General features: G+C 49.9%; 1 protein-coding gene across 3 annotated transcripts; it reads right to left on the reverse strand.

Moving 5' to 3' along the window:
- Positions 1 to 16361: 16361 nt before the first annotated feature.
- On the reverse strand, positions 16362 to 60108 carry SMOX (spermine oxidase). 3 transcript variants are annotated; one of them, XM_039479685.2, is made up of 8 exons: positions 59916 to 60108; positions 30437 to 30670; positions 26277 to 26503; positions 21776 to 21949; positions 20904 to 21663; positions 20115 to 20275; positions 17238 to 17327; positions 16362 to 16818 (listed from the first exon to the last, which is right to left on the reverse strand). In XM_039479685.2, exons 2-8 carry the CDS (start codon positions 30642 to 30644, stop codon positions 16681 to 16683), a joined length of 1758 nt encoding a protein of 585 aa, XP_039335619.1. In that variant the 5' UTR covers positions 30645 to 30670; positions 59916 to 60108; the 3' UTR covers positions 16362 to 16680. The 3 variants fall into 3 exon arrangements, with proteins under 3 accessions (XP_039335619.1, XP_074262393.1, XP_039335618.1); XM_074406292.1 differs by lacking the exon at positions 59916 to 60108 and adding an exon at positions 53232 to 53495; XM_039479684.2 differs by lacking the exon at positions 17238 to 17327.
- Positions 60109 to 71298: the final 11190 nt, after the last annotated feature.

Below are 71298 nucleotides of genomic sequence, written 5' to 3' on the forward strand. Positions count from 1 at the left end.
CCAAAGTGCTGGGATTATAGGTGTAAGGCTGAGGCAGCAGGATCAGGAAATCAGGAGCTTGAGACCAGCCTGGCCAACATGGTGAAACCCCATCTCTACTAAAACTACAAAAATTAGTTGGGCATGGTGGCAGGTGCCTGTAATCCCAAATACTCAGGAGGCTGAGGCAGGAGAATTGTTTGAACCCAGGAGGCAGAACTTGCAGCAAGCCAGGATCACGCCACTGCACTCCATCCTCGGCAACAGGGTGAGACTCCATCTCAAAAAAATAAAGAAAGAATATAATATAAAAATCGAAAAAAAAAGAAAAGAAAAGAAGAATGGGTTATATTTAAAAATGTAAAGATTTGGCACTCAGCTTGGAGAAAGGAAGTTAAAGACATGATAATGGTTTTAAAGCATCTGTTGACATGAAGACCTAAAGAAGACTGAACAAAATAATATGAACTAAGATGCATCTGGTGGGGCTCAGTGGCTCACACCTGTAATCCCAGCACTTTGGGAAGCCATCTCTACTAAAAATATAAAAATTAGCTGGGCATGGTGGTGGGCACCTGTAATCCCAGCTACTCAGGAGGCTGAGGCAGAAGAATTGCTTGAATCCAGGAGACAGAGGTTGCAGTGAGCCAACGCTGTGCCACTGCACTCCAGCCTGGATGACAGAGTGAGACTCCATCTCAAAAAAAAGAGAAAAAAAAAATTTATCACAGACTTTTTGATTTACATGTAATAACATAATTTGGAGAAGTGCTTATGATGGAAGAAAATAAAAGGATTTTACTATGAATTGAACTTTAAATTTTTAAGTGATTAATCAAATTATGTTTACAATTAATGATTTATATGACATTTTGTTTGACTTAAATCTGTGGCTGAGACAAACACAGTTTATTATAAAGAATAATTAGAAGACAGCAGAAACAATTTCACTTAATCGACTAGATATGGCTAGCTCACATTTTACAGATATATAGTAAACTGCAAAATTATTCTAAGTTTTAGGTACTGAAAGTCAGAGAGGTGATTAATTAGGTTGGGGATTTGTCTCTGTAAAAGATTATCTTGACAATAGACAGAAATAATGGAGTTCCTATTCTAAGAAATATTCTCCCTAAAGCAATCTTACCCTTACTGGAACTAGATAAGAAAATTTTGATGGTATTCCCTTTGGATTCCCAAAGAGTAGTGGGCTCATATGAAAATCAAGAAATTCCAGTTTTAAACTATTAAATAAGGAAGAGATGAGACTAAAGGGCTAAAGATAAAATCCAAACCCATGAATTGTACCTTATATTTGTATTTTACTAAAGTGAGCAGAAAGATGTATTACCTATGTCTTAATAAGAGAATTAAGCAAGTTGAGTCAATTGTTTAAGTCATATTTATTTATAAGCCCATTTTTAGGCCACAATTTAGCCTCAGCCTCCCAAAATGCTAGGATTACAGGCATAAGCCACCGCACCCAGCCTGAATTCCCAGCACATTCTACAGTTATTTTGAGAACTATAAGCAAGAAAGGGGGAAGAGCTGGGCTCGTCCAAGACCGACAGGAGAACTGTCTTGCACTCTGTATGCTGTTTCAGTATAAAAAGTTGAAGAAAGGCCAGGTGCAGTGGTTCGTACCTATAATCCTAACACTTTGGGAGGCCAAGTCCAGAGGATTGCTTGATTCTTGGAGTTTGATACTAGCCTGGGCAACATAGTGAGATCTTGACTCTACAAATAATTTTTTAAATTAGCTAGATGTGGTGGTACGTGCCTGTGGTTCCAGTTACTCAGGAGGCTGAGGTGGGAGGATGGCTTGAGCCCAGCAGATTGAGGCTGCAGTGAGCCACGATCACGCTGTTGCACTCCAGACTGGGTGACAGAGCTAGAGCCTGTCTAAAAAAAAAAAAGGCTGAAGTAAAAAAGAGGAAGAATCATAGAGCAAAGAGACTTAGAAAGGCTCCTAATCAATCTCTCTTTGGTGACTGAGGCTGGGAGCGGATGGCACATGCCCATAATTCCATCACTTTGGGAGGCTGAGGTGGGCCAACCACTTGAGGTCAGGAGTTTGAGACCAGCCTTGCCAACATGGTGAAAGCCCATCCCTACTAAAAATACAAACACACACACACACACACACACACACAGACACACACACAGCTAGGGGTAGTTCCATGTGCCTGTAATCCCAGCTGCTCCCAAGGCTGAGGCAGGAGAATCGCTTGAACTCGGGAGACGGAGGTTGTAGTGAGCTGAGATCCTGCCACTGCACTCCAGCCTGGGTGACAGAGTGAGACTCCATCTCAAAAAAAAAAAAAAAAAAAAAATCTCTTTGGTGATTCAGAAGGCAATCTTCATGCCTCACAGGAATTGCTAAGCTTTTTTATTGAATCTTGGCAGTGTGAAAATTTGATGGTGGAGAACATATTGTAACATCATAACTGTCTAAGGATATAAAATGGCAAGTTTAAGGACATAGACATAAGGACAAATTGTCCAAAAAGTTATTTCTGAAATATGGCATACCCAGTGAAATTGATTAATCTGTGTAACTTCACTGTCCCGGAACCTCTTGAATAAAAGGAAGGCTGGATACACTTGACCCACATGCTTTGTTTTGTAAACATCTTCCTTCTACAAAAGTATCTATGCGATTGTTCCCCAGGGGGAGAAAAAAAGACTTTCAGAGATTAAAAAACATGATCATAGTGGGGGCCCTGTAGGTAGTAAGTTAATGGAGCTTTGACCAAAGTCTGTCTTGCAGTAGCCCAAGAAATCTGGACCCCTGCAGGGTGAGTTCCTCAGTTCCTGCATGAAGAGCAAACATGCAGATATCCTTGGCAACAGTCAAGCTCATCTCTTTGGCCCCCTGACTTGTGACTTGTGAAATGAAAGCCATAAGATGGCCACTGACGGACTTAGAGGCAGATGTGGCTGCCTACATTGAAGAACACAGGGGAAAGGCCAATTCAAACCAAAGTTCTAGGGGTGGCCCTGGGCATCCATGGCTGGTTTTTGTTTGTTTTTTGAAATGGAGTTTGGCTCTTGTCCCCAAAGCCGGAGTGCAATGGCACGATCTTGGCTCACTGCAACTTCTGCCTCTTGGATTCAAGCGATTCTCCTGCCTCAGCCTCCCAAGTAGCTAAGATTACAGGTGCCCGCCACAACACCCAGCTAATTTTTGTATTTTTTAGCAGAGAAAGGGTTTCACCGTGTTGGCCAGGCTTGTCTCAAACTCCTGACCTCAGATGGCCTGCCTCGGCCTCCCAAAGTGCTAGGATTACAGGCATGAGTCATCACACCCATCCACCCATGGCTTTTAAAGCTCCCAGGTGATTCTGTGTGCAGCCAAGGGCAGGAACCATAACTCCAAGTCAGGCGTTCCCAGACTTTTTACACAGGGGGCCAGTTCACTGTCCCTCAGACTGTTGGAGGGCCGCCACATACTGTGCTTCTCTCACTGACCACCAATGAAAGAGGTGCCCCTTCCTGAAGTGCGGCAGTGGGGGGGTGGGCCGGATAAATGGCCTCAGGGGGCCGCATGCAGCCCACGGGCCGTAGTTTGGGGATGCCTGCTCTAAGTTAAGCCAGGAACACTGAGTTGTTGGTTGTTTAAATCTCCCCAAATGATCCTAATGCCAAGGTGAGGAACCAGTGGTGTAAACGGCACATCTCAGAGTTTACTGTGCAATCAAATCACCTGGAGCTCGTGTTGAAAAAACTTGGGTTCTGATTGAGGTAGGAGATGGGACTTGACAGAGGTGGGGCTCGGACTCCACACCAAATTGAGAAATAGCTGCAACCGGGAAGAGACAAAAGTATCCCTCCATAAGACATGCCCATCAGTGTGCCATGTCAGTTTACCATGGCCATGGCAACACCTGAACCTTACCACCCCTTTCCATGGCAACCATCTGACGATCCAGAAGTTACCACCCTTTTCCTAAAAATGTCTGCAAAGTCCACCCCTTAATTTGCATGTAATTAAAAGTCGGTATAAACATGACTGCAGAATGGCCTCTGAGTTGCTCCTCTGGGCACACTGCCTGTGGGTGGCAAACTGCCTATGGGGTAGCCCTGCCCCACAGGGAGCAGTGCCTCTGCTGCTGCTGTGCACTGCCGCTTCAGTGAAAGTCGCCATCTAACACCACCGGCTCACCCTTGAATTCTTTCCTGGGCAAAGCTAAAACCCATAAGCCCCCAAATAGGGAGCTTAGCTACCCTACATTATGATCCAGCAGGTCTGAGGATGGAGCCTGGGATTCTGACGCTTTAACAAGCTCCCAGGTGAGGCCAATGCTGCTGATCCACTGAAGCACTTAGAAGAGCAAGGATCTAGATAGGGAAAAGAAATGGAAGGCCACCCCCGCGCTGGAACACTCACAGGCTGAGGGGAAGCCCTAACACCTGCCTGCAAAATAACTTAAAGATGGGCAAACTCTCCCTGGGAGGTGAGCTCTAGAAATGTATGACAAGAGGGATGAGGCAGGGAGGGAGGGATGTAAGGAGATTATTAACCCCTGCGTCTGAAAAGCATGAGGCACAGCTGAGCCTCAGTATTAGTGAGGTGTTATAGTTAGCACAGATTGACCCAATGTGCACACAAATCACCTGGAGATCTTGTTGAAATGCAGATTCTGATTCAGGTCAGAAGAGGAGCTTGATATTCTACATTTCTACTGAGTTCCCAGGAGATGCTGATGCCGCTGGTCAGGAGACCACTCTTGGAAAAACAACAGTGTAGACAAAAAGCAAGGAGGACCAGAGTGGAGACAGAAAGTCAATTCAACCCGACTGGGAATAGACAGGGCCTGGCAGCCAGCCCTGGAATGGCCCAGGGCCTCTGCTCACTGATCCTTGGCAACTGAAGCTTGGTCCTAGCCGTCCTGGTATCCGTGGTGGCCCCAAGAACCTTCCAAGGATACTTTGATAGAAATGAGGGCTGCAGAACCCCCAGCCATCAGCTGTCATAAGATTAACTAGAAGGAGGCTCAGCTGAATTTTCTCAGGGAGAAGAGAACTGAGATGCATAATGACTCAGAGTCAGTACCCCTGGAGAAGAACCAGGAAATAATTGATACTTCCTGCTAGTGTGGAATGTGGGAAGTTGGAGCCATTATACTTTGAACTTCCAAAGCTAAACCACTCCTACTTCGCAACCCATCCATTCTTCTCCTAGGTATAGCTCCAATGGAAATATATAGGTCAGTCGTGGTGTCTCACACCTGTAATCCCAGCACTTTGGGAGGCTGAGGCAGCTGGATCACTTGAGGTCAGGAGTTCGAGACCAGCCTGGCCATCATGGTGAAACCTGGGCTCTACTAAAAATACAAAAATTAGCTGGACCTGGAGGCAGGCACCTGTAATCCCAGCTACTCAGGAGGCTGAGGCAAGAGAATCACTTGAACCCAGGAAGTGGAGTTTGCAGTGAGCCAAGATCATGCCACTGTACTCCAGCCTGGATGACAGAGCGAGACTCCATCTTAAAAAAGAAAAGAAAGAGGGCCGGGCGCGGTGGCTCAAGCCTGTAATCCCAGCACTTTGGGAGGCCGAGGCGGGTGGATCACGAGGTCGAGAGATCGAGACCATCCTGGTCAACATAGTGAAACCCCGTCTCTACTAAAAATACAAAAAATTAGCTGGGCATGGTGGCACGTGCCTGTAATCCCAGCTACTCAGGAGGCTGAGGCAGGAGAATTGCCTGAACCCAGGAGGCAGAGGTTGCGGTGAGCCGAGATCACGCCATTGCACTCCAGCCTGGGTAACAAGAGTGAAACTCCGCCTCAAAAAAAAAAAGAAAAGAAAAAGAAATGCATATACACACACACACACACACACACACACACACACACACGTGTGTTTATTCACCAGAAGACTAATACTAGAATGTTGGTAACTACACTGTTTTTTGTTTTGTTTTTTGTTTTTGAGTCTCGCTGTCACCCAGGCTGGAGTGCAGTGGCTTGATCTCGCCTCACTGCAACCTCTACCTCCTGGGTTCAAGCAATTCTTCTGCCTCAGCCTCCTGAGTAGCTGGGATTACAGGCACATGCCACCACGCCCGGTTAATTTTTGTATTTTTAGTAGAGACAGGCTTTCACCATATTGGCCAGGCTGGTCTCAAACTCCTGACCTCATGATCCACCCACCTTGGCCTCCCAAAGTGCTGGGACTACAGGCATGAGCCTCTTCGCCCAGCCAGCTGCACTGTTTTTAATAGCCCAAAACTTGAAACAATTCCAATGTCCATCACCAGGAGAAAGGATACACAAATCATGGCACATCACACAATGGCATACGATCCAGCAGTAAAGATGAACAAATGCTTGAACAAAACAGCATGGATGAACCTCACAGACACAGGCTAAAGAAACCAAATCAGACAAAGAAACCAAATGGGGCATGCTAACATGAAGTATAAAAATGGGCACAAGTTAAACTAAAGCATTAGAAGTCAAGATAATGGTAACCCTTGGGAGGAGTGGGCTTATGATTGGAAGGGCAAAGGGACACTTCTGTTTCCTGATCTGGGTGCCAGTTATGTAGGTAGGTTCAAAATTTATAAAGCTATACACTTGTGATCCATGTGTATACCACATAATGAAGCTTTCCCAGCATATAGCCTGGCATACAAAAGGAAATCATTAATTTTTAAAAAAAATTTTAGTAGATGGGGTTTCACCATATTGGCCAGGAAGGTCTCAAACTCCTGACCTCAGGTGATCCACCCGCCTCCACCTCCCAAAGTGCTGGGATTACAGGTGTGAGCCACTGCACCTGGCCTCATGATCTGGGTATTATACACAATTATACTTCCAATAAACATGTTTATTAATTTTTTTAATGAGACCTTGTTTTGTCCCCATGAGGAAGCCAGATTTATCAGGACACATAAGCGATATCCATACCTAAGACTTATTCCTCACACCCATATTACTTAATCCACACACACAACTATTCCAAGTACAACCATAAGTCCAGCTTCCCTTGGGAAACAAACTAAGGACACATTTCTTATTTATTTAGTAAACTTATTTCTTTTTTTTTTCTTTCTTTTCTTTTTTTTTTTTTTTTTTTTTTTTAGACGGAGTCTTGTTCTGTTGTCAGGCTGGAGTGCAGTGGCACAATTTCAGCTCACTAAAACCTCCGCCTTCTGGGTTCAAGCGATTCCCCTGGCTCAGCCTCCAGAGTAGCTGGAACTACAGGCATGTGCCACCATGCCCTGCTAATATTTTTTTTTTAATAGAGACAGGATTTTGCCATGTTGGCCAGGATGGTCTTGATCTCCTGACCTCATGACTGCACGCCTCAGCCTCCCAAAGTGCTGGTGTTGCAGCAGCGGCCTCAGGAAAGAGATCTCTTGGACACAGAATATTGGAGGAAGGAGTCTATTTGGCCGGGAGCAAGGTGGGATATTTGCCTAATATCCAAGCTCCCCTAACAAAAGAAGGTTCCTTCTTTATGTAGGCTTATACTTTAGATGTTACACGTGGAAGAATCTTAGGTTCATAGCTTACAATATGAAAGGGGTCTAAATTTACAGTCTTAGGAATTACATATGAAAAGGGTCTCAGTTTACAGTCTTAGGAATTACATATGAAAAGGGCTTCCATTTACAATCTTAGGAATGAAAAGGGGAAGTTTATAGTCTTAGGAATGAAAAAGGGAAGTTGATCTGAGATGCCTGGGTCTCCCTCTTCACTGGGATTCCAGGTGTGAGCCACCAAGCCCAGCCAGTAAATGTATTTCTTAAAGCATAATGAAGCTTTCTTAGCATGTAGCCTGGCATACAATAGGAAATCATTAAAAGTCTGATAGATGAACAAAAAAGTGAGTGACATCCTAGCCAACATGATGAAACCCCATCTCTACTAAAAATACAAAAATAAGCTGGGTGTGGTGGCACACATCTGTAGTCCCAGCTACTCGGGAGGCTGAAGCAGGAGAATTGCTTGAACCTGGGAGGTGGAGGTTGCGGTGAGCCGAGATCGCGCCACTGCACTCCTGCCTGGCTACAGAGCGAGACTCCATCTCAAAAAAAAAAAAAAAAAAAAAAAAAAGAATGAGTGAACGATTGAACAAAAGTAAATAGCTCATCTTGAGGGCCAATAAGCCCTCAACTGTTAAGAATAAACTGTTAAGAATCAAAAATAAATGATACTGTAGAATATTATAATCTTATTTCATTCACTGATTCAACATTAATTAAAGGCACTCCCATGATTTCACGTTTTAATTCAGAAAAGCTGACGGAGAATCCAGGACACACATGTTCTCGGTGCAGCAAGAGGGCTGTGTTCCCATCTGGGCAGCAGATGGCACCAGAGGATGTGGCTCAGCCCTAGTAGTTTCGCTTCAAGAGATCCTGGAAGCCAAGGTACCCCCTACCCTGCCTAGCCACAGTAAGAAGGGGAGCCAGTCCAGCCCTTCCTATGCCTCCGTCTGCAGCATGAAGAGTCTCACCAAGAACTGCTAGTGCAGGATAGTGAGGATGCAACCAGACCAAGTGTCAAAAATGCTGCTGTGCAGCTTGACTGAAGGAGAGGCCCAGGAAGGTGGGACCACAGAAAGGTGGCTGATGGGAAAGACGTGGTCATATTGAAATGCAGGTAGAAAGGGTGACATACACAGAGATGGCAGACGGAAAGAAGGTGACGTCCCTGCACTTCGGGTATCATGGGAAGCACAGGTGGAGGGTCAGCCTAGGAGAGGCAGAAGCCTCACCTCCCGCTGTCCGCAGGGAGACCCCAAAGGACAGGCATGAAGGCTGGGGAGCCTGTTGATGGGAGAGGAAGTTGCCTCCAGGTGGCTTCTATTTTACTACGAAGTAAGAGACCAAGTTGTCTGTTGACAAATGATGGTGGAGAGGGGTGTCCTCCGGGTTTGCTGATTGGCACCATTTATCTTGGCTTCTTCAATCCCTCGCTCATTCATTCTGCAAATGTTTATTGATAACCTATTGTGCTAGGCACTATTTTGGACTCATTGGACATGCAGAAGTGAAATAGAACTTACATTCAGGGGTTGAGGGAAAATAGACAAAACACGTAAACCAACATCCAAAACAAAAACATGGAAGAAAGAGAAGGATTAGGAAGAAACAGGGTGAGGGAGCAGAGAGAGCGGGAGGCTGTGAAAATGGGGTGCTCAAGGCAGTCTTCCCAAAGAAATGACATCTGGGTAGAGATCTGAAGGCAGCAGCAAAGAGCCTCCCGAATATCTGGAGGGCGGGGAGCATTTCAGTTAAAGACGACAGCCAAGCTGGGCGCGGTGGTTCAAGCCTGTAATCCCAGCACTTTGGGAGGCCGAGGCGGGTGGATCACAAGGTCAAGAGATCGAGACCATCCTGGTCAACATGGTGAAACCCCCGTCTCTACTAAAAATACAAAAAAAAAAAAAATTAGCTGGGCATGGTGGCGCGTGCCTGTAATCCCAGCTACTCAGGAGGCTGAGGCAGGAATTGCCTGAACCCAGAAGGCAGAGGTTGTGGTGAGCCGAGATCACGCCATTGCACTCCAGCCTGGGTAACAAGAGCGAAACTCCGTCTCAAAAAAAAAAAGATGATAGCCAAGGAAAAGGGAAGGGGAGGGTGGAGAGGAGGTGCGACCCAGGAAGACCGATCACATAGGATGCTGGGAATCACCTATGATCTTTAGCACCATGGTTGTTACGAAGAACCAGGGAAATGGTGTGGCTAGATTCATATTTTGAAAGGATCTCGCTGCTGCTGTGTAGAGAAGGGCTAAAAGGGGCAGGTGTGGAAAAAAGGACCCCATTTAGGAGGTTGTTGCAGCAATACACAGCAGAGATGTGAGCAGCAGTGAAGGAGGCTCAAAGGCATCAGATTCAGGATGTGTTTTGTAGGGACAGCCAACAAGATTTGCTGATGGCAAAGCCGATGATCAGATGTGGAATGTGAAAGAAGAAGAGTGGATAATGACCCAGGGGTTTGCCCTGGGCCAAACGGTGGTGCCATTTACTAAGGTTATATTAGATTTGGCAAGATGCAGAACTTCTGCTTTAAATATGTTAAGCCCCTGGAAAGATTCTGCAGGCAGTGCTGTTATTTGCTTTGCTTTGCTTTGCTTTGCTTTACTTTACTTTGGCCAGCAGGTGTGGCTCCGCTTTTTTCCAGCAGCACCTGTTGGTGGCCCAAACATAGCTGTGGACTGATCCCTAATTGGAATTATGTCAACTGGCTTTAACAAAATGGGGTGACACAAGAGTTGGGGGTATTAGAAAGAGACCCAGTGATCGATCAAATGTAAACTCCAGTCCCTGGAGTTTACTAATCAAAATTATTAGTCTAAACTGATCACAAGTGACAGAAGTCTAACCCAAACTAATCTAAGCAAAAGAAGGGAAACAATGGCTCAAGTAGCGGAAGCACACGCAAGGAGGCTCACAAATGAGAAGAAGGAGCTTCAAGGCATAATAAAGTGGCCACATGACCTTGAACTGAAATGAAAGACGACTGTGCAACCCCGTGTGCCCCACCATGTGTGGGAATGGGATGGTAGCAGATCCAAGACAAAAGGGAAGGTCTGGGTCTGCAGGGAAACGGAGAGGGAAGACCCAATCCAAATTGCACAAACACTGAGTTTGCAGAAATAAAACATGTCTAACACTTTGCATTCCCTGAGAGAGATCCAGACTTTGAACGTTCTGGCAAAATCAGTGTTAAGCAACTACTGCTAGAATCACGGGAAGTGAGAAGACTTTTGTATCTATCAGTCTCAAGCTGAACAGTATGAAAAAGGGCAGTGAACAACCCCTTTTTTATATTAAATACATAAGATGAGATGTCCTGGATGCCAGCTTAGTAGAGAACAACTCTTCCTGCGTGTTGATGACTTGATTGCCCTACACAAATAAGGAGACTCAACAAACAGCCCAGCCAGTCATTATAAAGAATACAGACTTCCGTAATTACCATTAAATGTGGCAGACCAGTAATTAGACAGGCAATTCTCAAGAACTGAGCCAGCAGCCTACCTCCCTCTGCACCTTGGGATTACCCTTGAGCTCACCCCGACAGGACCTGGTAAGTGCAGGTGACTCAAACCAGAAGTGCTTCACCCCTACATTTGTTTGCAGGAGGAGCAGACACTCCAGACAGCTCCCAAGAAATAGGAGAAAACATATTACTCACCTGTCACACAGCAGCAAAGGCAGCAAGAGACAGTGTCTGCCAAATACCCCAGGCCCTTGGAGGAAACAGTTCTGAGGTTTGCACAAAGCCACAACTAAATACCTTGACCTTGAAGTCTCTGATGTTCATACCACAGGAAACCATGCAACCAAACCTCCATAGAACCTAGCTCAGGAAAGAACTTTCCTCTCCTGTGAAATTCTACCAGGCAATGGGAATTTTATAGGAACCATTGGCATGGGTGTTGGCCTGAGCATGCCACATTTGTCACCCTGAAAGATCCCTGTGGGTTTCAATCAATGTCAAGTCTATTTTGAAACTTCATCACAGCATGGAACATATCCTGTGTTCCCTGTATGTCATTATCTCCTCACTTCTGAATGGCTGTTGCTCTTCATCGCTCATCTGTCTTGAGTGAGTTTGGTTTTTGGAACTGTCAATCATAAATGGTACCCACATTATGCAATTATTTTATGTGGAGGCAGCACAGTGGAGGAGGTGCCCCCTCTGGTGCCTGTCCCTGCCTGTGTGTCTGGAGGCTCCCCCTCGGCTTCCTCCCAAGATTACTCCCTTCCCCATGAAGTCATGTCCTTTCCAAGCTGAGTGGCCTTGTGTGGCCTCCCCAAGGTCCTTCTGAGAACCTCGATTTCCTCTGCTGTGGAACAATCCCAACCTCCCTTTCGTGGCTGCAGATGCAGAGAGGATAAGGGGGTACAGGCAATGGAGCTGGTAAACAGCGACATCCTATATGAGTTTGAGGTCACTCCTTATCACCAGGCAGCCAGTGGGGCCTAAGTGGGCCTCTCCTCCCTTTATCTGCTCTCTGATGTGTCATCTCTGCTGCTGCAAGGAGGAAATTAGCTGGGCCAACACAACCATGTTTTGGAAGGGAGAATGGAGAGAGGGCATTCTCAGACTCTTGAAACTTTCTTCTACGTACAACTTGATGCATTTTTACCAGTGTGTATGCCCATGCAACCACCACCCAAGATATGGAATACTTCTGTAACCCCAGGAAGTGCCCCCATCCCACTCCTGCCCAGCCACCATCCCCAGCCCCTCATTTCTAACACAATAGATTAGTTTTGCAAGTTCTTGAACTTCACGTAGAGGAAATCATACAGTACATACCCTTTTTTGTTTCTTTAATTCAACATAATGGTTTTGGGGGGGGCGGTTGTTTTTGTTGCTGTTGTTCTGAGATGGGGCCTTGCTCTGTTGCTCAGGCTGGAGTGCAGTGGCATGATCACAGCTCACTGCAGCCTCAACCTCCTGTGCTCAAGCAATCCTCCCACCTCAGCCTCCCCTCTAGCTGAGACTATAGGCATGCGCCACCATGCCCAGCTGATTTCTGTATTTTTTGTGGAGACGGGGTTTTGCCACGTTGCCCAGGCTGGTTTTGAACTCCTGGGCTCAAGCAATCCCCCTGCCTTGGCCTCCCAAAGTGCTGGGAGTACAAGAGCCATCATACTCTGCCAACATAACGTTTTTGAGATTAATCCATGTTGTTGCAAATTATCCGTTCCTTTTATTTATTGCTATATAGTATTCCACCGTATGAGTGCATTGCAATTTATCCATTCTACTGTTGATGAACATCTGGGCAGTTTCTAGTTTTTAGCTATTAGGAACTATGTTGCTGTGGACATGTTGGTATATATGTTTGGTGAGTATCTGCATGCCTTTCTCTTGGGTGCATACGCAGGGGTGGGAATGCTAGCAAGCACATGGCCAGTTTTAGCTGACTCTGCCACAGTCTCCCAGTGTGGTCGTACCACACCCACTCTCTCCAGCAATGGCCTTAAGCTCTTTTGGTGGCACCAGCCTCTTCTTTTCATCATACAATAAATAGAAAGAGCCTACACCACACAGTCAGACAGACTTCAGCTCATGTCTCAGCACCACTGAGCAACCTTGGGTAAGTTACTTAACTTCTCTGAGGTTTCATTGCCCACGGGAATAAACTGCCCTCCCAAGACTGAGTTAGCATCACTGTCAAATCAGTATCACATCCACATGGCTTCATGCCAGGCAATCAGTACTAAGTGAATATTCTCTCCCTCCCTCTTACCCACCCGTGAAATTCCCGGGGGTGCAGTCATCAAGTAAACATTTCCAGCCCTTTCTCCCCCATGGGGTCCTTTAAAATTCCTCTGCCTGTACACTGAGAATCTATTTATCACTTTCTTCTCTGATACTTACGTGATGAGGCTGCTTGTCTCCATTCCACTTATGTGATGTGGGGAAGTCCATCAACTGAGGACTGAGAAGCAGACTGTGAGTCACGGAAGGTAACAGGTGACAGAAGGTGGCTTCCCATAAAGTGACCCTGGGCCAGGAAGGAGACAGACATGCTTTGACCAAAGTGAGGTCCAAATTTACATTATCTGTTTATGTACTGTTATGGGAAGATGTCCAAATATATATATGGAAAGATGTCACATATATATATATAGTTGAGACAAAGTTTTGCTCTTGTTGCCCAGGCTGAAGTGCAATGGTACAATCTTGACTCACTGCAACCTCCACCTCCTAGGTTTAAGCGATTCTCCTAGCCTTCCAAATAGCTGGGATTACAGGCATGCACCATCACACCCAGCTAATTTTTTATACTTTCAGTAGAGACAGAGTTTCACCATGTTGGCCAGGCTAGTCTTGAACTCCTGACCTCAGGTGATCCACGCGCCTCGGCCTCCTAAAGTGCTAAGATTACAGATGTGAGCCACCGCACCTGGCTTACAAGATATATTGTTAACTAAACCAAGCAAAAGCAGGACGGGATGAATACTTTGGCACTTTTGTGCAAAAAGGAGGGAGAAGTGTTTTAATATTGACTTACCTCTAGGAATGGATACTTGTAGGGCTGTGGGAAAGGCAACAGTGACTGGGGACAGTGTGAGGGAGAACATTTCAGTGTATCCGTGTGTACAGCTTTTGGGCTTAAACTACATGAAGAGATCCTCTATTCATAAAATTTTTCATATATAGGCTGGGCATGGTGGTTCACACCTGTAATCCCAGCACGTTGGGAGTCCAAGGCAGGGGGATCACCTGAGGTCAGGAGTTTGAGACCAGCCTGGCCAACATAGCGAAAACCCATCTCTACTAAAAATAGAAAAATTAGCCAGGTGTGGGTGCATGCCTATAATCCCAGCTACTTGGGAGGCTGAGGTAGGAGAATCGCTTGAGCCTGGGAGGTGGAGGTTACAGTGAGCTGGGATTGTACCACTGCACTTCAGCCTGGGCAACTGAGACTCCATCTCAAAAAAAAAAAAATTGTATATATACTTAGACATTTTTCAGCTATGCCAGCAGGTGGGTGTGAATCCCTTGATTTAAGCTTCATGAAGATTTCTGGCAATCAACCCTGGCAGAGCAAAATGCCTGTGAAGTATCTGCACATAGGTGTGTGTGTGTAAGTGGATGCAGGTAAGCATGTGTGTAGGTGTGTCTGTGTGTTAGACATCTCCAACACAACCTACCAGCCTGAGCAAAATAACAAGACCCTGTCTCTACAAAAAAATTAAAATTAGCCAGGCATGGTGGTACATGCCTGTAGTCCCAGCTAGTCCTGAGGAAGGAGGATCATTTAAGCCCAGGAGTCTGAGGCTACAGTGAGCCATGATTGCACCACTGTACTCCAGCCTGGGCAACAGAGTGAGAGGCTATCTCAATCAATGAATCACTCACCTAGAAGGAGAAAGGGGATGCCGTGTCCTATCAAAGGCAGGGCCCTAAATGTCCATGACGGGGACCTGATAGAGTTAGACCAGAGGGGCCCATGTGGCTTCTCATAACTTCTCCCCATCATCCCACCCCTTCAACTCTATAGAATTCAAATTTTACCACTAGAAATCCAGGATAACAAAATGACTAACTGTTCTTTAAGGTGACTGGGGTCAGTGTGAATGGAGATATTTCAGTGTATCCTTATAGAGCTTTTAGGCTTAAACCACATGGACAGATCCATGTGGACCTGAATTCAAATTTCATCACTAGAAATCTGGAGTAACAAGATGCTGATCCTTAAGGTTCCGTGTGTGTGTGTGTGTGTGTGTGTCTGTGTGTGTGTGTGTCTGTGTGTCTGTGTCTGTGTAGGTGGGCATATGTGTATGGAGGTGAGCGTATGTAGGTGTGTGTGCCTGCATATGCTATGTGGGTTATGTGTAAGGTGTAGCGGTGAGTATATGTAGGTATGTGTACCTGTATATTCGGGTGAGTATACGTAAGTGGGTAGGTGTGTCTTTTCATTCAGCAAAAAGAGAAGAAAAATAAAAGTTTGTTATTATTATTTTTAAAGATACTTGTAGAGATGGGGTCTCACTGTATTGCCCAGGCTGGTCTCAAGCTCCTGGGCTCAAGCAATCCTCCTGGCTCAATCTCCCAAAGTGCTGGAGTTACAGGCATGAGCCACCAGGCCTAGCCCAGGACCTTTTCCTAGATGCCTAGTATGTGAAGTATTGATCACTTTATATTTGGTGTGTGAAATATTCCTGAATATGAGATGCTTGACAGCTTACATGTAAAGGATTACAAATAACACCTTCTTTACTTTTTCTGAGACAGGGTCTCATTCTGTCACCCAAGCTAGAGTACAGTGGTGTAGTCATGGCTCACTGCAGCCTCAGACTCCTGGGCTCAAGCGATCCTCCCACCTTGGCCTCCCAAAGTGTTGGCATTACAGGCATGGGGCACTGAACCCAGCTGAAGAGAAGAAAAATCTATCCCCCAATAAATAGCAGGTCTTAGGATATTCCCCCTGCCAAAAGACTAAAAAATTTTAAAAAGGCCCAGAATGACCACCTTCCCAGAGGTTCAAAAGGAGCCACCCCAGAGGCCAGACCCACAGCCCAGTGGCCAGGACACTGATTAACAACGAACATACCTAGGCTTGGCATGGAGCCACAGCTGGGGTCCCCTCCCACAAACTCCCTCACTCCAGGCAGCACGTCACTCAATTCAACTCAGAGAAGTCCAGCAAAGAAAGGGCCAGAGGGCAGACCCAGGCCAGACCTGAAGGAGCAGGTGGATGGTGAGAGGCCCGTATTCCTGAGGGGCCTTACTGGCAGGAAGGTAAACACTCCAACAGATTCGAGGAGGGGACACCCCTTCCAGGAAACATAGCCAGGCCAGGGCTCCCCCCGCTTCTCCCTCTTACTCAAAGGGGATATGATAGAAATAAACACACCCACATACACAGAGGCTGAGAAAACCAGAAAGAACCTGAGGGGCAGGGGAGGGAGCCTCTTTTATTATCCCAAAATGCAAAGTATTGAAGGCACTTACAATAACAAGGCGGGACAGAGGGCAGGCAGAGGGGGCGTGGGATTCAGCACAGAGGTAACTGAACGGCCCACCTGCTCATGGCCCGGAGTAAGGGGAAAAGCTACAGGGCCGGGTCAGAAGGCAGTCAGGGCAGCTAGCTCTACAGAAGAGAAAAATCTGTTCTACAGAGGATCAGGAAGGCAGAAACACACAGCAGCAAGGAGCTGGCTGGAGGTCGCGAGTTAGTGGCTCTTCTGGGCAGGCAGTGAGGACAGCCCTCAGGTCCCCTGCTGGAAGAGGTCTCGGTACATCTCGATGAGGCGGGCGGCCTCCCGCTGGCCGGAGAGCAGAGCACCATGGGTCGTGGAATAGTACTTGCGGTGGGTGGCCTCACCGGAAAATAGCACCTGCATGGGCTGGGGGGTGGGGATGGGGAGGTCAGGGTGGAGGAGCAGCAGAGACCACAAGGCCACCAGTCTTCCCCATCCCGACAACAAATTAGAGAGGCTCTGAGACACAGGTGCTGCTGCTTCCACAGGACGTAGAGCTGCCCGTCCCATCTGCCCACCTTCCCCTGCTTCTAACCTTGGCTCTTTCTGTCCTGAGACCATTAGGAGTCCTGGCTCTGCAGTCTCAAATGCTCTCTGTGCCTCTTACTTGTGAACTTGGGGCAAGTGGTTTAACCTCCCTAAGCCTCGCTTTTCTCATCTGCCAAATGGGTTTACACCACCTACTTCTGAGGGCATTTATAAGGATTAAGGGAACTCATGTATCTAAAGCACTTAGAACCTGGAAGAACAAAGCACTCAATAAAGTTGGTGGTAATTTAACAAACCTTTACGGAGCCCCTGTTAGCATCCAGGGGCTGTTCTGGGCACTTGGAAGAGAAAAGGTGACCAGGCTGCTGCTTTGTAGAGCTTCCATGCTGGTGAGGAAGCCAGACACGAAACCCAATTACTAAACTGCGTCATACGTGATGGAATGGATGTTTGTGCAAGGCGCCGCAAGCCCAGCAAAGAGGCCTAGTGTCAGGGATCCCACAAAGCTTCCCAGAGGACAGCATCTTTGGACTGGTTCTCGGAATATGTTGAGTGAAAGGACAGGCAAAGGGCATTTCAGATGGAGGGAAGATGGGGGCAAAAATGTACCACAGCAGGCCATGCTTGGGGGACAGTGAGAATTTCGGTACAGCCAGAGCTCGGCCTTGAGAAAGCAGGCTGTCTAGGTGAGGTCTAGGCAAGGTACAAGTTTTTGCACCCCAAGTTTGCATTTGGACTTTATCCTAGTGCCTCTCAAATTCAATATGCAAAGACACCAGCTGTGGATCCTGATAAAATGCAGTTTTTATTTATTATTATTATTATTATTTGAGACAGCATCTTAGTCTATTGCCCCGGCTGTGGCACGATCACAGCTCACTGCAGCCTCAACCTCCTGAGCTCAAGCAATCCTCCCACCTAAGCCTCCTAAGTAGCTGGGACTACTACAGGCACACGCCACCACACCTGGCTAATTTTTTTTTTTTTTTTATTTTTTTGTAGAGATGGGGGTCTTGCTTTGTTGCCCAAGCTGGTCTTGAATGCCTGAACTCAAGCCATCCTCCCACTTCAGCCTCCCAAAGTGCTGGGATTACAGGGAGGAGCAAGCATCTCTGGCCAGAATGCAGCTTTTAATCCAGCAGGTCTGAAGTGGGCTGAGAGCCTACATTTCATTTTATTTATTTATTTGTGTGTGTGTGTGTGTGTGTGTGTGTGTGTGTGTGTGTGTGTGTGTGTGCTGGTGGGGGTGGGGTGGTTGTTTTTTTGTTTTGAGACAGGGTCTCACTCTGTCGCCCAGGCTGGAGCGCAGTGGCATGATCTTGGCTCACTGCAATCTCCGCCTCCCGGGTTCAAGCAATTCTCATGCCTCAGCTTCCAGAGTAGCTGGGACTACAGGTGTGTGCCACCACACCCAACTAAATTTGTATTTTTAGTAGAGACAGGGTTTGCCATGTTGGCCAGGCTGAGGGTCTGTACTTCTAACTAGCTGCCAGGTGAGGCTGGTACTATTGGTTTACCTCCCCTGGGTAGTGAGGCTGTATCCCACCACCAAGGAGCCCACAGAAGCTGTTACCACAAAAGGGGTGCTGTATACTGTGTCAGGGTGCAAGCTGCCTACTCCCACATCCACCCATTCTCCTCTTTCTCCTCAATAACAAAGTCCTGATTTTTAACTGGGTCTGTTGCCATCCAGAATAAAAATTACATTGCCCAGCCTCTCTAGCAGCTGGGAGCAGTCTTGTGACTATGTTCTGGCCAATGAGCTTTAAAGTCCACTGTTGCTTAGAGACACCGCTGACTCAGCTCGAAGAGTTTCCCTCTTGCCATTTGCCTTTCCTCCTCCTTCCAGCCTAAGATGCAGATGTGAGAGCAAAGCTTCTGCAGCCCTCTTGGACCACAGGTGGCCTTGAAGATGGGAGCCAGGTGCTAATGATACAGGATCCTGCTGCTGGCCTCCAGATTTCCTTTTGATTTTCCTTGTTTAAGCTATGGTTGTGTTTGCTTTGCTTTGCTACCTGCTAGTCCTACCTGATGCAGGTGAAAAGAGAAGATTTGCTTTTTAGGAGGATGGCTGTGGTAGCAGAAAGGACCTTTCCTAAGGACCTCTGTCTCTTTAAACACCAGCCCTTTTCTCTCTCCCCCTGAGCACAGCTGGGCAGGCACAGTAGACTCTGGTTGACTGAACTCTTCTTTACCAATTACACCAAATAATTGTTTCAAATATAACTCTGTTGAGTTTTAACATTCATTGGGTGTGTCTACTTGATGGGGGAAACTCAAAATTCACTTTATGGGAGCAAAAGGATATATTTCAGATTTACTATTCTTTTTAGTGGACAGTTGCCATAATTTTGGACAGTGCCAGTATTCTAAACTTTATTTGCTAAAATATATTGGGAAAACATTTCCATTGAATTGGCGCTGTCCAGTAAGACATTCCATGATGGTGGAAACATTCTATCACTATATAATCTGCTATGGTAGCCTCTAGCCACATGTGGCTATTCAACTTGAAATGTGACTAGTGCAACCAAGGAACAAAAACGTCACTATATTGGCCAGGTGTGGTGGCTCATTCCTACAATCCCAGCACTTTAGGAGGTTGAGACGGGAGGACAGCTTGAGCCCAGGAGTTCAAGACCAGCCTAGCAATATGATGAAACCCCATCTCTACCCCCAAAAATACAAAAATTAGCTGAGTGTGATGGTGTGCCTGTGGTCCCAGCTACTTGGGAGGCTAAGCTGGGAGGATCACTTGAACCCGGGAGGTGAAGACTGCAGTGAGTGTGATCGCACCACCACACCCCAGACTGAAGTGTAGACAGAGCAGGACCCTGTCTCAAAAAAGAAAAAAAATATATACTATATTAAATTTGTAATTTATTAATTTAAATTGAAAGTGGCTGACAGCTATCATATTGCCAACACAGCACAGAATAGCTCAGTTTTCCTAACATCAAGAAAACATTTTAAGTTTCAATTCGATTCCATTTTTTCTTCCAGATATTAAGTGCACTTTCTCCTTGTGTTCTCTCTCATTACAGAAGCTACTCCATCCCCGCCTCACCTGAGCACCCTTTAGTGAACAGTACCCTGGCCCTCCTCACCCTGGACCAGACACACATACAAAATACACCCACAACTCCCCTCCTTACCCACACGCCCCCGCTTACCGCCGTCTTTGAGCTCTCCGTGTATGGCAGGGGCTTAGCCAGCTTCTCCACGTCTGCCCCACTGGAGCCCACCTGCGTGTATGAATAGGAGCCGCGGAAGTAGGGGTTGCTTCCCCAGGCCGAGCGCAGAATTCGCCGCGGTTTTGGGATGTTGGGGTTCCCTGATGGAAAGTCAGAAAAGCCAAGGGGAGGGAGGATAAGAAATGGCTGTGTACAGAAGATGACCCCAAATGGACAACCCCACCCCACCTCCAGGGCTCCAGGAGGACCAGATTGCCAGGGGTAGACAGAGAGGATACAGGAGGAAGGAGAGAGGCTGGGACCCAAGCTGTGTACCCACTCAGCACCTCCTGTGACCCCCAGCAAAACACTCCACCTTACTTTTCCTATCTATCTGAAAACATGACAGATCATCATGCTGCCCCGGCTAATTTCAGGGGTTCTTGTGAGGCCCTCCTGGAATAGTGGGTGAAAAACGTTCAGCTGAAAGACTCAGAGAGTAAAATGCAAATCCAGCTCTTAGCAACAAAGCACAATGGTCAGTGATGTCTGAGTGTTTTACCATCAGCCCTTAGAAAGAGGGAAGAAACACAGTGCCCAGCATTCTGAGTGCTTCAAGCTCCAAACTGTCAGCAATTGAGGAGCCTTAGGCCGGGTGTGGCGTCCCTCACCCAGTAGGTACAGCATCTGAGTTTCACAGTCTGGGGAGGAGAGAGCTGCCAGAGGCCCAGCAGAGGAGGGTGGGTGAGGAAGGCGGGGCGGGGGGAGTGGGCCGTGGGGCACGCAAACCTGTGAACTGACGCAGCATCTCGGTGCAGATCTCGGCCACTGCCTCGTCATCACACTTCTCCATGACGAGGGCCTCCTCCCCGCAGATCCAGCCGCTCAGCACGTGGCCATAGCGCTCAGGCGGGTAGAGGACATCGAAACCGCAGATCTTGCGGTACCAGAGCTCGGGTGGGTAGGTGAGGGTGCGGCTCTCCGCCTCATCCTCCCACACAAACTGTAAGCTGTTGCACTCGGGGCCCCAGAAGGGCTCCTCGAATTCCAGAAAGATCTTGTCAGTGGTGCCAATGCCCAGGCGGTGGATGGCAGCCACCTTCTCTGTGGGCAGGCCTGGCCGGAAGAAGCTGGTGTACTGCCTCTTCAGCACGCCCAGCGACACAGTCACAATCACGTGGTCCGCTGGGATCAGCTCGCAGTCCTCGCACTCCACCACCACCGGCCACTGCTCTTCCTCATCCCACCTGCTCCCCGGGGGCTCCTCTCCGGCCTGGCCACCCTCCCCGGTGTCGTGATTGTGGTCACCCTCACCCCGGGGCTCAATCTCAGGGCCCCTGGGGCGGGCCGAGGCCTGGTCCCAGTGAATACAGCGGACTGGTTTCCCCAGCTGGATGACGTGGGCGGGGATGCCCTCCGCCAGCAGCTCCACAACCTGCATGAAGCCGGAGGGGATGATATGGTGAGCACCTGGGATCTCGGTCCACTCCCCGAAGGCGCTCAAGGACACCTCGTCCATGCTGTGTGAGCTGCTCTCACAGCTCTCCACCTGCGGGAAGACCCAGGGAGAAGCCAGGTGACCACCAGAGTTGGGCAGGGGTAGGAGCAGCGCAGCCCTCCTCAGACCCAGACACCCCCAGAATCCGTCTTCCTCAAGATACCTTCAGGTACTGCTGGATCATGGCGAGCTTCAGGCGCTTGGTGGCCTCTGGGTCGTCAGGGTCATCCCTGATGCGGTTGCGCACCTCCTCTCGGGTGAACACCCCCACGCTATTTTGACTTTCAGCATTGACTGGTTTATCATGCCGGAAGAACTCCTGGGTCAAGTTATAGACCTGCCAGAGAGACCCCATGAGACTGAAAACACCTCATCACACCTTCATCTCAAACAGAAGGGCCCCAACTCAAAAGCCTCCAGTTCCCAGGTGTCCCCTGGATGCCCTGAGCCCCTGGTCTCTGTCCCTTAGGGAACCGATGTTGCACTCAATGCTGCACCAGGACTGCACCAACAGGCCCTGGGCGGCCACCTCCTCGCCTCCGGCCTCTGGGGGAGGTGGGATGGGCCCCAGAGGCTCTCTTGCTGAGCCCTCGCTTAGGGCAAAGTGAAACATTTGGTGCCCATACAGTCTGTGGGAAAGAAGCCACCCCTCATGGACTCTGCATGGGCCTCCACGGGCTCTGCCTCCCACTGGAAGATGGGCATTTGCACACATTTACCTGTTCCAAGAACCATACGTGCGCTTTCCCTGCCACCCCTGCCCAAGCGTGTCTGCTTTCCCTGCTCCCAAGAGGGCAGTCTGGAGCTGTGGCCTGGCCAGCAGAAGGGGCCCTTCTGCTGGAGACAACCCCCTGGGCCTGTCAGGTCCGTACAAAGCATCCCCCTTTGCTTCAGGCCTCAGCCAGGATGCAGAGAGAAGACAGGAACGCAAAAGCCATGGTCTCAGGAGGCCCCAGTGTGCCAAGGAACGGAGCTGCATTTCACGGAGACATTTCAGCAAGAACTCCAGCCCACACCTCATCAACAGATAATGATGATCAGTCCCTTGAAATGGGGTCTGACTGCCGCCCCCATCCTCCCAATGTCTGCCTCATATACAGACACTAAGCATCAGGCAGAGCTCCCTGAAGGAAGTAAGCCAGACCAGGGCAGTCCTGGGACCCCCAGAAGCAACATTCACTCAACATTTACCAGGCTCTGTGCGGGACACAGCTTGTAATGTGGGCAAAACAGTCCCTGCCCCTGCCCTCACTCCAGCTAGGGAGACAGTCTACGATTGGGCTGCCGTGATAGGAAAGTACCCGGGGCTGTGAGGTCAACGCAGACAACCCTGGGCAGGTGGGAGACAGCCAGGATGGAGGGAGGAGAGGGAAGAAAAGTATTTCAGGCAGAGGGAACAGCAACCTCAAAGATGGAGATGCAGTCAGGAATCCTGACGGGGTTTGGTTTTGCTGGAGGGGGCAGCAAGGAGAGAGGAAGATCTGAGAGCCGACTTTGGAAAGGCAGGCAGGAGCCAGGGCATAAAGGACTGAGAGTTATTCCAAGGACTCTGGACTTGATCCAAGGTCCTGGCACCACTGGGGGGCTGTGAGCAGGAAGGCAGCAGGATCACATGCCCACAGCTGTCATGCCCAGGACACTGGCTTATGGAGACTCCTTGGCTGGGCCTCTGTGACTGAGCTGATGAATGCTTTGTCTCCCTTCCTAAAGTGAGCATGGTCAGCACTCATGCCTGGGAATGGTGTCTGCCCTGTCCCCCAACCCTGGCCTAGGCCTTGGGACCAAAGGGCCAAGGAAGATGGCAAAGCTCAGTGATATCCGCCACCCGACACCACCACCATCTCACTCAAGGGGAAGGCCTCCACCTGAGACATAAACAGGAATTAAACTTCTCTCTGGAGACTAAATTATAAAGAAGAGTGAGGGAAATTGTTTTGTCTTGCCTCCCTGCAATCATGAGATGCCCAGTGGTTAGCCTTAGCTAGAGTCCTCAGCAAATGCTTGACCTAGAAATTCTTCACTGCCAAGAGTCAGCTTTCAACTTGCCTCCTCCTCCCTGGGGTTTTCCCTTGGGTGATAAGCAACATGGTAGCCAATCCTCAGCTTATGTTAACTACAGGCCAAAATGCCCAGCTGAGGAGTAACACGTTTAGTCCATCGACGTGACTCTTCGTATCAGCCACCGACTAGGGCCGCCTTCACTAAGCATGGCTGTGTCGTACGGCACAGTCTCCTCTCCTGGGTTATCTGACACCTTCCCAGAGTGACCCAAGGAAAATGGGACCTGTCTGTGACAGCTAATAATACCCTAATTCTCATTAAGCACTTACCATTGGGATCTCATTCAATCCTCATAATACTATGAGGTAGGTACCACCATGCCCATTTTACAGAAGAGGAAAGTAGGGCTTAGAGAGGCTCAATAACCTGTGCAAGATTCCACAGCTAACAAATGGTAGAACTGGCATTTAATCAAGGCAGTCTTACTCCAGAAACTAAGCTCTAGAGGATGCCACTGCACAAACTCATTTATTTGTTAATAAATAAAATACATTCAAAGGAATGGCTCTTCAAAGTCATCATCTTTGGGGGCTGCATATTTATTACGAAGCCTTGCTGAGGCGTCACGTGCTTAGAGTGCACCTCTTCAGAATGGCCTCCAGGATTGGCTAAAAGCCACGCAAAGAAATCTTGACATCATGGTTACACCTTATCCTTTTAAACTCAAAACACCACCATCCAGATGGATAATCCACCATATCCACCCCATTATTAACAATGCACACTCTTGATTTTCAAAAATCAAACCCACCAGCTGAATTTGATGATGATCTACTTTTAAAAACATTTAAAAGGACAAACCATGGGCCCTGAAAGTCATTTTCAAAAGGCATCATGTTTGAATCACTCACAATAACTTGGGAATCAGGCTGGAGCTGATTTCCAGCAGACCAGAAAGGTCTACTTTGAAGAATACTAGTTCTTCTCTGACCATTAACAATTCAGTTTCTTTGCACATGATAACACACAATACAATGGACTGCACACAACGTACCTTGTTGGTGTACACACACAAGACACTGAGTGTGCCTGTCCTCCATAGAGCAGGGGCTACCCCAAAGCCAGGGTCATTTCTCCTTTCTTATGCCCAAGAGATTAGAAAATGCACAAGAGGTGCTTGCTGGCCAAATTACTGACCTGGAGTGAAGGGTCATTACACCATAAATGACAAGCTATCAGATGACAGGGCCTACTCATTACCTTGCTTGTGCACTGCAGTTCACACAGTTAAAGAATGTTAATGATATTAATAATTTTTAAAAATCTGAATAAAACAAGGATATGTGCCATTGCCACTTCTATCCAACACTGCACTGGAGATACTAACCAGTGCAATAAGGCAAGAAAAAAAAAAAAAACTGTCGACAGCTGTGCTATCTAACGCAGTAGCTACTAGACACCTGTAGCAATTTAAAATTAAAAAATTAGGCCAGGAGCAGTGGCTCACGCCTGTAATCCCAGCACTTTTGGAGGCCGAGGTGGGCAGATCACAAGGTCAGGAGTTCGACACCAGCCTAAGATGCTGAAACCTCGTCTCTACTACAAATACAAAAATTAGCTGGGCGTGCTAGTTCTTGCCTGTAAGTAATCCCAGCAACTCAGGAGGCTGAGGGAGGAGAATCACTTAAACCTGGGAGATGGAGGTTGCGGGGAGAGTGAGCCGAGACCGTGCCACTGCACTCCAGCCTAAGCGACAGAGCAAGACTCCATCTCAATAAAAAAAATTAAATATTCAGTTCCTTAGTTTTACTTGCATCGCTTCAAGTGCTCAAGAGCCAGACGTGGCTAGTGTCAACCATGCTGCGTAGTGCAGATCTAACACATCATTATCACTGTGGAAAGTTCTCCTGGACAAAGGCTGCTCTAAGGACTAGACAGAAAAAGCCAAAACTCATTTTTTTGTGTAGAGTTGTAGAGTTATATACATAAATTCTAAAAAAGTATTAGAATATAAATTAATATAATTAACAAAATATATATATATTGTTAGAATTAGAAATAATTAGGTCAGGCTCGGTGGCTCAGGCCTGTAATCCTAGCACTTTGGGAGGCTGAGGTGGGCAGATGATGGAGTCAGGAGTTTGAGACCAGCCTGACCAACATGGTGTAACCCTGTCTCTACTACAAATACAAAAATTAGCCAGGCATGGTGGCACGCGCCTATAATCCTAACTACTCAGGAGGCTGAGGCAGGAGAATCGCTTGAACCTGGAAGGTGGAGGTCGCAGTGAGCCGAGATCATGCCACTGCACTCCAGCCTGGGGACAGAGCAAGATTCCGTCTCAAATAAAAACAAAACAAAAAACTACCGCTTATAAGAGTATCTAAAAGCAACAACAGTAACAACCATCACCCCCACCCCCACATACCTAGTAATAAATCTAACAAAAGATGTGTAAGGCCTTTTTAAAGATATATTTAATCACAAGTATCAATAATCTCTTGCCTAGTACTTTCCCACTCAGCATCTTCATTTTATCCTCACATCATTCTGGTTTTCCACATGCAGGGCCCAGGGAGTGTGCAGAGACATGACAAGGATCACAGAAGACCTCCCAGGGCTGCCCACGCCCTCAGGACCAGCTGCTCTGCTCACGCCTCACCTCGTTGTATAAATCGCTGAATTCCTCAACCACGTCCTTGGGGATCCTGCGGCCGTGGTTGGTAAGGTAGCAGGCCACGCCATTCTTGGAGTAGAGGCTGATGCGGCCCACGCTGCGCTCCCCATCAGTTGTCTCTTCCAGGAGCCCGTTGGCTTCTGCTAGATGATAGATAGGGTTCCCATGGGAGCCATGGATCCAGGTGGCTCCCAGCTCAAAGGTGGCGTGTCCTGAGGGTAACAACAACAGGCCCTTAGAGGCTTAGGGACTTCTCCAGAGAGGGCCAGCACTGCTTCCTCCTCCTTCCTCCAAGAGGCTCTTTCTACCCCTACAATGGGACAGGAAGGAGCTTGAACCCCCACTGCTGGCAACCAACAAACATCCTCAGTGAAAAGTTTCTACTGAAAATCACCTTATAGCTAAGATAACTGCCACCTTGGATGACTGTGATTTGTCCCAGAGTCACCTTACTGGACCAGTTAGAATGCTCTTCTTTTTCAGCCCCACCTGTTTCTTAGATAACACCAGATACCACACCCAACTTCTTCACTGGTACCTCCTGACCCGGGAGAAGCACTGGGGGCCCCTGAGGGTCTCCACCTGGCCTTTTTTCAATTCTTCAACATCCTCAGTGGCTCCAGGGTCTAAAGCATTTCCAGGAAAGAAAATGGTCCCCTCCCAACTCAGCATAGGGCAGAAGAGAAGGCCAAACATACCAGTTTGCAAGATTCCTCCATAAAGCAATCTAAAGCACACTTCCAGGGAAAGTGAAGCAGCCAGGCACAGTGGCTCATGCCTGTAATCCCAGCACTTTGGGAGGCCGAGGTGGGCAGATCACCTGAGGTCAGGAGTTCGAGACAGCATGACCAACATGGAGAAACCCTGCCTCTACCAGAGTACAAAAATTAGCCAGGCATGGCAAAGTTTGAAACCTGACCAACATGGAGAAACCCTGTCTCTACTAGAATATAAAAATTAGCCGGGCATGGTGACACATGCCTGTAATCCCAGCTACTTGGAAGGCTGAGGAAGGAGAATCACTTGAACCTGGGAGGTGGAGGTTGCAGTGAGCCAAGACGGTGCCATTGCACTCCAGCCTGGGCAACAAAAGCAAACTCCATCTCAAAAAAGAAAAAAAAAAAAGTGAAGCCCTCTACATCCTTTGGCATAGTACAAAAAACCCTGAGAGCCTGACTAGGGCAGGGAACATCTCCTGGGTCCATGTTGGGATGGCCTGGGAACTAAATCTACTACCTCATCCACAGCCAAGGTACCATGTACTCTGAGCCAAGTCGCCTCCCTGCCTGGACCTCAGTTTCCTCTTCTGATGCTGCAGAAGCTGTCTCCTTCTCCCATTCGTCTCCATCCCTACCTAGCTCCCAGGGAAGTTGAAACAATGAAAGGAAAAGAGATAGAAACTTTGTGGGGAGTGTTTTGCTTTGTTTTTGCAGGACTGCTTCAAGATATATGTGGTACATTTTTTACCAAGACAGTCACAGTGATTCTTCCTATCTTTGTGCACACACCCCTTTGCAACATGACTGTCATTCCTCCCATGAGAAGGTGGAGTCTGTTTCCCCAGTTTCTGGATCTGAGCTGGACTTGTGACTTGCTTTGGTTAACAGAATGTAGTGAGAGTGATGTTTGTGGATTCAGAGCCTCAGCCTCAAGGGGCCTCATGGCTTCCATCCTCACCCTCCAAGGATGTGACAACCATGGAAAGAAACCAAGGTTTATCCTGCTGAGGCATGAGACCAGAAAGAAGCCTGTGCCCACCACCAGACACATAGGTAGGGCTATCGTGGACAAACTGGAGGACACCAAAAGCTGAAAAGCCATTGTCCTGTTGGCAGCGGGTCTCTGGTGGGCATCAAGGGCATTTAATTGCTACCCCTCTATTACAACCTCAGGCTTGGAGCTCCCTGAAGTGTCTTGCCTGGTTTGAGCTCCTGATAGGAGCAGAAGGGACCAGTACTCTGGGAAGGAATCTGAACCTTTCCCAGCACACAGCAGGGAGCTCCAGGTCGTAGAACCATGGGGTAGCCCAGACATGGGGCACCTTTCCTGCCTCCAGATATTCAGCAAAAGCAGGATTTAGGTGAGTGTTCAAGATCAGGAGTAGGATCAGTGCCCACCTCTCTCCCCAGGCTCTGTAAGGAGGTAGAGGCCCAGAGCAGGCCCCCGCCTGAGAAAGCTTCCTGTCCTCTCCCACATGCCCCTCCATCTCTGTCATCCTTGCCACACCCCTATATCCAAAGGGCACCAGATATTGTCTGCATGCCTACCCATACCGTCCCAGGAGCCCCTGGCCTCGACCCCTGCTCTCACCTTGACAAAGTCATAGCTACCATTTCCCTATGCAGCAGGTCCAGCTGCAGCTGGGCTTCCAGCCCTGTGTGACTGCACACACCACACACGCATGCACACCCTTTCCGTGATGTGTTCTTCCTTCTCCTGGCAGGGTGCTGTCTCGGTTGCCCCCACATACATCCTTTCACACACATTACTCCTTCTTCCTTCTCACTACATACCCAACTCCCACCACCACTGAGGCCCACGCTCCCTACCTCTAGGAAGCCTTCCCACCAATCGACTAATCGATCAGTTGATCATCATGGTTCCTCTCCCCCTCCTGCAGCACCATCTCTCCCAGCTCGCCACCTTGTACCATCATTCTCCAGCATGGCACGTCCCAGCCATCAGCTACTACTGACACTGGGCCATTTGTCTTCCTGTCTTCTGTTTCTGTGCCAGACCCTGACTGTCTCATCAAGACTGGAGAATCATAAACAGAGCCCACCCTTCCCTAAGGCTTCTAGTCAGCGAATCAGGTGATGAGCAACAGAGTCCCCGGGCTTTCCCACTGGCTGTCCCAGGTTTACAAGTGCAGCTTTGGATGGCACTTTCACCCTCGCTGCCAGCAGACACCCTTGTGTGTACCAAGAGAAAAGGGACAACTTTAGTTATGCCTTGCGGGAAATGCTATAGGGGAGGACACTTAATGTGATCAAGGTTTCTACAAGAGAGAAGGCCCCCACATGTCCCCAACCTCTGAGATTCTAAGCCTGACAACCTACTTCTCTAAGCAAGCAGCTGCACCATCTCTGCCTGGCCTTGGGAATATACCAGACACAAAATCCTCTAGAGGAGCTAGGCACAGTGGCTCACGTCTGTAATCCCAGCACTTTGGGAGGCTGAGGCAGGCGGATCACCTGAGGTAAGAAGTTCGAGACCACCTTGGCCAACATGGTGAAACCCTGCCTCTACTAAAAATACAAAAACTAGCTGGGCATGGTGGTACACACCTGTAGTCCCAGCTACTTGGGAGGCTGAGGCAGGAGAATCACTTGAACCCAGGAAGCGGAGGTTGCAGTGAGCCAAGATTGCACCACCACACTCCAGCCTGAGCAAGTGTGAGAATCCATCTTAAAAAAAAAAAAAATAGAGGATCAATGTAGCCACACACTCCAGGCCAGGTGTGGTCTCACTGGGTCATTTTCATGGTTTCTACCCACTCAACCCCTCATTGGTCAGACTCCCCTCCCCTGTTGGGAAGCCCCGACAGAGGAATTTCAGGCAGTTTCCCCATTCTCTGAGACCCCTGGTAAAGTCTGCCCACCCCTAGGGCAAGTTTCTTACCTGGCTGCTTTCTCCAGGGTCCTCATTGCTCTGCAACCTGGACAGATCCACTTCCCAGATAATCCCAAGACCTGCCCATCAGCCATAAGGAGGCCCCAAATCCCCTTTCACCTCTGCTAACCCAGGATCCTACTTCTCCAGGGCTAGCTCTCAGTCATGATGTACTAATTCACAATCAAAAGTTAGTGACTATGAGGACCTTGCAGGAGAATTTCACTTCTTGTGAAACAGAAACTGGCCCACTCAGTACCAAGGCAGCTTGGGTGTCCACTCCCTCCCAAACACTGTGAACCCTAGGTCAGAGGCAAGCCAGCATTCTCCAAAAATGGAAGTCAGGGCCCCACCATGCCCACTTCAGAGGGCTGCCTCGAGGAGCAAAGGAAGCGTCTGGAAAACGCCCAGGCAGGATGCATGATGGAACATTTATCCCAGGAGCTAAAATAATGAGATTTCAGGAAAAGCTGGGAGTTAGGGGACTCCAGGTGACCCGGGGAGGTGGCTGGGCTGGACTGGGTGGCACTTACCAAGTTTCACACTCTGCACGCGGCCTCCGATGCGGCTGGAAGCCTCAAGCACAGTGACATCCGTGAAGCCCTGCTCAAGAAGTGCTTTGGCTGCAGCCAGGCCAGCCAAGCCGGCGCCGATCACCACCACACGAGGCTGTCCCCTTCTCCGCAGGCCACGACTGAGAGGGTCATCCGCACTGTCGCCACTGGATTCACAACTTTGCATACCGTCCGCACTCACCTTCTAGGAACCTGCAGGGGGAGAGGGAATCACAGCTTACTGGCTCTGCCTTCACTTCCCATCTGCCCCAAGGGACACTCAGGGCTCCCATCACACTCTGCCCTCTGTTGCAGGAGGACCTGGAGTCTCTCCCTCTCTCTCTGAGGACCTGAACAAGAAAAGCCACCTCCAAAGGGGCAGGGAGGGAGGGAAGAAGAAATAAGGGAAGGTGAGAGGAAGGGATGAAAAAAGGAAGAAAGGGAGGGAAGGAGAAAGTAAGGGAGGGATGCATTTTGGGTCCCTACCAGCAGGCAGGAGACCTGAGAGCCCATCTTAAGCCCCTGAAATTCTCAATTCCACTCCTAAACTTGTTGGGCACTGCCTCTTCCCTGACAGGTCCCAAAGTGGAGATGAGAGGCGGCAATTGAAGAGATGGCCGCAGTCAGGAGAGACTGAGGCTTGGGGCTGCTGATTCTGGACCAGCTCAGCATGGCATGGCTGCTGTGGTCCACCTGGTGCCAATGCCAGGATGCTCACACAGACCCTGGGATACTTGCCTGGACCCCAAGATACTCACACAGACTCCCCAGGATACTCACACAGACCACAGGATACTTGCCTGGGCCCCAAAATACTTGCATGGACCCCAGGATACTTACCCAAAGATACTTGTCTGGACTCCCAGGATACTCACACAGACCCCAGGATACTCACACAGACACCAGGACACTCACACAGACACCAGGATACTTGCACACACGTCTGGACCCTCTGCTCTCCCTCCTTTGCCTGGCTCTTCCCTGGCGCTCTCTCTCTCTTTCCCTTGCCCCTTCTCTTGTCTCTGGCTTTCTGTTGGTCTTTCACAGCCTCAATGAAGTGGCAATTTGGTGGGCAGGACATAGTCCCGCCCTCCCCCCGAAAAAGTGCCACGAGGCCTGCATCCAACAAGCCTGCTATTCCGGGTAGGTTGTTTTCCCAGCCACCCAGTCCCTCAGCCACCACAAAGCAGCAAGGAGCCCAGGAAACAGTGGACCAACAGGACCCATGGCACCAGAGGCCAGACATAAAATTGACAGTTACACTAAGTCAGTTTGCTCAGAGATGCCAGACTACGGGAGCTGATGGCTGGGAGACCAAAGGGGTCCCTGATGGCTGGGAGACCAAAGGGGTCCCTGAATCTGGCTCCAGGGATAGGAGAGGCTGCTTTTCTTTCCCCAGAATGACCAGGAGGGTTTGGAGGTATCTGGGGGCCACCCTGAGGAACCACTCAGCTCAAATGCTGTCCCTGTTCCTTCCCTGATTCAAGCAATTTAGATTCCAGTTGTCTTTGCTGAGGTTTAAGTGGCAGAATTTGCAGAATCTAATAGTATCCAGGATCTAACAGGGAACAAATGTGGGTGGAAGATGGCTGCTGGACATCAGACAAGGGGCACTGTCGCCCATACCTAATAAAGCTGCACATAACTGTTCCCTTGACATAGCAATCCCACTCTTAAGAATACACCGGCTGGGTGCAGTGGCTGACATCTGTAATTCAGCACTTTGGGAGACCAAGGCAGGCAGATCACGAGGTCAGGAGTTTGAGATCAGCCTGACCAACATGGTGAAAACCCATCTCTACTAAAAATGAAAAATTAGCTGAGGGTGGTGGTGTGTGCCTGTAGTCCTAGCTACTCAGGAGACTGAGGCAGGAGAATTGCTTGAACCCAGGAGGTGGAGGTTGCAGTGAGCCAAGATCGCACCATTGCACTCCAGCCTGGGCGACAGAGCAAGACTCCATCTCAAAAACAAAAAAAATACACCCAACAGAAAGAGGGCATATTCCACCAAAGACACATGTCTAAGAGTGTATACAGCAGTTATACTTATAACATCCTGAAAATAAAAACACCCCACACAGGTCCATCATCAGGAGAACAGACACATATATGGTGCTGTAGGTAAATATCCATACCGTGGACTATTCTTCAGCAATAAATAGAACCCCACTACTGATATTCCCAACAACACAGAGGCACCTCAGTCATACGCTAAGCAAAAGAAGCCAGAGACAAAAGGGCACGGACCATATGACTCCATTTACATGAAGGTCAAGAAGAAGCAAACCCAATCTGTGAACCTAGAGGTCAGAAGAAAGGTTATGAGGCAGGGAGATGGCAGAAGTGGGCAGGAGGGGCCTTTCTAAAGTGGAGGGAATAAATATCTTAATCCGAAAGGTAGGTACCCAGTGCACATATGAAGATTCACTGAATTGCACATATAAGATATGTGTAATTTACTGTATGTATCTAATAGATCTCACTAACAAGACAGTCATTCCTGCCTTCCAATCAATCCATCAAAGGCTGCCACACTAACTTTCTTCTCCATGCATTTCAGGGTCTGACTATTGAGGTTTCCATCCTGCTTGGAACAGCAGTGTCCTTAACATCACTTTTTATTTTATTTTTTTTTTTTTTTTGAGATGGAGTCTCACTCTGTCGCCCAGGCTGTAGGGCAGTGGCGCAATCTCGGCTCACTGCAACCTCTGCCTCCTGGGTTCAAGCGATTCTCCTGCCTCAGCCTGCTGAGTAGCTGGCATTACAGGCGCCTGCCACCGGGACCGGCTAATTTTTGCATTTTTAGTAGAGACAGGGTTTCGCCATCTTGGCCAGGCTGGTCTTGAACTCCTGACCTCATGTTCCACCCGCCCTGGCCTCCCAATGTGCTGGGATTGCAGGCATCAGGCACCACGCCTGGCCAATATCACTTAAACGACATAGGTAAGCAAAGAGGGCTTTTTTTGAAATACGCTCAGGCTGAGAAGCTGCTCTTTGTGCCTCCCCGGCCCGTTCCAACTGTCCCACGACGCACCTGGGCCTAGACGGGAAACCTCCCCCGACCCCCCGCCCCTAAATGCCCTCCAAGCCCCCGGAGACCCAGGCCCCTCCACTCCACGCAGAACCGGTTCCCAAAATGGCCGGGAGGTGGCGCCCGAGGCCCAGAGCCCCATCCGGGCAGCCTCCAGTTCGGAGGCAGGGGCTCCCGCTCCGCTTCCCAGACAGCTCGCGGCGCGCTTTCGCTGGGGATGAGGCCACGCCTGGCGCAGGGCAGCTCCGGCCCTTCCCTCCTCCCTGTTTCTGTCCTCTGACTCCCGCCCCTCTCCTCCCTCGCCCCTGCCCCAGGTTCTCCTTCCTGCGGACTAAATTTAGAGGTGAGGATGTGGCCGCCCGCATGGGGCGGGCGGGGAGGTCAGCGGGGATGCCGCCGGATGTCTGCCAGCCGGGCCGGGACGCTGCGTCAGGTCGGTAAACACGCGGCGTGCTCCGGAGGGGCCGCGCCAGCTGTGACGGGACGCTGCCACCCCGGGCACCCCGGACTGACGTGGGCACCCCGGACTGACGTGGCGCCGCGACCCGCCCAGCCTCCGTCCCGGCGCCCCTGCCCCAGGCCACCCCGCACACAGTCTCCACTACGGGGAAGGATGGCTGCAGCGGCTCTCACACCTTACTGGTGGAACCCCTCCTTGAAAAGCTGCTATGGGAGCCGGGGTGCAGCAGGCATTAAACTGGGGGTTCCCCTCACCCCAGTCTCCCTGGACCACCACCTCTGAAAACCAAGGGACCAGATAAGCTCTAGCCTTGGGAAGCCAGGAGAGGGAACGGCACTTGGTGCCAGCAAGCCTCGTGCATGAAGATAATTTGTCAAGCGCCTCAGCTGCATCATGAGCAGACTGTCTGTGGAACCGACCCTGGGAATGCGGGCAGCCACTCTGCCTCCAAGATCAGCACAGAAAGAACCCCCAGCTCTCCGCACGGGGTCTCAGAGACTTTGAACTCAAACAGACATGGCATATGGAATGCCATGCAGGTAAGCAGGGCCCATATGAGTCCCCTGCACCCCTGACCCTCACAGCTAATCCACAGTCCTGTTTCTCCTCAGGCCCTGTCCCAGATAAGCCCCTCAACCCCCGGTGCCTCCAGGAAGCCAGAGAAGCCCCTACACAGCCCATAGAGGGCAGAGAACGAGTCTGTCCTGTGGCCCCCATATCATCTCTTGGGGCCAGCATACCCTGGGGTCCAACTGAAAGGGAGAAGAGAGAACATCGCCAGGGCACCTACTGTGTGCTGAATGCCTGCTGAGGAGTGGGGGGGAGAGAATTTCGCCAGGGCACCTACTGTGTGCTGAATATCTGGTAGGGAGTGGGAGAGAGAACATCACCAGGGCACCTACTGTGTGCTGAATACCTGGTAGGGAGTGGGAGAGAGAACATCACCAGGGCACCTACTGTGTGCTGAATACCTGGTAGGGAGTGGGAGAGAGAACATCGCCAGGACACCTACTATGTGCTGAAGGCCTGGTGGGGAGTGGGGGCAGTAAGGGGCAACTTGTTTTCTGTTGGTTTGTGTCATCATTTCCTTTCCCTTTTGGATTTATTTTTGTTGTTGTTGTTGTTGTTGTTTTAATGCATAAGAAACTGCCTTATTGAGGAAGGAGAATCGCTTAAATGATCCTCAGTGCTGTCCTTCTCTCTCCTTGGGGAAAAAAAGAAAGAAATAACATCCGCTCCTTGATCTGTATGCACAGGAGAAACAGAACACCCTGTACTTTCTGAGCAGATAAAGGAGAGAAGAAAAAAGTGCTGGCTCAGCCAGGCAGGGAAGAGGAGGAGGGCGGGAAACAGACACTTGCCTTCTTGCTCCTGCTTCCATGGCAAAGTGGGGGCATGAGCCTCTTGCCCAGTGCCTGCACCCGCGCCTGGTTTATTCTCCCATGTTCCCAAGCAGGCTATGCCTGGGAGTGTCAAGAAATCAGGCCAGCCAGGGCATGAGTGCACCCCCCGGTCCCCTAGCAACTTCATCCAAGATGAAGCCAATTTTTCAGCCTGCAGGCCACCGCCTCCCCCAGCTGCCCAGAGCCACCACCACCCTGACTGAAGCGTCCCAAGAAGCCATACTGGACATAAGAAGGCAGCAGGGGACAGAGAGAGGGAAAGAGGGAAGAAAAACCCTGTTCTGTGGCAGGGTCGCAAAAGATGGATGAATAAAGACTTGGAATTCAGGTGACCAGAGTGGGCAAAGCCACCAAGCTTTGTGTGAACTGCCACTTCTTCATCCCATCCCCAGAACATCCTCCCAATTTCATTTTGACACCCTCAGAAATTTACACTCTAGTTACAGTGAGCTGAGATCAGACCACTGTGCTCCAGCCTGGGTCACAGAGTGAGACCCTGTCTCAAAAAAAAAAAAAAAAAAAAAGTAAAGAAATTTACACTCCAGGAAGTGCCTCCTAATGGCCAAATACTAGAGACACATGTTAGTCCTGGTCTTCAATGTTTGACCCTGTCAATCCCCCCTTTGGAAATGCCCAGAACTAAACTGGGGGCACCACCTAACTCCTAGCACTTCCCCATTGAGGTCAAATCACAGGAGCCTCAAGCAGCCCCAAGGCTCAAACCTGGAGGCACCCTTAGTGGGAGATTCTCCTCATTTATCGGTTCAAGCCATGGCAACCCCACAGCCTGAATCACTGTCACCTCCACCCCTAACTGCCCCAGGAGCACCCCCCACCCTGCCTCCTCTATCTGAGCCTCCCCTGTATGGGTCTCAATCTCCCAGTCCCACCCTCCAAAGACAAGCACAGCTGAGCATCTCACTGACCAGGGAATATAATTTAGCAATTCACTGAGCACCTACTATGTAGCAGGCCTCGGAACAATCTCTGCATGTCGGCCTTGCCCTCTGGACCCAGCTGGCCTTTCTAGCTTCAGTTCTCACTCACAACTGCCCCCAAAACATACAGATAGACCCCCAGCTTCACCAAAGTCTGGAGCCTCCCCAGCCCCACCTACCTGAAGGCCCACAGGAAACAGCCTTTCTCATATACATCAGAGAAGGTGGTTCTGCCAGGTGTGGTGGCTCACACCTGTAATCCCAGCACTTTGGGAGGCAGAGGCAGGCAGATCACAAGGTCAGGAGTTCCAGACCAGCCTGGCCAGAATGGTGAAACCTTGTCTCTACTGAAAATACAAAAATTAGCTGGGCATGGTGGCATGCACTTTTGTCCCAAGCTACTCAGGAGGCTGAGACAGGAGAAATGATTGAACCTGGGAGGTGGAGGTTGCAGTGAGCCAAGATTGCGCCACTGCACCCCAGCCTGGGAGACAGGGCAAGACTCCGTCTTGGGGGGAAAAAAAAAAAAGACAAAGAGGTAGAGAAGCTGGTTCTGGGTTCTCTTAACATAAGCAAACCCTTGTGTGACTTCAGGGCTGGGTGTTGCTCGAACCACCAGCAGAGCCTGCTCCATTACTGTTTTCTGAACAACAGACACCCTTGAAATATGAGTCCCTCCCACTGGTTCTGGTACTGGTTCTGCACTGTCACCTGCCCCCAGCCTACCCCCAAAGCACGGCATCTCACCCCAGGAAATTCTGTTGTCTGTTATCTCAAGAGTGAGGCTGAAGCTCCACAGCCACGGAGCAGGGCTGAGGTCCCAGGTTAAGACTGGTGAATCCCTGCCCAAGGTGAGCGCAGCCAAGCCATGTGAGCGAACCACAGTGGACTCAATCACCCACCTGTGTGTACGGTGCCCCTTCTTCAACACTGAAGCCCACCTCAGCATTACCCAAAAATCAGTACATCACATCCCTCTCCAAGAGTGGCTACTGCAACAAAACAGTGCCAGGAGAGGCTAGCCTTCAGTACCCCACACCCTTCCAAGACACCAAACTCTGGCCAGGTGTGATCAGAGCCATTACAGATGGCACACCTGCAATCCCAGAACTTTGGGAGGGCAAGGTGGGAGAATTGCTTTAGCCCAAGAGTTAAGAGACCGGCCTGGACAACATAGTGAGACCTAGTTTCTACTAAAAATTTAAAAATACAAACATATTCAGACTGTCTGAAACATAAAGAAAAAAATAAAAAATAGAATATTAGCTGGTTGCGGTGGCACGCGTCTGTAGTCCCAGCTACACTGGAGATCAAGGAGGAATGATGGCTTGAGCCTGGGAATTCAAGATTGCAGTGAGCTATGATTGTCCCACTGCACTCTAGTCTAGGAGACAGAGCAAGACCCTGTCTCTAAAATAAAATTAAATAGAGCTTTAATTTTTTTATATTTTATTTTTATTTATTTACTTACTTATTTATTTTTTGAGGCGGAATCTCACTCTGTTGCCCAGGCTGGAGTGCAGTGCTGCGATCTCGGCTCACTGCAACCTACACCTCCCTAGGTTCAAGCAATTCTCCTGCCTTCGGCCTCCCCAGTAGCTGGGATTACAGGCATGCACCACCACACCAGCTAATTTTTTTTTTTTTTTTTTTTTGTATTTTTAGTAGAGAGGGGGGTTTCACCATATTGGCCAGGCTGGTCTCAAAGTCCTGACCTTGTGATCCACCCAGCTTAGCCTCCAAACTGCTGGGATTACAGGTATGAGCCACCATGCCCGGCCGAGCTTTAATTTTAAAAAGAGAGCGACAGCCAGGTATGGTGGCTCATGCCTGTAATCCCAGCACTTTGGGAGGCTGAGGCAGGCAGATCACTTGAGCTCAGGAGTTCAAGACCAGCCTGGCCAACATGGTAAAACCCTGTCTCTATTAAAAATACAAAAATTAGCCAGGTGTAGTGGTAGGTGCCTGTAATCCCAGCACTCGGGAGGCTGAGCCAGGAGAATCTCTTGAATCTGGGAGGTAGAGGCTGCAGTGAGCCAAGATAGTGCCACTGCACTCCAGCCTGGGTGACAGAGCAAGACTCCGTCTCAAAAAAAGAGAGAGAGAGAGAGAGAGAGAGAAAACTCCTACTCATCTCTGGCTCCCTCTGAACACAGCCTATTCCCAAGTGTGCCTGGGCCTCGTCTTTTTCTCAAGGTCACCCTAGGATGAATTTCCTAATCTGTTTCCCAGAGAAAAGTGAGGCTTCTAGGAAATTGGCTCACCTGGCTCACTTTCCCTGGCTCTCCTTGGGGCCCAGGACTCCACCAGCTGAAGTGCCCCAAAATAGGTCCAGCCCTTCCACCAGCAGTCTCCCCCCTCCTCCAAGCCCCACATCTGCTCATGAGACCTGTCCAGGGCTGTGGTGCCCTCAGCAGCAGGAGACAGCTCACTTGCACCCTCCTCGACCAACCTTGGGGACTTTAAACCTCTCTTCCCAATGGACACTTCTATTCCCTGAGGGCAGCAGCCCGACCTCAGTTTCCCCAGAGGCCTCCCCCAACTCCGCTTTCTCAGGCTTCTAACAGGAGGAGGAGTGGGAGGGAGGCTGGGGACCTGCTCCAGGGGCACATCTTTGGACTGCGTGGAAGTGTGGGGAGGGATTTGGATTCTTGAGGCCCCCAGACAATGCAATTATTCTTCAAATGTAAAAACGCCCAGAAATCCCAGACCAGCTGCTTTGCACAACGGCCCAGACAAAGGGGCTCTGTGTCTGCGGTGAGGCCCCTCCCACCCCTCAACCAGGGAGGGGCTAGGCCCCAACTCCTCCCAGCCGGACCCTCCCCAGCCTCCTCACTCAGGCCAGCCAGGAAGTAAAAGGACTGCGCTGAGCCAGGCTGGGCCTCGCCAAGGAGAGAGAAGGGGGAGCAGGTGTGGGGAACAGAGAAGGGGCAGCCCATGAGCCCAGGAGACAAAAGGGAGGGAGAGAACACAGGCCCTGGAGCCCAGAGACCTGGGTTCAGGTCCAGCTCAATTTCTACCTTGCCAGGTGACCGCTGGGCCAGCGTGTCTTCCCTTCTCCAGGCCCCACTTAGCCAACACTTCTGAACTCACTCCAAGGATGCAGCCTCTGTACCCCACCACCGGGCACACTTGTCTAAGCCCTATCTGACATTTAAAGGCTTCCTTTGGTCTTAAAGCTCTCCCAACTGCAAAAGGGATAGGTACAGCTGCCTTGTAGGAAGATTAAATTAGCACAGATAAAAGGTGTGGCCATACAAAGGCAAGAGAGGGAAGAAGATCCCCAAAAAGACAAGGACAGAAGTCACCTTTCCTAGGGCCCAGAGCTCTGTCTCAATTACAGAAGAATCCCGATCTTCATCTGAGCTGAGAACCCAGCCTTCACCTTGGCCCCAACCCTAATATCAGACTGCACCTTGACCTTGACGTCATGCAGGCAGCCCACATCTGTATCTGACTGACCCCAACCCAAACTGACTCAGCCTGAGCCCCTCAACCCTGACTCAGCCTGGCCATCCTCCCCAGTGTTGAGGGGAAGTGGGCAGCAAGGGGGTGGCCATTAGCCAGCTCCAAGCTCATGAAAGGGAAAAGCTGTGGGGGCCTCTTTCAGCAGGGCCCCACCCCCAGCAATGTTCTCTGACCCTCACAGGCCAAAAACAGGGAAGGGCCCCATCACCCTGCCTGGCACCCAGACTTCTTTCCAAGCACACTGTCAATGCTACCCACATTTCTTCCCCAAAATCATAAAGTCCCTAAAAGCACAACTTCAAAAAGGCTTTGTGAGCCGATTTCATGTGAGAAGAAGGGGCCCTTGGCAGGCATGTGTTGCAAGAAGAGGCAGCCACTGACTCAGTGCATGGAGAGACACAGCCAAAGACCCGGCCCCCAAAGACACTGCAGCCCGGAGTGGGAGGCCCACCCCCGGGAGAAGGGAGCACTCTGGGGCCCTCTCTGTTTCCCTTGGTGCCCTGCAAGGCAGGATACAGCTGCACACCACCCAGGTTCATTGTTTTGAGACCCTTTTGCCTGGGAGGCATAAGGTGATTTTATAGCACCCTGTAGGAGCAGACCCAGGAGACTGCTCAACTAGAAGCCTAATTGGGGGTGGAGGAGGGGAAGAAAGCTCAGAAAGACCCAGAGAGGCTGGGCAGGCATAGTGAATCACACCTGTAATCCCAGCACTTTGGGAGGCCAAGGTGGGAGGATTGCTTGAGTCTAGGAAGTCAAGGCTACAGTGAGCCATGATCACACCACTGCACTCTAGCCTGGGAGACAGAGCAAGACCTTGTCTCAAAAAAAGGAAGCCAGAGAGAGGGCAGGGTCTTTCTGATGGGCGGAAAGCTCACTGGGGGCCTTGATGACACACGGTCAGTCAGAGAGAGAAACAGGTAGAGATGGGTCAGAACACAGCCTGATACTACAGTCCCTCCTTCATGCCACACCCCTGCAGCTTTATCCCAAGCTCTGGGCCAGCCCCACCAGCTCAGCTTCCACCTCCAGGCTCCTCACACCCACGCCCTGCTTCCCATCGTTGTGTATGTCTATCTGCAGATGTCCCTGGCTTCTGGGTAGACAGTCACCTCTCAGCAGGCAGAACCTCCATTCTTACCCTCAGGTCCCAGACCTTCCAGAGGTAGGCAAGCCCCATGCCCTCTTAGCAATCGGAGATCTGCCAGGAGGACTATGTCACTCCAGGATGCTCCTAGAGAAGATGAAAGTGCCCAGGCAGCAGCCTCTGCCACTACCAGTGTGACCTTGGGAGAGTCTGTTAGCACTTGAACCTCATTTTCCTCATTTGTCAAATGGGGACAATCATCCCTACCCTGAGAGAGGCCAGCCCTGACTCCCGACCCTATTCACCAGCCTTCTGTGTCCCCAGCAAAGTCTACTGCAGCTCCATTTAATGGCTCTCAGGAGACAACCCCATAGTCTGAATTCCCTCCCTCTGGGCAGGACCTGACACCTCAACTCTGAATTCCCCTCCAGGAAGTCATCAAGGACAAAGGTATAAGAAAAACCAGGCCTAGCATGGTGGCTCATGCCTGTAATTCCAGTGCTTTAGGAAGCTGAGGCGGGAGAATGGCTTGAGGGTCAGGAGGTTGAGACCAGCCTGGGCAACATAGCAAGACCCTGTCTCTACAAAAATAAAAATTTAAAAGTTAGCCAGGGCATGGTGGTGCACACCTGTAGTCCCAGCTACTCCAGGACTGAGGTGGGAGGATCACCTGAGCCCAGTTGTTTAAGGCTGCAATGAGCTATGATCGTGCCACTGTACTACAGAATGGGTGACCTTGTCAAGAAAAAAAAAAAGAAAGAAAGAAAGACCACAGAGCCAGTCACTGCCTTGGTGACGACGCTGGTGCAAGACTGCTAACAGCAGACCAGGTCACTAGCAGGGGAGGGCCAATAGGAAATGGTGCTCACAACTGCTCGCTTCCTTAGAAAAAAAGTCTCCTAGGCCGGGCACAGTAGCTCACACCTGTAATGCCAGCACTTTGGGAGGCTGAGGCAGGTGGATCACCTGAGGTTAGGAGTTCAAGACCAGCCTGACCAACATGGAGAAACTCCTTCTGTACTAAAAATATAAAATTAGCTGGGGCTGGTGGTGCATGCCTGTAATCCCAGCTACTCAGGAGGCTGAAGCAGGTGAATCGCTTGAACCCGGGAGGCAAGAGCTTGTGGTGAGCTGAGATGGTGCCATTGCACTCTATCCTGGGCAACAAGAGGAAAACTCCATCTCAAAAAAGAAAAAAAAGTCTCCTGACACAGCTGAAACCCAGAGAGAGGGAATACTAGCCTCAAGACCAAAGGATCAGCCCTGTTTTTGTTTTTGTTTTTGTTTTTGTTTTGAGATGGAGTCTTGCACTGTCTCTGAGGCTGAAGTGCAGTGGCGTGATCTTGGCTCACTGCAACCTCCGCCTCCTGGGTTCAAGCTGTTCTCCTGCCTCAGCCTCTTGAGTGGCCAGGATTACAGGCACCCGCCACCATACCCAGATTTTTTTTTTTTTTTTTTTTTTTTTAGATGGAGTTTCACTCTTGTTACCCAGGCTGGAGTGCAATGGCACAATCTCGGCTCACTGCAACCTCCGCCTCCTGGGTTCAAGCAGTTCTGCCTCAGCCTCCCGAGTAGCTGGGATTACAGGCGTGCACCACCACGCCCGGCTAATTTTTGTATTTTTAGTAGAGACGGGGTTTCACCTTGTTGACCAAGATGGTCTCGATCTCTTGACCTCGTGATCCACCCGCCTTGGCCTCCCGAAGTGCTGGGATTATAGGCGTGAGCCACCGCGCCCGGCCCACCATACCCAGATAATTTTTTGTATTTTTCATAGAGACAAGGTTTTACTGTGATGGCCAGGCTGGTCTCAAACTCCTGAGCTCAGGAAATCCACCCGCCTCAGCCTCCCAAAGTGCTGGGATTACAGGCATGCGCCACCCCGCCTGGCCTTAGCCCTGTTTTGAGACACCCAAGTCACCACAGCCCTTGAGAAACCCCAGGAAGAGACACTTCTCTTACACACACACACACAAATCATGAAAGTGTATTTCCTTATGTTTCATTTGATGACCCAACTTAATAAATAGTCCTATCCTTTGGGAACACCTTGTGGTACCACAGTTTTCAAACAGGTCCTGGGGTCTGAATACCAGTCATTTGAATCCCCACCACTTATTAGATGAGTGATCTAAGCCTCAGTTTTCTCATCAGTAAAGTGGGGATAAAGTGTGCTGCCACACAGGGGTGTGCGACAGTGCGTGCAGAGGGCTTATCCCAGAGCCAGCTGTGTGGCAGCAACAGTCCTTATGTTTCCCTGCAGGCCCTACTCTGCACACCAGTGGGAGTCACCGCAGGGAAGGCTGAGCCAGGTGACAGGCAGGGGTGGGGATGAAGGAAGCCCAGCCAGTAGAGAGGTCACAGAGCCCCCTGCAGAATGATTCCACAGCAGGGCCACCAGGCCTCAGACAGCCACCTACCACATGGAGACACTGTTACAGACTGACAATGGGAAGGACAGGGGATCAGGATAGAAGGGTCACCCCACTATCCTACTTGGTAGGGGTGCTTGGAGCTCCCAGGCTAGGATTGTGAGGCCACAGGTACAACACCAGGACAACCTGTGTGGCCACCAGCCTCTAAGACGATGCCCCTCAGTGATCCCTGCCTCCTGGGATTCATGCCTTGCTGCAGTTCTCTCCCAAGCTGACCACGGCAGCTAACAGGCTATTGCAGAAATGATGGAATGCTACTTCTGAAACTAGACGTAAAAGACACTGTGGCTTCCACCTGGCTCCCTTGGGCAGTTTACTCTGGGAGAAGCCAGTCACCATGTGGGAGAAGCCAGTCACTCAAGCCACCCTGGGGAAGCCCACAGGGCAGGGAACGGAGCCCTCCCATCAGCAGCCAAACCGTCCTGCCAAGCATGTGAGCGTGCCATCTTGGAAGCAGATGCTCCTGACCCATTCAGATGACTGCAGCACTGGCTCACACTGTGACTGCAACCTCATGACAGACCCCAAGCCAGAACCACCCAGCAAAACTCTCCCAAATTCCCAACCTACAGAAACTATAAGCATAATAAATGTTTACTGCCATTTTAAGCTACCAGTTTTGGGGTCTTTGGTTAGCTAGCAATATGTAACTAAGAGTCAGCAACTCTCTCTCCCCAGAGACTCCCCAAAGTGGAGGCTGCCAGGTAAACACTCCCCACCCAATCCCACTCAGGGCCTCAGATCCCTCTGTTCTGAAATGCAGAGCTAGGGTAAAGTGGGCAGGGAGCCCGGCCCAGGCCCTACAGCTTACAAGGCCGGAGAGACAGGAACTTCTCCCCAACCAGTACATTAGACTCACCTGGAGAATTTTACAAATGACCCCTCCTCCACCAGGTCATCTAAATTAGACTCTCTGGAGTGGGGCCCAAGCATAGACTTTTTTTTTTTTTTAGGGACCTACGTGATGCTAATGTACAGCCAAGGCTCAGTTGCAGCCTCCTGGCCAGCCCAGAGCCACCAGGGTCTGACAGTGCAGGAGAGGAGAAGGCAGAGAGAGCCTCAAGTCCAGGCAGTGCCCAAGGTCCCTCCACTCTGGGCTTAGGCTTGGGTCTCCCTCCACCCCACTGTTGCACAGCTCCCAAAGCCCTCTGCACTTCAGGAATATAAAGAACCTCAGGCAGCCAGACACGGTGCTCCTGCTTGTAATCCCAGCACATTGGGAGGCCGAGGTGGGTGGATCACCTGAGATCAGGAGTTCGAGACCAGCCTGACCAACATGGAGAAACCCCATCTCTACTAAAAATACAAAATTAGCCAGGCATGGTGGTGCACACCTGTAATCTCAGTTACTCGGGAGGCTGAGGCAGGAGAATTGCTTGAACCGAGAAGGTGGAGGTTGCAGGGAGCTGAGATCACACCACTGCACTCCAGCCTGGGCAACAAGACTGAAACTCTGTCTCAAAAATAAAATAAAATAAAATAAAATAAAGCACCTCAGGCCACACAGTCCTTGCCCAACCTTGCTCACGTACCGCCACACACAGCTGCACCCTCCTCATCTTTCTCTCTGCATCTCCAACGCCCTCTGAGGTGCAACCTCTGTACTGGGGCTCCTCCCTTAGAGGACAGGAGCCAGGAAGCCGGGACGGGGTCTAGCTGTGGGTGATCTTGGAAGGACTCTGTTTCCTCATCTGCAAAATGGGAATGACCATCACATCTGTTCTGCTCTCTGCTGGGTCCAGGCTCCTCATGGGAAGTCCTTAGAGAGACCCATATTTGTACGTTTTGTCTCCCCCAAGACGCAGCCTTGCCTGGCCCTGCATCACCCCCTGGGGATTCCGCAGCAATGGATTTAAGAGACAGGGCCATGCCCTGAGGCTCACAGCCAGGGAACTCAAAGGTACAGAAATAAGGATCATGGCGAATTCAAGAGGATGGGAAGGAACACCTAAGGGAGGGTGGAAGAGGAGGCAGGAATTTCCAGGAGAGAGAGGTGAGCTCCATGCAGGGGAACTGCACATGCAAAGACTCAGAGGCGCTGCTAACAGGATCATCTCTCAACCCAAGATTCCATCACTGCGCCTTTTCCCTCTCTCCTGAACTCACCTGGACAGGCTTGGAATCCCCTGGTCCCATGCCATGCACTCTCCTGAGCTTCCTTTGGGCTCACCCCGCCCCGGGAGTTGAGAGTCGGGAGTGGGGAGTGGGGAAGCCTCCCAGAATCAGGTGGAGAGAACACGCCTCCCGCCTCCGCTCAGGGCCTGCCCCAGCCCCACCCGGGCCGCCCTGCACTTCCTGGGCGAGTCAGCCACGCAGGTTGGCTCCCCGAGGCACCCCGGGGAAGGGCAGCAGGCACACCTGTCAGGAGGCACACAACCCAAGGCCTAAGGCACCAGGAAGGGGGTGGGGCAGGCACAGGCGCTGGAGACACACAGGCCCCGCCACCTTGGTGGCCGCGGCTGTGAATGGGAGTCTGGATGGGTACTGGGCAGGCAAGGGGCATGTTCCGGGCCCAGGGTGGGGCCAGTGCTAAGGAGACTGGTGAAAAGCACAGACAGGGTTCCTGGGTGAGGCCTAATGCAGGGAGGGGAGTAGCAGGGGACAGATTTTTCATTCATTCAAAAAAGTTTCTTGAGGGCTACTTGTGCCAGGCACTGTCTGAGGCACTAAAGATACTGCAACACCCAGATGCCTCCCCTCAAGGATCTGTCAGGTCAGGGAAAAGCAGGGCAGGGAGACAGGAAACTAAGTGCTTGCACAGGGGGGTCAGGGAAGGCCTCCTCCAAGGTGACTCTGCAGCAGAGGAGGCGCAGTGCTGCGTCAACCTCCTGGGGACTTGCTGAATGGCAGGATGTGGGGTGAGGGCAAGGGCCACATCAGCATGACCCGGGTGACCAGGCATGACACTGCTGGGACAAACCCGGACCAGTTTCAACTGTACCCACTGGTCATCATCTTTGCCCTTCACAACAAGTCGGTGGGGTCAGGAAAATGGCAGAAGCCAAATACCTCGGGGCAGGACTGCAGGGGAAAGGTCAGCCCAGGTTTCTGATTCCTAAGCCCAGTTCTCTCCTCCAGGCTGTCAGCAAGGTTGGGAGAGCTTCTCCAAGCCCCCTGCTATATCAGGGCCACACACAGCCCTAAACACAGGCCCCTGCATCAGGCATCACCTGCAGGCACAGCCCCACGGGAGTCAGTGTCCCCAGCGCCAGCCATTCTACAGCCTGGGCACTCACGGCCTGGGAGGTGTGAGCTGGCAGCTGAGGGGGTGGCTTCCCGGTGGGGTTTCTCCCCTGTCCCTGCCAGGAGCCTCAGCCTCACAATTCTAGGGTGAAGGAGAACAGCCCAGTCAGCACTTTCCACTGACTCTTTCAAAACCACTTACAAGAACTGAGGCCTGTGAGCAGCTCAGCCCGGGCACAGTTCCCCCTCGGCGGCCCCTCGTGACTCTGCACAAAGCCCAACTGTGCTTCAGCTCTAGCCCCTGGGAGGGGGTGGGGTCTCCCACAAGCCCATCCTTTCTCCTGAGCCACAGGGTCCCACTCCGCCCAGCCTGGGACCTGTGCTTTCTGCCCACAAAGAGACACGACGGCCCCAGTGTCAGAGCTGTCTGAGCTGTGTAGGATCCGAGCAGCCTTCCTCCCAGAAGGTGTGGACGGGCCTTCCTCCACTGCAAACCCTTTTCCAGCACAACCACCTCTCTTACGGTGTCCACACAACATAATTTATCACAGAGCAAAGGTGGTATGTATAATCACAAAACGAATAAAGAAAAACATCCGATAAAAATCTAGTCACCAGATGAACCTCACAGCAAACGACTGTTTTGCCCCTCCTGTGCCAGGCCCCTTACTGGGCACTTTCCATTCACTGCATCCTTGAATACTCATCAACTCCCTGCTGCCCATTTTATAGATGAGGAAACAAGGCCCTGAGAGGTTCAGAGTCACGACGGAGGCCATCCGAGTGGAGAGAGGGGCAGGGCCACACTGCTCAACCCTTGCTCGACCTCAGGCCCTCCACTCAGCCTCCCCAGGGGTTCAGCAGCCCTGAGGACTTCCCTCGTTCGGCAATTCCCCCACCTTGCTCCTCCCCACATCCTGACACTGCACACATTGTGCCAGCCACTTGGGGCTGGCAGGAGTCATCTCAAAACCCGGCAGCTCACTCCAGCTTCACTGCCAAAGCCTGGGCTGCCACCAGGAAGCTACCTGCTTTCTGGCCTGCACACTTAGTGAGGTCCCCTGGTCTCACTGCCACCCTGGTCTCACTGCCCCATGCAGCTGGATTAGGCTTGCCAGGCACTTAACTAGCCAGGCCCCAGCCCTTCACCCTCAGTCTCCTCCATAAATAGGGCCAGGGATGAATTCTGATTGCTTTGGCCAGCACAAAAGAAAATTCGAAGAGCAGGTAACTCCTAACGGCCTCTAGACAGTCCTCAGTCACCGGCCCGACTTTCCGCTCCTGGTGACTTTAGGGTACATTAAGTGTGCTCTCCTAACAAGTCCACAGGACTAACCAATAAAGCACTTTCCACAGAGTTCAACCACGAAGCACAGTCCCCCACCCAAGCGAGAGCTGGAACCGGGTCTCAAAAGCCACCTGGGTTTGTTTCAGAATGAATACATGGGCCATGGGCCATGACGTGATCCATCAAACACCTACGCAGTCGAGATGCTGAGTTTGGACAAGAAACATACTCGTTAGGCCCTTTTGTGGAGTTCAAAGAGGGATAACTCACTAGCTTTTGAAGCATCAAGAAACTCCCGTTCTTAAAATCCTGTCATCATTGCTACCACTCAATTTTTCACTGAATGCATCTGAGATACAGAGTGCAGTGCCAAGCATTTTGTGTGGAATATCTCAATCCTCACCTCAATGTCCCATACTACAGAGGAGCCAGCTGAGGTTCAGAGAAGTTCCACAGCCTGCGATTAGCCTGCCTCTAAATTTTATTTAGTAATATATTAAGATTCAGGCCTTGCTCTTTTTAAAATCTAATGAAGAAGAAACCGAGTGCAGTGGCTCACACCTGTCATCCCAGCACTTTGGGAGGCTGAGGCAAGCAGGCCACTTGAGGTCAGGAGTTTGAGACCAGCCTGGCCAACATGGTGAAACCCCACCTCAACTGAAAGTATAAAAATTAGCCAGGCATGGTGGCAGATGCCTATAATCCCAGCTACCCGGGAGGCTGAGGCAGAATCGCTTGAACCCAGGAGGTGGAGGTTGCAGTGAGTTGAGATCACGCCATTGCATACCAGCCTGCTCGACAAGAGTGAAACTCTGTCTCAAAAAAAAAAAAAAAAGTCTAATGAGGAAGCCAAGTTCATTGTCTTTCCTTGAATTACTTTTAAAACTCTAAATCTGGCCAGGTCTGGTAGCTCATGCCTGTAATTCCAGCACTTTGGGAGGCCCAGGTGGGCAGATCATGAGGTCAAGAGATCGAGACCATCCTGGCCAACATGGTGAAACCCTGTCTGTACTAAAAATACAAAAACATTAGCTGGGCGTGGTGGTGTGAACCTGTAGTCCCAGCTACTCGGGAGGCTGAAGCAGAAAAATCACTTGAACCCGGGAGGTGGAGGTTGCAGTGAGCTGAGATCACGCCACTGCACTCCAGCCTGGTGACAGTGCAAGACTCAGTCTCAAATTAAAAAAAAAAAAAAAAAAAAAAAAACAACTCTAAACCGTTTCAGATTAACTCTCAATGTTTTGCATTGTATATGATTTTTAAAATTTTCCAAAATAAGAGACAGTAAAAGGTGCCTGTGTGTTTAACATTTAAAGGCATCATTTAAAAATATTTCCTGAGAATGTGTTTTCCTTGGTGGTCCTGGGTGTCTCCTGCTTGAGTCATCCTAAAATCTAGCTGATTCAGCCTGCAAGGAGTACTACCACCACCCGCCAGGATCAGAGGTGTGGTGGCTAAGCTGGACTGGCCCAGAGGTCTGGTTATGGGTGGGGAGCATAGCTGAAGGTTTGAGGACAGGCTCTGAGAGAGCCATGGGGTGAGGAAAGGGCATCAAGCCAGATGTCCCAGAACCTGAGTGAGACCCAACATGCCTCACTCAGGCCCCACGGGACTGCATGGGGAACACAGGACCCATGTGTCTGCCAGGGCCTAGCAGGGGTGGCTAGGTTCTTTGTTCTGTTTTCTAATAAACTGCAACTCATTTCCAAGTGCTTGTTCTTCTGGCTTTAAGTCACATCTTCTTTAATGTCATCCCTCAAGAAGTAAGTGGAGCTGGGTGCGGTGGCTCACGCCTGTAATCCCAGCACTTTGGGAGGCCAAGGTGGGTGGATCATGAGGTCAAGAGATCGAGACCATCCTGGCCAACACGGTGAAACCCCATCTCTACTAAAAATACAAAAAATCAGCTGGGCATGGTGGTGCGTGCCTGTAATCCCAGCTACTCAGGAGGCTGAGGCAGGAGAATTGCCTGAACCCAGGAGGCGGAGGTTGCAGTGAGCCGAGATCGCGCCATTGCACTCCAGCCTGTGTAACAAGAGCGAAACTCCATCTCAAAAAAAAAAAAAAAAAAAAAAAAAGAAGTAGGTGGAGAAGAAGGGAATCTGGACTAAAAGGTGCTGTACTGTCCCCCAGCTAGGCCACCACGCTCCACCTGAACCCAGATGCTTTTCCTCATCCTCCAACCTCCCAGCCCCGGATTTGAGAGCACTGGGCTCCTGCATGCTTTAGGAAGGAAGACAAAGGGGCAAAGGAGGACAAGGGAGTAGAGCTGGGGCTGGGTAGCAAAATCCACTGGGCATGCCCCACCAGGGTCTCCGGGTCAGGACGGAGGGCCAGCGTCACCCCATGCAGCACTGAAGCTCCTCCTCCTGGGTACTGTTTAAAATACCATACGCCGGGGCCGGGCACGGTGGCTCAAGCCTGTAATCCCAGCACTTTGGGAGGCCGAGGCGGGTGGATCACGAGGTCAAGAGATCGAGACCATCCTGGTCAACATGGTGAAATCCCGTCTCTACTAAAAATACAAAACATTAGCTGGGCATGGTGGCGCGTGCCTGTAATCCCAGCTACTCGGGAGGCTGAGGCAGGAGAATTGCCCGAACCCAGGAGGCGGAGGTTGCGGTGAGCCGAGATCGCGCCATTGCACTCCAGCCTGGGTAACAAGAGTGAAACTCTGTCTCAAAAAAAAAAAAAAAAAAAAAAAAAAAAATACCATATGCCAGCTGGGCTGTGGCTCATGCCTGTAATCCCAGCACTCTGGGAGGCCAAGGCGGGCAGATCACAGGGTCAGGAGTTCGAGACAAGCCTGACCAACATGGAGAAACCCTGTCTCTATTAATGCCGGGGTTTTGTCTCTATTAAAACATACAAAAATTTAGTCGGGTGTGGTGGCTCATGCCTGTAAACTCAGCTACTCAGTAGGCTGACGCAGGAGAATTGCTTGAACCTAGGAGGCAGGGCTTGTAGTGAGCTGACATCCCACCAATGTACTCCAGTCTGGGCAACAAGAGTGAAACTCCATCCCAAAAAATAAAATACCATACACCATCTCCCCCACCTCAGCTGCTAAACAAAGAGCCTCACACCACAGAGGAAAGGAGGTGTGGCAGAGGCAAGGCAGGGTAGCCTCACTGACTGCCCTGAGAGTCTGAGAATGAGGGTCATATCTGCAGCCTGCCCCTTCCCCACACTTCGAGTCCACGAAGGGGCAGAGCCACTCTGTGGGAGGCCCTGCAGCACCGCCCCCTCCCGCAGCCCACCATCACCCACATCCTGCCTCATGTCTCACTAACACTGCTCTGATCACATCACTGCCCTGCTCAAAAGCCTTCTGTGGCTCCCCACAGCCCAATGAACAAAGGCAGTCCCTGATGCCTCCTTCCTGCCCGCAGGCCACCTGTCTCCTAGACGTACCTACCAGGATCCTCTGACTCTTCAGATCCAAATCTGTGACTTCTCTTTCTGTCCAGATCTCCCCCTGCCACTGGCCATTCCTCCAGGAAGCCAGTCCTGCTAGCTCCCCGCATCCTCACTCTTCTCCTCTGCAGACTGCTCTGCGCTGGTCTAACCAGGACCCCACCCCAAGCCTCATGCTGCTGGCTCTTGCCTTCTTCCCTCATGTCCACAATGACAAGAGCCCTCCCCAGGGTCCTTCCTTCAGCTATGTCTATCACAGTAGTAAGAGCAGTCAACCGGTATTAGAGTATCACAACAACCCAGCCACCCTCTAGGAGGGAGCTAATATTACCCTCATGGTACAACTGAGGGAACAGAGGCACAGAGAGGCTTTGCTTCTTGTCCAGAGTTCACAACCCTGCTGTGGTAACCTCTGAGATGAAAGGCTGGGGAGAACTTGCAGAGCAAGGAGATGGCCAGGAGGTATAAGGAAAAGGCCCTCTCAGAGTCCAGAAGATGGGCCAGGCACGGTGGCTCACTTCTGTAATCCTAGCACTTTGGGAAGCCAGAGCAGGCAGATCGCCTGAGGTCAGGAGTTCAAGACCAGCTTGGCCAACGTGGTGAAACCCAGCCTCTACTAAAAATACAAAAATTAGCCAGGCATGATGGTGAGCACCTGTAATACCAGCTACTCAGGATGCTAAGATATGAGAATCGCTTGAAACGAGGAGGTAGAAGTTGCAGTGAGCCAAGATTGCACCACTGCACTCCAGCCTGGGTGACAGAGCAAGACTCCACTAGGAAAAAAGAAAAAGAATCCAGAAGACCCAGGCCCAGCTACCTGGAAATCCCAGGCACCAGACAGGTCCTTCCAGATCCTTCCTCACTTATCCAGTGAGGCAGAGCCATTGCCACAAGAACCCAAGGCTGGCTCTCAGCCCAGAAATACCAGGGAGAAAAGGAAGGATGGCAGAGAGCTTCCTGGTAGAGGTGGACTTGGTAGGACGGGCACATCTGAGGGCCCTGGTCAGGAGAGGTCCCCCCAGGCACTGGCAGTGGGGTGGCAGTCACTACACCCAAAGGAAGGTGGGGAGGCAGACATGGAGGGCAAAGATTTACAGATGAAGAAACTGAGGCCTCAGAGGGGAGCCTGGCATCTCTCTCTCTCTGCAGTGCCCTTTTCTTCTACTGATTGACCAAATGTGCCCATCCCAGCAAGTCCACCTCTACCAGGAAGTCCACCTGTACTACCATGTTTGTGGCCTTCCAGTGAGCAGCATCTTTCCACATTAGCTCTTCCCAGCAGGTGTTTTCCTGGTCGGTGGGACATTATTGGCAGTTAAAGATTTCCATGGTCAGATCAGTCTGGGGAGAAACACTAAACAGTTTCTTTTCTACAGGACTTGTCAGGGCCTTTAATTCTCTTAAATGTATTCTGAATCTCCCACAGGGTGGTGGAGTGAATTTGCTAGTTTCTACCCTTATTTGTTCCCTGAACCCTTGAGATTGCACAGAACAGTCTTAGAAATGTTATCCCCTTCCATCCCGCAGGACGGCCTGGCCCCGGGACAGGGATCAAAATGTGGTGTGACTAGTTCAGCCTTGCTCTCCTTTGAGGAGGTGTGTAGGATATCTGGGGATCTCAGACTGAGAGTCGGTCAATACTCACCCTGCCAGCCCCTATTGGCGCTGCCCAGGGCAGCAGAACCTTTCCCCTTAGCGTCTACCGTCTGCACCTTACTTTGGATGTGGTGACTGCTACCCCCCTGCCAGCATCTGGGGGACCTCAACTGACCATTGTCCTCAGATACGAACCCCAGGCCATGCAGAGCCTGGGGTGCAAGGCGCCTTGGAAGACCCCCAAAGAAACCTGGATGGTTTTTCCAAGCAAATTGCTGATTTGACCCCATCATTAACATGTAAGTTTTAATATTAAGTTTAAATTTAATATTAAACTAAAATGTGTTAATCTGCCATTCTGGGAAGGTACAATGCCCCACCCTGTGATAACCCCCCCAGCAGGGACCTGAACCCCTCATTTCACAGATTAGGAGACAGACATCTCAGAGGGGAGCAGACACTTGCCTGTGGTGGCCCAGCCAGGGCAGAGCAGAGAGAAGCATCCAGGCGCCCTGCCCCCCCACTCCCACGTATACCGGGGAGGTGGGCAAACTGGGATGAGACCCCAATGGCAGCTCACGTAACCATCAGCAGCAGCAACAAGGACTCGGGCCAGGGTGAGGGGCACCGCACTCACTGGAGTGATGGCCGGGCAGCTGGGGAGACTGCGGCCTTTTATGAGGCCACGTCACAGCTGGAGCTAGAGGGCTGGATCAGCTGTTTCCCCAATCTCTCAGCCCCGCCCTGGCTGGAGGAAGGGTGCTCACCCCAGATTGGTTACCCACAGTGCTGGCCTCAGCTGTGGGCAGAGATAAGGTGCCCTCCATGCTGTCTGCATGTCACCCTGCCCTGGGATACAGTCACCCAAGATACCCCATCATGGTCTTGGGAGCTCCTTACAGTCAGAGGTCCTGGAAATCAGACCTATGTTCCTGGCCTATGACCTAAGCACCCAGAGGCCCTCGCACAGCCCCACCTCCCAGCAGAGTGGCCCCTACAGCTCACATCTATAGTCCCCTCTGTCCTGTCCCCAGCCCACCTACACCACCCCCCAACCCCTACATTGGCAGCTCCCTACACATCCGGCAACACTGGAGCCACAGGAGCCAAGGTGGTTCCCTTTACCTGTTCCAGGTCCCACCTGAAATCCACTGATCTCTCAACACCCCAGTCTAAATCCTTGCTATACAAAGCGTGGTTCATGGAGCAGCAGCATTGCACTGCCAAGGAGTTACTAGAAATGTAGTCTCAGGCTGGGCACGGTGGCTCATACCTGCAATCCCAGCACTTTGGGAGGCTGAGGCAGGTGGATCACTTGAAGCCAAGAGTTCAAGACCAGCCTGACCAACATGGTGAAACCTTGTCTCTACTAAAGATGGTGGTGGGCACCTGTAATCCCAGCTACTCAAAAGGCTGAGGCAGGAGAATTGCTTGAACCGGGGAGGTAAAGATTGCAGTGAGCTGAGATCACGCCACTACACTCCAGCTTGGACAACAGAGCAAAAGACCATCTCAAAAAAAAAAAAAGAAAGAAAGAAATGCAAAGTCCCAGGCCTCACCCCAGACCTGCTGAATCAGACAGGACAGACCTGCATTTAACAAGCTACCCAGGTGATCTATGCGTTAGAGTTTGAAAAGCACTTTTATAGACGACTGCTCTAATCAAGTCATTGCCCCCGTGCCCTATAACCTTCCAAGGCTCCCCAAGGCCTACTGAATCAAGGCCAGACTCAGCCGCTTGGCAGCCAGCACCTTTCCCAACCTGGCTTCAACCCACTTCTCCCCCTCCACCTTAGGAATGCCATCCCCTCCTCTGTTGGCCAAAGCCACCCAAGACTTCAGAATCCTCCCAAAGCACCACCACCTTTGGGAGGAGGGCCTCATTATATCACACCTGGCATGGTTCACGTTTATTTCCTGGAGAGCAGGAACCATGTCCTGTGTTCGCAAAGGCTCTGAACACCAGGCTGAGGCACAGGAGATGCCAGGTGCTGACCACAGCTAACAAGGCCCAGTGCCTACTTGTAAGGAAGTCCACCCCAGCTCTAGCCTGCCCGCTTCGGGCTCACCCAAAGCCTTCACTTCAACTCAGCAACAAGGACTTGGGCACCGTGGACAGGCCTCCTCCATGCTCCCCTGCCAGAGAAGGGAGCCCTTCCTGACAACCCTGAAAGCTGGTGAGCTTCCAACAGCAATGTTTTCCCTGTGCCTCACCTTCCACTAACCCTGCCTCCCTCTCTTCCTAGGAGGCTGGCAGGATCTGTCCAGATAGATGGGCAGATCCCCTTAACTCTGGGGCTCAGAATTTGGAGGAAACAGGCCCCATCCCTGTGTGGTCAGCAAACCCTTCCTCAGCCAGCCCGCCAGGTCCCTAGGAGGACAGGTCACCTGCTTGGAGTCATCCTTATGCCAAACAGGAAAGCCTGGCAGGGCAGAGCTGTCACACCCTCCTCCCTCCTTCCTGGCCCAGTTCCTCAGCTTGGCATCCCCTGGGAAGTCTCCTCCTCTCACAGAGTCTACAAGGAGAAGGCACTCAAGCATGTGACCTTCAGGGAGCAAAGAAAAAAAGTCCCTCTAATCCCATTTTACAGGCAGATGACAAAAGCAATACTAAACCCAGAAGGGTGACATTCTAATGATGGCATCTCAGGCAGAGAGCGGTAGCTGAACCAGAAGCAGTAGAACTTCCCAGCACCCCAAAATCACAGTGTACATGATGCCCAATCCATTAGCCTGGGTCCGGAGCCCCTCCTGGAAGAAAAAGTGGGGCATGAAGCAGAAAAACTCACTCACCCACTCCAAGCGAGGACCCCTGCTACCTTAAAGGGTGTAACTTTTTTTTTTTTTTTTTAAAGATGGAGTCTTGCTTTGTTACCCAGGCTGGAATGCAGTGGTGCGATCTTGGCTTACTGCAACCTCTGCCTCCTGAGTTCAAGCGATTCTCCTGCCTCAGCCTCCTGAATAGCTAGGATTACAGGCATGTGCCACTATGCACAGCTAATTTTTGTATTTTTAGTAGAAACGAGGTTTCACCATTTTGGCCAGGATGGTCTCAAACTCCTGACCTCGTGATCCACCCACCTCGGCCTCGCAAAGTGCTGGGATTACAGGCATGAGCCACTGTGCCCGGCCAAGGGTGTAACTTCTTTCCCACCTCCGCAGCCTCCAGGCCAGGCAACTCTGGGAGGCAGGAAAAGCCTCTTGTTAGGAATCCCTCAGCTGACACATAACTGAGAAGCATGAGAGAAGTGACAGAGTGGAGTGGTTTCAAGCATGGATTCTGGAGCCAAGCTGCTGAATTGAATCCTCACTCTGTCACACAGTTGTATGACTGTGCCTTAGCCTTCCCATCTGTAAAATGGGAATAAGACCTACTTTATAGAGCTGTTAAGAGGATTAAAGGAGTTAACATTTGCCAAGTCCTTAGAACAATGTAGGGCATCCAGTAAATATGCCAGGGCCCTGCCCTGCCACTTGGCCTCTGCTTGATTCCTCCCACCCAGGATGTCCTCCTCATCCCCTCCTTTCCCAGCTCAAGGCCTTTCCTAGGCATGCCAGCTTGATCCCAGATCTGGACCACCGCCTCTATCTCTAGCATCCACCCCATCGTGTTACCTCGGTCTGCCCCTGTCCCCCTGTCCAGGGCCCAGCTCCCCTCCCTCCCAGATCTCTGGTCCCCTGGCTCTCAGTCATTCATCCAGCCATACAATTCAATGCTCAACCGGCTCCTCTGTGCAAACAGAAGAGCTGTGGGCAGAAAGGCAGGGGTCTAAAGAGAGAGCCCCCCCACCACCAGGGCTGGGCACCCAGCAGTCACCCAAGAGAGTGGGCTGAAATCAATCCCTGGTTGCCCAGACTGCCCACATCTCCTGAGCTAGAGAATCTCCCTCCCATCCAACATGCACACATAGCCCTCTGCTGACCCAGCCTGGATTTCTACCAAAGAAAGCAAAGGAAATCATTTATCCCAACCACAGTGACAAACACAGGCTCACAGCCCACCGGCTGCCCTCGGCATACAGGCCTGCCCTCCAATCACCCGTACCTTCTCCCTTTCCCTTTTTCACATCCCATTAGCGCCCTTAGATTCTTGCAGCAATCTGCACAATTGCTTTTGTGGAAAGAAAATAAAAATCCTCAAGGTCACTTGAGGTTTAAAGGGGGTTCCTGTGCTCACTGCAACAACCTTTCTGCCCGACCCAGCCCCAACCTGCCCACCTGGATAAAGATTTCCTGGGCATCTACTATCTGCTAGGCACTGTGCTCGATGCTCCAGATACAGCCCTGGTCCATTCAGTCAGGGTTCCAGCCCTTAAGAAGCTAGATACATCAAGCACACAAACAACCATAACAAACGGTTGCAAACTGTGATAAATATAATAAAGAAAGTCAGTCAGGTGCTGTGATGAATTACAGGGGACTTCCCAAGACTGGGAAGGCATTGAGGAATGGATAATTAAGTGAAGACCTTAAAAATAAGAAAGAGCAAAGCCAGGCCAGTAAAGGGCACTGGAAAAACACTGTGGCAGACAAGATAACAGAAGCAAAAGTCCTGGGGCAGGAAAAAGCTTAGTGGGTCCAAAGGGCAGAAATGACTCCGATGTGTCTGTCAGGGAGAATGCAAAGTGGACAGTGGTGAAGATAAGGCTGGGGAGGTCAGCAGTGGCCAGAATGTGAAGGGTCTGATAGGCTGGGGGAAAGCTTTGAGATTGTATTCAAGTGTGACAGGGAACTATCAAGAATTTTAGAGAAATAAGGTGGTCGCATCAAAAGTTTCTGTATCACGGACCAGTGCTGTATCTGGAGCATCGATCTAAAATAGATCAGAGGAGGGCAAGTGCAGACCTGGGGAGAGGGTTAGGTGGCATGGCTTGGCTTGGGGTAGGTAGCCTGGGGCGTAACAGTGGAGTCAGAGCACAGAGAGCAGGCCTGAGATCAATTTTGTGAAAAGAACCAAAAGGACTTGCTCTTGGTGGAATTGTGCCCCCTTGTTTCCCATCTTAAAAAGTGAGTAGATGGGCTGGGTGCAGTTGCTCACACCTGTAATCCCAACACTTTGAGAGAACTCAGGTGGATTACCTGAGGTCAAGAGTTCGAGACCAGTCTGGCCAAAATGGTGAAACCTCATCTCTACTAAAAATATAAAAATTAGCCGGGTATAGTGGCAGTTACCTGTAATCCCAGCTACTCAGAAGGCTGAGGCAGGAGAACTTGAACTCAGGAGGCGGAGGTTATAGTGAGCGGAAATTGCACCATTGCACTCCAGCATGAGTGACAAGAGCAAAACTCCATCTCCAAAAAAAAAAAGGTGAGATGATGGGCCATTCACTGAGAAGGGAAGGCCTGGGGAGTGGCGGCTGGGTTATGTTTCATCCACATTAAGTTTTTTGTCATCCAGGACATCATAAACCATCAGATGGGGGGTTAGGTAGAGAGGCTGGGGCTGGAGATAAAATTTGCTCTTTAAAACCATGAGAACGATGTACATTTAAGATCTGTGTGTTTGCAAATTGATAATTGATTTTTAAAATCATAAGAAAGAATGAAACGGGTGGGGGTTGTAAATAGACAGGGGAGAGAAAGGGGCCATGGACAGAGCCCTGGGGCCCTCCAACGTTTGCAGCTGAGTGAAGGAGTTGTCTGAAAAGAAGTCTAAGAAAAAAGGCAGCCAAGGAGGGAGGAAAACCAGGAGAAGCCAACGGAAGACACTGGTTCTTGAAGGAGACTGTTCAAGGAGACCAGGAGAGGTGGAAGACCTGCTTGTGGGGGCGTGGAGTTCACTGGAGAGCTGGGCTGAGGCCGTTTCAGTGAAGGGGTGGGACCCAAGTCAGGGCAAGCCAGCTAAAGAACGGAAGAGCTGTCTTCGGAAGGAGCGAGTGCAGAAGGCTCGCCAGAGAAGTTTTGCGGTGAAGGGAAGAAGGTCCGAAGCTGGAGGGAATGAGGGATTAAGGCAAAAAGGGGGCTCTAAAATTGGTGAGACAGGGTGCCAAAACATATTTCTTAAAATGCTGTGGACGATTCGGTGGAAAGGAGCCGCTTCTAACACTGGAAAGAGGGGAGGTAACTGCAGAAAGGGGGACAGGGAGAGGACCCTGGAGCCCGAGCAGAGGCAGAGCCAGCGGCAGGAATTGGGATGCTTCCTCACCCTAACAAGAGGGGAGGGGACAGAGGTGGCCAAAACCAAATGTGGGGCCTTCCCTGCACACTTTTGATGCTTGGCACCCCGGCCTGCGCTGCTCCCTGTAACCCCGAAGCACCTGCTGCTGGCTCCAATCACGGCCAAGTTGCCCCTACAGACTGGTACGTGATGTGCCACCAACAGCGGGCTCTGCAAACAACCTGTGGGCACCTCTCACTATACGTGCCAGCCACCTCGCCTATCTCAGCGGGCCAAGGCCCCCTGGCGCAAGCTCCACAGGCCCCTCACCGGCAGTAATGGAGCTCTCGCCCCCACCCCAGGGCAGTGGCTTTCCTCAGCCCCTCCCCCAAAGTGAGCCCTCCAACACACCCGATCTCTTTGCGAGCCCGGTTCCCGCTAAGCCCGGGGCAACCCGTGAGCCCCTAGTTGGCCTTTAGGAGAATGCTGCTCCTCTCCCTGCCCGGGGCTCCCAAGGGGACCACCCGGACGCCCGGAGCCCAGAGGGAGAAATCAGTCCAGCCTCTCCCGGCGTTTGGGTCATCACCCGGGAGCCACCTCTCCTCTCCCCGGTGCCCACCCTCCTGGCAGCCCGAGTCGTCGCGGGGCGTCCGCTCCCGGCTTTGTCTGCGCCCACGGAGCGCGCCTGCTGGGCGCCCGGGACGCTACCCTCCCGCACGAAACCTGGGGGTCCGGCCGGCCCTCTACCCGCGGCGCCCAGCCCGGGCCGCACAGCCCTGGCGCCGGGATCGCCACCACCCCGGCCCACACCACTGCTTTCCCCCGCAGGAGTCAGGGGGGCGCGGCGCCCACCGCTCCCCGCGAGCCAACCGGAACGCCCCGCACCCCCGCCCGAGCGCCTGAGCGCCGCGCTGGCCGCCCCAACCCCGGGCCGACCGAGCCCTCGGGGACCGCTCCGGGCCCCTCACCCTCTCGCGGCGGCCGCAGCCCCTGCCTGCGCCGGGGGGAGGCTGAGAACCGGGGCCCGGGGCCGGAGAGCGGGCGCCCCGTACCTTTCCCTGCTGAGCCGGGGAAGTAAGTCTGCGGCGAGCGGCGCTCCGGCCTCGGCCTCCTCCGTCTCTCCTCCTCCGCCAGCCGCCTGGCTTCCTCCTCCAGCCGCCGCCGGGACCGTAGGGGCCCGAGCCAGCCGCCGCGGCCTGTGTGGGGCCCCGCTCCGCCTCGCGTCCCCTACCCACCCGGCTCCGGCCCGGCCCTCCGCTCCGCCTCTGGGCGGGGACGCGCCGAGCTCCTCCCCCGGCCCGCCCCGCCGGGAGCCGGGAAGCTGGAGGCCGCTGAAGCCGGAGACTGCGCGATCCCTCCCTAGGAAACCCGGGCCCCGCGCCCCCATCTGGGCCCGCACCCAGTCCCTCGCTAGCACGGTCCCACTCCCGCAGGGGACCCACCGCGGGACAGGCCCCAGCGCGGAGCATGGGGCGGCAGAGGTTCAGAAGCCTGGAGGGTAGGGGTCGCCCTGGAGAAACGGGGTTTGATGCTCCCCTCCAAGAGAGAACCGTTTGGGGACAGGCTTCAGGACTGGGCAAGTGAATTTCAGGTGAGGTTTCCTCTCAGCAGAAAAGGCCTTGTCATTGACCAAGCTGTTCCATCCCCTGGAAGCCTCTTCTCCCCACTCTTCCCCACAAATCCCTGTGCCCTCTTGGGGTTCAATGTCAGTCTGCAGGTGACACCAACCTCTGTGAATCCTCCTGGGTCACCAAGGAGAGTGGAATATTTGTTCGTTAGCTCTCAGAATTTGAATTCTGACCCTACGTAGCCTTAGGTAAACAACTTAAATCTCTTAGCTTCAGTTTCTTCATTTGTAAAATAGGGTTAATAAATAGTACCTACTCCAAAGAGTTTATTAAACAAAGCTGGGCTCTGTGGCTCATGCCTGTAATCCCAGCACTTTGGGAGGCCAATACAGGTGGATCACCTGAGGTCAGGAGTTCAAGACCAGCCTGACCAATATGGTGAAACCCTGCCTCTACTAAAAATTCCAAAATTAACCGGGCGTGGTGACATGCGCCTGTAGCCCCAGCTTCTGGAGAGGCTGAGACAGGAGAATCGCTTAATCTGGGAGGTGGAGATTGCAGTGAGCCTAGATCGCACCACTGCACTCTAGCCTGGGCGAAAGAGCAAGACACTGTCTCAAAAAATAAAAATAAAAATAATGTAAAAGAGTTTATTAAATAAAAATATTAATATGGACTTGATGAATTAGAAATAATGGGAAACTACGCAAATTGGCTTGGTGTAAGCAGACAGGTAATTTATATGCTCACATAAAAGGTGGTGATTCAGCTGCCAAGAAGCACAAAATACATCAGAACTTGGTCTTCCTTCCCCCATCTTTCATCTCTGTTCTTTACAGTAGGAAGTTGGCTTCCAGCAGCTCTAGGCTCCACCCTCACAGCCCAAGTCCTCATTTATTTCAGCAAAAAACCAAGGTGACACCTAGTTGGCATGGAATGGTTCACATATCATCCCAAACTAATCACTGAGGTTCTGATGTTCCAATTAGTTGGATCTGAGTCCCACACCCTCCCTGGAGTCAATCCTTCCTAATTCACGTGGATGGAGAGTGAAGAAAGGTGATTTCAGGGCTCTCTTTGCCTTTAGAAGGTGAACAGACCCAGAGCTGTGTGTCAAGAACACATTAAGTTCCCAAAAAGTATTGGCCATGTTGAAGACCTTCATTCGATTTCAGGGGTGCCAGCACCTTTTGAACATCCTTCTTTTTTTTTTTTTTTTTTTTTTTTTTTGAGATGGAGTCTCACTCTATCACTAGGCTGAAGGGCAGTGGCACAATCTCGGCTCACTGCAATCTCCGATCACTGCAACCTCCACCTCCCAGGTCCAAGCGATTCTCTTGCCTCAGCCTCCCAAGTAGCTGGGACTACATGTGCATGCCACCATGCCCAGCTAATTTTCTTGTATTTTTAGTAGAAACGAGGTTTCACCATGTTGGCCAGGATGTCCTGACCTCAGGTAATCTCCTAACCTCAGGTGATCTGCTCGCCTCAGCCTCCCAAAGTGCTGGGATTACAGGCATGAGCCACTGCACCAGCCAGAATGTATTTTTAAAAAATAAAAAAGAAGAGAAGCAAGCAATGTGAGGAGGCAGTAGTCACCCAGAATCCATCAGGAGGGTGGCAAGGATGGCGCTAGGGGCTTTAAGGGCAACAGTGGCAGAGATGTTGGAGTACTTGCCCCCCAGAAAATGAAGACGTACATCTCAGTTACCCATTGCTATGTAACAAGCTGCCCCCAAAACATAGTGGTTTAAAACAACAATGATTTTTTATTTCTCACAAGCTTGGGGGTTTGCTGGACTCAGCTGGGCAGTTCTGCTGTATGTGACGTTGACTGCGGACATTAGCTGGAAACTTGGCTGAAGCTGGAACAATCAAAATGACCCCTCTCTCCATGGGACCACCCCAGCAGAAGAGCCTAGACTTCCTTAGCACATGGTGGCTTGGCTTCCCAGAGGGTGAATATGGAAACAACCAAACGTCTTAAGACCCAGACTCAGAACTGCCAAGCCATGATTTCTACCACATTCTATGGCTGAAGAATGTCATAAGGCCAGCCCATATTCAAGGGAAGGATAAATCTACTCCACCTCTTGCTGGAAAGAGTAGGGTATTGTACTCATTTGCTAGGGCTTCCATTACAAAATGCCACAGACTAGGGGCTTAAACAACCAAAATTTAGTTTCTCACAGTTCTAGAGGGCATTAATCCAAAATCAAAGTGTCGATGCATTCCCTCTAGAAGGGAGAATCTGTTCCAGGCTCTCTCCCATCTTCTGGTAGTTTTCTGGCACTCGGCTGTTCATTGGCTTCACTGCCATGTCTGCCATCATCTTCCCATGAGTTCTCAATTCCTCAAACCTCCTTTTTTTTTTTCCTTTTTTTTTTTTTTTTTTAAGATGAGGTCTTGCTCTGTCGCCCAGGCTGGAGTGCAGTGGCACGATCTCAGCTTACTGCAACCTCTGCCTCCCAGGTCCAAGCAATTCTTCTGCCTCAGCCTCCTGAGTAGCTGGGACTACAGGTGCCCACCACCATGTCCAGCCAATTTTTGTATTTTTAGTAGAGATGGGGTTTCACCATATTGGCCAGGCTGGTCTTAAACTCCTGACCTTGTGATCCCCCCACCTTAGCCTCCTTAGAGGCATGAGCCTCCATGCCCGGCTCAAATCTCCTCTTCTCATAAGGACACCAGTCACATTGGATTAGGGCCGACCCTAATGACTTCATTTAACTTGATTACCTCTGTAAAAACCTCGGCTCTCACACCCCAACAATCAACACAGAGCACTTCTGCGACCAAATGTGGGAAACTGCTCCCCAACAACAAGTAAGCAAGCAATTCTGCAGCAGACACCCGCTGAGCATCTTCTAAGGCAACTCAATTCTGATGCTATCTATCTAGAGATAGTGTCAGATCCCACAGGTTGAGGGCTCAGTCCCACAAGACTTCCCCTGCTTCACATACCTGTTACAAGTCAAAGCCTCAGGAACTTCTGACCAACCAGCTTCAAGTTAGGGTTTCCATGATCCCTTAGAGTGGCTCACAAAACTCAAGGAAACATGTTTACCAGTTTATTAAAAAGGATATTTTAAACTGGGCATGGTGGCTTACTCCTGTAATCCCATCACTTTGGGAGGCCAAGGCGGGTAGATCACCTGACGTCTGGAGTTCAAGATCAGCCTGGCCAACATGGTGAAACCCAGTCTCTACTAATAATAAAATACTGGGCCAAGTGTGGTGGCAGGCACCTGTAACCCCAGCTACCGAGGAGGCTGAAGCATGAGAATCACTTTAACCCAGTGAACCACGATCAGACCACTGCACTCCAGCCTGGGTAACAGAGTGACAGTTTGTCTCAAAAAAAAAAAAAAAAAAAGCCAGGCATGGTGGTGAGCGCCTGTATTCCCAGCTACTCAGGAGGCTGAGGCAACAGAATCGCTGGAACCTGGGAGGCAGAGGTTGTAGTGAGCCAAGATGGTGCCACTGCAGTCCAGCCTGGGCAAGAGAGTGATCATCTCAAAAAAAAAAAAAAAAAAAAAGCTGGGCGGGGTTGCTCACACCTGTAATCCCAGCACTTTGGGAGGCCAAGGTGGGCAGATCATGATGTCAAGAGATCGAGACTATCCTGGCCAATATGGTGAAACCCCGTCTGTACTAAAAATACAAAACTTAGCTGAACATAGTGGCACAAGCCTGTAGTCCCAGCTACTTGGGAGGCTGAGGCAGGAGAATCACTTTAACCTGGGAGACAAAGGTTGCAGTGAGCTGAAATTACGCTACTGCACCGCACTCCAGACTGGTGGCAGAGGGAGACTCTGTCTAAAAAAATAAAAGAAAAAAGAATATTTTAAAGGATACAAATGGAGAGAGATCCAAGATGGCTGATCACTAGCAGCTCGGGATTATAGCTCCCAGTGAAAGCACAGAGAACGAGAGGATGCCACACTTTCAGATGAATTTTTGTTGCTCACAGACCAGGAGATTCCCAGCGGAGGAGCCCCACGGGTCGCCAGCGCGACTCTTGTGGCCGGTGTGGCAGTTTTGCCGGCGCCTCAGCGGAGGGAGTTCTTGGTGCAGAGTCAGAAAAGCACCATCAATCTTAACGCTGCTGTTTTGGCTGGCACAGTGGGTTACTCAGATTCCGGCACCCAGAATCAACAAGTTAGATGTCTACTCAGAAACCTAATTAGAAAGTCAGTAATTACAAAGACGGCAGATGGATAAATTTATAACGAGGGGAAGAAACCAGCCTAAAAAGGCTGAGAATACCCAAAATCAGAACTCTCCCTCTACAGGGGATCACAGTTCCTCATTAGCAACGGAACAAGGTCTGATAGAGAACGAGTGTGTTCCATTAACAGAAGCAGGCTTCAGAAGGTGGATGATAAGAAACTTCTGTGAGTTAAAAGAACTTGTTCTAACCCAGTGCAAAGAAACTAAGAACTTTGAAAAAAGGTTTGACGAAATGCTAACGAGAATAGACAATTTAGAGAGGAATATAAGTGAATTAGTGGAGCTTAAAAACACAACATGAGAACTTCGTGAGTATTCACTTTTTTTTTTTTTTTTTTTTTTTTTAAGACAGGGTTTCACTGTGTTGGCCAGGCTGGTCTTGAACTCCTGACCTCAGGTGATCTGCCTGCCTCGGCCTCCCAAAGTGCTGAGATTACAGGTGTGAGCCACCACGCCCGGCTTATTCACAAATTTTAACAGCTGAATTGATCACGCAGAAGAAAGGATATCAGAGGTCAAAGACCAACTTAATGAAATCAAATGAGAAGATAAGATTAGAGAAAAAAGGATAAATAGGAATGAGCAAAATCTCCAAGAAATATGGGACTATGTGAAAAGACCTAATCTACATTTGCTGGTGTACCTGAATGTAACAGAGAATGAATCCAAGCTGGAAAATACTCTTCAGGATATTATTCAGGAAAACTTTCCCAACCTAGCAAGGCAGGACAATGTTCAACTCCAGGTAATACAGAGAACACCACAGAGATATTCCTCAAGAAGACCAACCTCAAGGCACATAATCGTCAGATTCACCAGGGTTGAAATGAAGGAGAAAATACTAAGGGCAGCCAGAGAGAAAGGTCAGGTTACCCACAAAGGGAAGCCTATCAGATTCACAGCAGATCTCTCAGCCGAAACCCTACAAGCCAGAAGATAGTGGGGACCAATATTCAACATCCTTAAAGAAAAGAACTTTCAACCCAGAATTTCATATCCAGCCAAACTAAGCTTCATAAGCGAAGGAAAAATAAAATCTTTTGTGAACAAGCAAGTACTCAGAGATTCCATCACCACCAGGCCTGCTTTACAAGAGCTTCTGAAAGAACCACTACACATAGAAAGGAACAACCAGTATCAGCCTTTCCAAAAATATGCCAAAAATTAAAGAGCATCAACATAATGAAGAATTGACATCAACTAATGGGCAAAACAGCCAGCTAACATCAAATGGCAGTATTAAACTCACATATATTATTATTAATCCTAAATTTAAATCAACTAAATCCCCCAATCAAAAGACACAGCCAAAACCCATCAGTATGCGGTATCCAGACTCATCTCACATGCAAGGATACACGAAGACTCAAAAACAAAGGGATGTAGAAAGATTTACCAACCAAATGGAGAGCAAAAATAAATAAATAAATAAAAAGCAGGAGTTGCAATTCTCGCCTCTGATAAAATAGACTTTAAAGCAACAAAGATCAAAAGAGGCAAAGAAGGACATTACATAACGGTAAAAGGATCAATGCAACAAGAAGAGCTAACGATACTAAATATATACGCACCCAATAAAGGAACACCCAGATACATAAGACTTATAAAGAGACTTAGACTCCCACACAATAATAGTCGGAGACTTCAACATCAATATTAGACAGATCAATGTGACAGAAAATTAACAAGGATATCCAGGACTTGAACTCAGATCTGGAACAAGTAAACTTAATAAACATTTATAGAACTCTCCACTTTAAATACACAAAATATACACTCTTATCAGCACCACATCATACCTGCTTACAGGTTTAAATGAAATATTGGTTGGCTGCTTGTTTGTTATTTTCTTCCCTCATTTTTTCCTGTCTCCATTATAATTGCTTATACCAATAAGCACAATTATTGGTATAAAAGAGGTTTTCAATACCCATTTTAGACTGCATCCTAGCTGGGCAATAAAGCAACACTTCTGTTCTCTCTCCCTCTTCCTCTTTCTTCCTCTCCTTCATTCTTTTTCTTTTCTTTCTTTTTCTCTTTCTTTTCTTTTTTCTGTTTTTCAAAAAATAATTAATTAAATAAATAAATAAAACGCTTACAAAAACCTCCCTTAACTATACTCCACCTTATTCAGAGAAGCTTCTTCTTTTAGAAAACAAGCAGAACAACAAAACCAAGATGTGTTTAGGGAGTTTGAAGAGAAAGAGCTATAAGGAAAATTCAAGAGGAGGGAATTGTTGGATACAAAGAGTTCTAAATTTCTCTTCAAGGAATCAGTATGTCAATATGTTCAGTTCTTTGTCCTCCGTTTTGAAGTTTAACTTCCTTATAGTTTCAGTTAACAACCTTTCCCACCAGTTCTAAGTAGTAATTCACATCTGTTCCCCCAGTCCCCTGCTCAAAATAAAATAAAATAAAATAAAAGGCATTAAAAAAAGGATACAAATATTTCAAGAAAAAAAAACACATTAGTTAATTAATTAAATACCTTTATTTAAATAATACAAATAAATAGCCAGATGAAGGGATTATATAGGGTAAGGTCTGGAAGAATCCTGAGAACAGGAGCTTCCATTCTGGTAGAGTTGGTGTGCAACACCTTCTGGGCGCCTGGATGAATTCATGTTCACCTTCCTTTGAGTTCAGCTGTCCAGAAACTCCCTGAGCCCCTCCTCTTGGGCCTTTTATGGAGACTTCATTGCATAGACATGATTGGTATAAGGACAACTGTGTAGAAATGTGATTAGACAAAAATTGTATGACCTAATACTAATAGACTGAGTAGGGAAACCCAGCAAGGCTTGTCTATTCAGATTTTTCTTAGCCTCTCCATGAAGCATTCCTTCCTCCAGGATATGGGGCAAGACCCCTCTGAAATGAGGATTTTATGACCTGCAATTAGATAAGTCAGAGAATTTACTTATGACTGGCTCCAAGCCGGAAAAGTGGGGGAAAATTAGAATGTGTCTTTAATTTCTATGGCCTGCCTTAGGGAGAAAAAGAAGCAGGTGAAAGGAGGATGAAGAAGGTCAGAGAGCAATTCTGTCTTCTGAGACCTGAAGTCCCTCAGCATTATAACAAAAGACTGCCTTTTGCCTTCATGGCTCTGAGGCTGTTCTGAAGATACTTCAGAACCAAAGACAAAAGGACAAATACTTTTAATAAAATATATGTTGTGGTCACTTAGGAAATAATAAGGGCTCTGGGAGTTATAAACTAAGAACCACAGACAAAAACATACATATGTGTGTGTATATACATACACAATATATATCATGTATGTGTGTATATATGAGATATATATTGTGTGTATACACACACACTTACAATATATGGTGCATATATGCACACACACAATATATCATGCTTTTTTCTTTCTTTCTTTCTTTTTTTTTTTTTTTTTTTTTTGAGACAGAGTCTTGCTCTGTAGCCCAGGCTGGAATTTAGTGGAGTGATCTTGGCTCACTGCAATCTCTGCCTCCCAGGTCCCAGTTCAAGCAATTTTCCTGCCTCAGCCTCCCAAGTACCTGAGATTACAGGCACACACCACCATGCCCGGCTAATTTTTGTATTTTTGGTCGAGACGGGGTTTCGCCAAGTTTGCCAGACTGGTCTTGAACTCTTGACCTTGTGATCCACCTGCCTCAGCCTCCCAAAGTGCTGAGATTACAGGCATGAGCCACCACAACCAGCCACTATATCGTGCCTTATCTTCAACTAAGGTCATATCCTGTGATACTCAGGGTTACAACCCCAGCATATTTGGGGAACACAATTCAACCTATAACCAATGTGCATCAGTAATTGAAGGACTCCTCGGCAGCCACTCTTTGCAAGTAATCTACCACCATGCAGAAGCCCCCAGGAATACCTCGCTGTTGTCTGGTAGAACAGATTCCTAGGGCAGGTAGGTTTAACTAAAACCTGGGGACTTCAAACTTTCCTTACAAGTCACACCAGTAGCATCAGCAGCCTTGGGTATAATCTGTTTTTTTGTTGTTGTTTTTTTTTTTTTTTGAGACGGAGTTTCACTCTTGTTACCCAGGCTGGAGAGCAATGGCACGATCTCGGCTCACCGCAACCTCCGCCTCCTGGGTTCAGGCAATTCTCCTGCCTCAGCCTCCTGAGTAGCTGGGATTACAGGCACGCGCCACCATGCCCAGCTAATTTTTGTATTTTTAGTAGAGACGGGGTTTCACCATATTGACCAGGATGGTCTCGATCTCTTGACCTTGTGATCCACCCGCCTCGGCCTCCCGTAATCTGTTTTTCTACCTCACCAAGGAGGCCTTTGGATCCTGATTGAGGTAAAATGGAGTGGAGCTGAGAAGTTTCCTCATTGTTTCCTCCCAGAACAACAAGGGCAAGGAGGTCAGATGTGGGTATCTAATGACCAGCTAAGAGGCCTTCAGCAAGCTTGGAAAACTCCATTTTGTCATCTGTAAAATGGGGGTAATGATAAAAGTATGTCTTTCAGGAATGTAGTGAGTATTAAAAAGAATAAAGGGTGTGAAAAGGGTGTCCAAGCAATCAGGTCCTCTCCAGATGTCAGTAATTATTAACATCAGCCTCTGTCACATTAGTACTTAGATTCCATTTTGTGTTGAAACATTAGTATTGATCACAATCAGATTTCTCATGTTTGGTGCTCTTCACACCCACCATCACAGAGCATTGGGTTACCATGTATGATGAAAGCAGAGTAACAAAGAAGGGCTTTAAGAAATATGTTAGTTATAGTAAATGTTGGCTAGTGTAACAGAGACCCAAGAATATAACGGCTCAAACATAAAGGAAGTTTAGATCATACCGACACCATAAAGGAATATTCCTGTTTCATAATGGCCTTCCTCCACACAGTGATTCAGGGATCTAGGCTCATTCCATCTTGTGCCTCCAGCAACCATTAGGGTCTTGTAGTAATCTGCATAAAACCAGCAGCAGAGGAAAGTCTTAGCTTAAAAAATGACATTACTTCCACTCACATCCCATTGATGAAAACCAGTCACATAGTCACATCCAAATACAAAGGAGGCTGTGAAAAGCGTCCTAGCTGTGTACCCAGGAAGGGTAGGAAAGTGATATTTGGTGAACAGCCAGCAGTCTTTGCCATGAGGGATTTTATAAAGGGATGGGTCATGTATCTCAGAGAAAATGTAGTTTCCAGTTGGAGGATATAGTAGATTGATGTATTGGCCACAGTTCCTCACTTCCCTTCATAGTATTTCGCATCCACATTCTTGCCATGGACTCAGAAAGGAGGATTATATTTTCCTACCTACCGATATTAGGCTTGGCAATGTGGCTTTCCCTGGCCAATGAATGGAGAAGAAGTAGTAGTGGGTCCCCATTGAGCTTCAGCTTTAAGAGTTCCTGCATGTCCACTTCCTTCTTGTGCTTTTATCATCTCTGTTAAAAGTCATTTTCTAGGCAGCCACTGCCCTTCAGTCTAGGGCCGCAGAATGAACATAGGACCAGACGAGAACTCAATCCAGCACCCAGAGTCAAACTCACCCAAATAGTAGCTTGAGGCAGAGCCACTTATGTATCCAAGCTTACCTCAGCTTGTAGCACCCAGTCAACTTACAGATACATGAGATCAGTAGAGTCTCCAGATACCCTGAACACATGAGAAATAAATATGAATTGTCATATGCCAATTTCATGGTTGTTTTACAGCACCGTCATGATAATTGGCTGATACAGAGAACAAATAAAGAACATCACTCATTTTCCCAGTCTTTTCATAACTCATGTCAGTGTCATATAATTGAAAAAAGAGTTAGAAAACAAGAAGGTGCATTGCTTAAAACCAGGCCTGTATGGTCATGCAGTAAATGAATATTGCATTTGAAGTCAGGCCAAACTGTATACTTTATCATCTCCTCTGCATATATTCTGACTGGTTATCCGTAGGTTTCTCCTCCAAGACTGAAGTCCCTGACCTTCAGCCAACATTTTTGGTTACTGTATGGTTGCCCCAATGGAACAATGATGCATTGATGAAAAGACACTTATAGACCTAGGCAAAGAATGTATCCCGGTTCCACTCCTGTGAATAAAAGCTCCAATTTTGTCCTCCCACGGGTGGGATATACTGCAGCAGGCTCTGATGGAAAGGCCAGCCTCCATGGCCTTCAGGTCTGCATTGAAGGAGGCCAACTACTGCTGAGACCACCCGTCAAGATGAAACTCCTGACAGGTCACTAAGGCAGACTGCATGCAAATCACCTGGGGACCTTGTTAAAATGCAGGTTCGGATTCAGCAGATATGGGGTGGGGCCTGAGGTTCTGTGTTTTGAACCAGATCTCAGGTGAGGCCGATGCCAGTGGTCTGCAGGCCACACTTGGAGCAGCAAAGCTCTAAAGCAATAGTGTCAACCTCAGTTGTAAGTTGGAATACCTGAGAAGCTTTAAAAACTGCCAACACCTGCGTCCCATCCCCAAAGGTTCTGATGCAATGATTCTGGGATGCAGCCTGGGTATCCTCATTTTGTAAATCTTCCAGGTGGGTTCATGGTGTGGTCACTGCTCTAAAAACACCTTTTGCTGTGTTCAGGGGGTTTGTACCCCTTTGCCTCCTCCCCACTTTTTTGAAGACTCTAGCTCTCTATTGCCCACCATTTATTTTGCC

This window comes from Saimiri boliviensis, chromosome 9 (genome assembly GCF_048565385.1).
Source record: "Saimiri boliviensis isolate mSaiBol1 chromosome 9, mSaiBol1.pri, whole genome shotgun sequence".
In the NCBI taxonomy this organism is placed as follows: domain Eukaryota; kingdom Metazoa; phylum Chordata; class Mammalia; order Primates; family Cebidae; genus Saimiri; species Saimiri boliviensis.

Coding starts and splice junctions, on each gene's coding strand:
- SMOX (XM_039479685.2), bottom strand. CDS start 30,644: ATGCAAAGTTGTGAATCCAGTGGCGACAGTGCGGATGACCCTCTCAGT. Junction 21,664..21,775: donor TGATCCAGCAGTACCTGAAG/GTATCTTGAGGA, acceptor GTCTTCCCGCAG/GTGGAGAGCTGTGAGAGCAG. Junction 16,819..17,237: donor CTAACAGGGGCTCCGTAAAG/GTTTGTTAAATT, acceptor CCCACCCCCCAG/CCCATGCAGGTGCTATTTTC.